Source organism: Oncorhynchus mykiss, chromosome 23, assembly GCF_057628025.1.
Source record: "Oncorhynchus mykiss isolate SJ-2025 chromosome 23, ASM5762802v1, whole genome shotgun sequence".
NCBI lineage: Eukaryota > Metazoa > Chordata > Actinopteri > Salmoniformes > Salmonidae > Oncorhynchus > Oncorhynchus mykiss.
Window position 1 is genome coordinate 45,198,068 of NC_143044.1, and position 72,089 is coordinate 45,270,156.

Sequence of the window (72,089 nt, forward strand, 5' to 3'; positions counted from 1 at the left end):
GTTCCCCAATCAGGTGTACATCGATCTACCTCTGTGGAAAGATGAGAAGCAGCAGGGGGGCGAGGGGACGGCAGGAAGCTGCCCTGGGGAAAGCCTGGAGGACTCCAGTACCACCTCAGCCAGCTCCACCAGCACCACCCCCCAGCACACCCCCACCAACAGCCTGAAGAGGACCTCCGCTCGCCGCCGGACAGACGCCGTACTCTACGGCTGTGCCTCTATGCTGGCCTCGGTAGCATTGGGCTTCGACCTGCGTAACGTGCTCAATGCCCCACCGGCAGATGACCCTGAGCCTCAGCCCAGTGTGGAGAAGAAAAAGAAAGAGGGTCTGTTCCAGCGCGCCACACGCTTCCCTGGTGGACGTTCTTCCCATAAGGAGGAGGCAGCCTCCCAAGGCCCCATCAATCTCATCTCCATGTCTTCCATCTCAGAGTATAACTCCACCAAGAGCCTCCTGCGGTCAGCCTCGGAGGGGCCAGAGCCCAGCCCTGTGAAGGAAGTGGCCCCTATCAGCCTGTCGCACCCCACGCCACAGCCCAGAAGTGGCTCCCAGCCCCAGGTTCCAGAGGCGCCCGGCCGCAGGACTCCGGCCTCCCCCCTCCCCCAGCCTGCTGCCCCAGAGAAGACTCACAGTCAAAGCATGGGCTCTCACCTCCGGAGGAAGAAGTCGGCCATCGTTCAGGACAGTGAGTGAACGTGACATCAGGACCGTGGGTGACACAGAGAGACTGTATATATTTAATGCAGTAGTGTTTGATTGTGAGGTGACACCACTGTACAAATGATCCGTGAACAATGAAACAGTCTCTGTTTCTCCTTTCTATCCCCAGCTAACGGTACATCTGGCTCTCTCACAACTTCATCGGGACTGTCTTCCACCACAACCTCTCAGAAGAAGAAGTCTGACAGGGAGGACACCCCTAAGAGAGCAGCCCGTGGGGAGACTGTCACCTCCAGGTCCCGGCCTTTGTCGCTCCGGGGCAAACCCCACTCCTGGGGTCTCCTGAGGGGCCGCAACAAAAGCTACTCCCTGGGCCACTATTCTGGAGAGAAGAGTGCCAGGAGCCTCAACATCGTCCTCTCCTCCGCCGAGGTCAAGATGGACTGCTCCCTGCTGGATATGGACACGGAGGGGCAGAAACGTGACTGCACCGTGCCCCTCTGCCGAATTCAGAGCGGCCCCAGTCGCCCCTCCGTCTTCGAACTAGAGAAAAAATGATTGTCATAGCAGAAATAAGCTGCCTTATTACCAGGATCCAATCTCTAAGTAACGTTTATGAGTTGGATCAACAAGTCTTATTTGACATTCCAGGGCATTCCACTGCCCTCCTGTGGTTTTTACCTGAATGTAGGCCACTGCTGCTGAACAGTTTATTTATTATGTAATATTTTGATAGGTAATTTAATATTGGAAAAACATGTTTCAATAGCATCAGGTTGATTGAACAACGAAGGAACACATTTCATTTTTTGTTGTTGCAGAAATGTTTACATTTTTGTGCGCACATATTGGTTAGGACCATGGCATCTTAAGTTACAAAATGATGCTTATGTTAAAATTTTAATTTGCTTTTGTCTGTGGATCTTTTATTCTCCGTTTTGATTTAATGCTGGTAATTATTTTGTATTGTATTGATTTTGTTTTTATATTGACAGATACAACAGTGTTTATTTTAGGATGAGTTCTGTCCAATGTCTGAGAGGTAATATTGAAGTCAACATGTGGTGCAACTGACAGATTTACAAATGTAGGATCTTAATTTGAGCCAGTTTGCTACAGCAGGAAAATAATCCTGCAGCAGGACAGTTCTTCTGCAACAGGGTGATTAAATTAAGACCCTACATCTGTAACAGTGCAACAAACAACACTGGAAAACCTAGTCTCAACTAGAGGTCAACCGATTATGATTTTTCAATACCGATACCGATTATTAGAGGACCAAAAAAGCCGATACCGATTAATCGGACTATTTTTTTTATTTTATTTGTAATAATGGCAATTACAACAATACTGAATGAACAATTATTTTAACTTAATATAATACATCATTAAAATAAATTTAGCCACAAGTAAATAATGAAACATGTTCAATTTGGTTTAAATAATGCAAAAACAAAGTGTTGGAGAAGAAAGTAAAAGTGCAATATGTGCTATGTAAGAAAGCTAACGTTTCAGTTCCTTGCTCAGAACATGAGAACATGAAAGCTGGTGGTTCCTTTTAACATGAGTCTTCAATATTCCCAGGTAAGACGTTTTAGGTTGTAGTTATTATAGGAATTATATAACTATTTTCCTCTATACCATTTGTATTTCATTAACCTTTGACTATTTGATGTTCTTATAGGCACTTTAGTATTGCCAGTGAAACAGCATAGCTTCCGTCCCTCTAGTTAGCGCGCGCTAACCAGCCTACACCAGCCTCATCTCGGGAGTTGATAGGCTTGAAGTCATAAACAGCACAATGCTTGAAGCACAACGAACAGCTGCTGGCAAAACGCACGAAAGTGCTGTTTGAATTCATGTTTACGCGCCTGCTTCTGCCTACCACCGCTCAGTCAGATGCTTGCATGCTCAGTCTCATCAACCATGTGTAGTTAACTAGTGATTATGATTGATTGTTTTTTATAAGATAAGTTTAATGCTAGCTAGCAATTTACCTTAGTTTACTGCATTCGTCTAACAGGCAGTCTCCTTGTGGAGTGCAACGAGAGAGAGGCAGGTCGTTATTGCGTTGGACTAGTTAACTGTAAGGTTGCAAGATTGGATCCCCCGAGCTGACAAGGTGAAAATCTGTCGTTCTGCCTCTGAACAACGCAGTTAACCCACAGTTCCTAGGCCGTCATTGAAAATAAGAATGTGTTCTTAACTGACTTGGCTAGTTAAATAAAGGTATACATTTTTATTTATTTTATCGACAAATCGGCCTCTAGTCTCAACACTAAACCAGGCCTGGTCAGCTTCTACTTTACCACTATACGACAAGCCTTACCAGCAGCTGGACCAGTACCAGTACTGTACATAAAGACTATTCTGCATTAATAGCTGCTATGGTTTATGTGGAATATGACCATTTGGCTCGAAATCAGTTCACATGGGGGTTAGTCTACCTAGGTTCCTGTGAAAACACTATTTTGAGGAACAAAGAGATGGGAATTAAATATATTTCAATACTTGTTTGAGTAACAGTTAAATGCTGTATTCCTTAGCAGTCGTTTTCATATTAACATGAAAAGCTGACAGGAACTGTCTCTGATGCCACTAGACTACACACATTTTTATCATCTGAATATTCTGTCCCCATTTAAGTACCATGCAAGTCATTAGTACTGAGCAACAAGTAAAACTGTCCATAAATATCCAATGTATTGTTGTTCGTCCCCGTTTACAAAGAATACCGAATGTTAAATCTCTGTTTTTGTAGTTCTGTTTAAATCGTGAGCACTTTCTCTTTATTTAAATCGACATTCCTAACAGTACATCCCAGACAGCTGTTGAAGTCACTTTCTCTTTATTTAAATCGACATTCCTAACTACATCCCAGACAGCTGTTGAAGTCACGTTCTCTTTATTTAAATTGACATTCCTAACATTACATCCCAGACAGCTGTTGAAGTCACGTTCTCTTTATTTAAATCAACATTCCTAACAGTACATCCCAGACAGCTGTTGAAGTCACTTTCTCTTTATTTAAATCGACATTCCTAACAGTACATCCCAGACAGCTGTTGAAGTCACTTTCTCTTTATTTAAATCGACATTCCTCACAGTACATCCCAGACAGCTGTTGAAGTCACTTTCTCTTTATTTAAATCGACATTCCTAACAGTACATCCCAGACAGCTGTTGAAGTCACTTTCTCTTTATTTAAATCGACATTCCTAACAGTACATCCCAGACAGCTGTTGAAGTCAGTACAACTGGAAGAATAGCTTTTTTTAACACTGTCTTTGAGATCAAATCTCTTCACTGTCTAAGCTGGAGTCCTTGCTATATCCTGACATGTTAAGCATTCCATTAATTGAACGACAACTTAAGTTTTTTTTTTTTTGCCTTCCTTTTTATTAGCATTGTGTTAGCTCTGTGTGTGAGGAAACTGGTTGAAGTGATTGAGACGACAACATACAGTACATACTGATCAAACCTGTTTATCAGTGTTTTTGTTCGCACCACAGAATCCCAGCGTTGTTTTATCTTCATGTATCCCCATGTTAACAAATACGTCAGTTGACCTCAACCTTCTTACTTTTATACTCACAGCATACTTAAACCACTTCAAGAATGGCCGTCTGATTAGAATGATAGGTCTTTGAACCAGTGTGAATCCTCAAACACTCCACGTTCTTTCTGGAAATGTAAATCAACTCAAGATCATACCAAACAAATGTGAATCCATACGCTCTTTACCTTGTGTAGTGTCAATACCTGGAAATCAAGACCAAATGCCTATTTTTGTTGTCTTAGTATCTTGGAATGAAAATGGTCTGCAATGCAGTAATTATAATGAAATAGTATTCTCTGAAATGTTTCATGTTGGGTCTCAAATCAATGAATGAATTATGCTGCAAGTAGTCTCACTGTGGGAGGCAAATATTATTTTGCAGACATGCAGTATGACATGTCTTCTCAATAACCTGCATGGACCAACAGCTGTAATAGTGCTGTAGATTTTATAAGGACAAGGTCAAAGAAACTCTGGTGACGTGACCACTTCTCGGACTCCTCTCTGAGCGTAATAACCTGTAGTAGGATGACTAAGTGATGATGATATCCAGCCTCTGGAGGACCATGTAAGCCAATAGTTTAGTCTTATACAGAATGGCTCATGGTTATGATAGAGTTTGCTACAGCACATATAGTATGAGACTAGGCTAGCAAGGCGATTGACAAAGCACAATCATTCAGACTTCCTGTGCACTGCGCTTGTGTAGTTAGAGTGGTGTTGCACTCAACAAGCTGCAAGATACACGAGAAGGAGCTCTGCTGTTGATCTGCAGACAGTCTCTGTTGAGGGACAAAATAATGTTATGTCTCCTGTTCCTAAAACTTTCACCAAAGTTCATGAGACAGATTTTTTATACTGTATTTTTAACCAGCCATTTGGTTTGAAATGATTTAAGTCAAATTGACAAATGTATTTTATTTTAAAAAAAGTTTTTGTTACATAGTACCCATCTACATACTTTTATTTGGGGCCTAGTGTATGTACAAGTATTCTAGTTTTATGGTCTCAGAATAAATCACCTGTATGGTGTTTTAAGGAACAATGTTTACCCCTCAGGAGTGGCTTCGGGATTAATAGATTTTTCTCCTACTACTTAGACGAGGTTAAATCAGTAAAGAAAATGTATGATTTTTAAAACAAAAACATATATTATACATGTATAATACACATGGCAGCCGCACCTCTCTGATTCAGAGGGGTTGGGTTAAATGCGGAAGACACATTTCAGTTGAATGCATTCAGTTGTACAACTAACTAGGTCTCCCCCTTTCCCTTTATTTTATGGTTATATGGTTAGAAAAAACCATGGTCTGAGAACATTGGCATTCTGTTACAAATCAATTCAAAGCTAAGTCAGAGTTTAATTTCCCTAAATTGTGTGGGGTTAAAACTACTGATGTTGCATGTGTGACACTAAATAATTAAATATATTGTTTAAGTCTATCCCATGTCATGCTCCATATAGGTTGGTGAAAACGGAACCAAATCTACACTCTTAGAAACCCATAAAGGGTTCTATGCTTGCTTCATATATGGCACCCCTAAAGGTTCTATATAGAACCCTCTTGTAGGGTTCTTTGGTCAGAACCCTAGGGGTTCTTCACTGAACCACAACTGGTACCATATAGAACTATTGGGTTCTATATAGAACCTTTAGGGGTGCCATATGAAGCAAGCATAGAACCCCTTTTGGTTCTATCCAGAAACTTCTGTTCTAAGACGGTATAGTGATGTTTAAGATACAGTATGAGGTAGAATGTAAAGAGATCAAATTCTCCATCTTACACAAAATTATTTATTGTAAGATCTAATATTTCAATTTAGGAATTGTAGATTTGAATAGTTTTTCTTGACACATGTCCCTTGTGTAAATAAAGATCTCCTCAAGGATATGTTGATCAATGCAAAATGAGTAGACTATTTGAATACAGAATTACAGAATACAAAATTAGTCATTTACATTTTATTTTTTACATTTTGGACATTTAGCAGACACTTATCCAAAGTGACTTAGTCAGTGCATTCAACTAAGGTAGGTAAAACAACCACATCAATCAACTAAGGTAGGTAAAACAACCACATATATATCAACTAAGGTAGGTAAAACAACAACATATATATCAACTAAGGTAGGTAAAACAACCACATATATATCAACTAAGGTAGGTAAAACAACCACATATCAACCAACTAAGGTAGGTAAAACAACCACATATCAGTCAACTAAGGTAGGTAAAACAACCACATATCAGTCAACTAAGGTAGATAAAACAAACGCATATCAGTCAACTAAGGTAGGTAAAACAACCACATATCAACCAACTAAGGTAGATAAAACAACCACATATCAGTCAACTAAGGTAGGTAAAACAACCACATATCAGTCAACTAAGGTAGGTAAAACAACCACATATATATCAACTAAGGTAGATAAAACAACCACATATCAGTCAACTAAGGTAGGTAAAACAACCACATATATATCAACTAAGGTAGATAAAACAACCACATATCAGTCAACTAAGGTAGGTAAAACAACCACATATCAACCAACTAAGGTAGATAAAACAACCACATATCAGTCAACTAAGGTAGGTAAAACAACCACATATCAGTCAACTAAGGTAGGTAAAACAACCACATATATATCAACTAAGGTAGGTAAAACAACCACATATCAGTCAACTAAGGTAGGTAAAACAACCACATATCAGTCAACTAAGGTAGATAAAACAACCACATATCAACCAACTAAGGTAGGTAAAACAACCACATATATATCAACTAAGGTAGGTAAAACAATCACATATCAACCAACTAAGGTAGGTAAAACAACCACATAGATATCAACTAAGGTAGGTAAAACAACCACATATCAGTCAACTAAGGTAGATAAAACAACCACATATCAACCAACTAAGGTAGGTAAAACAACCACATATCAACCAACTAAGGTAGGTAAAACAACCACATATATATCAACTAAGGTAGGTAAAACAACCACATATCAACCAACTAAGGTAGATAAAACAACCACATATCAGTCAACTAAGGTAGGTAAAACAACCACATATATATCAACTAAGGTAGATAAAACAACCACATATCAGTCAACTAAGGTAGGTAAAACAACCACATATCAACCAACTAAGGTAGATAAAACAACCACATATCAGTCAACTAAGGTAGGTAAAACAACCACATATCAGTCAACTAAGGTAGGTAAAACAACCACATATATATCAACTAAGGTAGGTAAAACAACCACATATCAACCAACTAAGGTAGATAAAACAACCACATATCAGTCAACTAAGGTAGGTAAAACAACCACATATCAGTCAACTAAGGTAGGTAAAACAACCACATATATATCAACTAAGGTAGGTAAAACAACCACATATCAGTCAACTAAGGTAGGTAAAACAACCACATATCAGTCAACTAAGGTAGATAAAACAACCACATATCAACCAACTAAGGTAGGTAAAACAACCACATATATATCAACTAAGGTAGGTAAAACAACCACATATCAACCAACTAAGGTAGGTAAAACAACCACATAGATATCAACTAAGGTAGGTAAAACAACCACATATCAGTCAACTAAGGTAGATAAAACAACCACATATCAACCAACTAAGGTAGGTAAAACAACCACATATCAGTCAACTAAGGTAGGTAAAACAACCACATATCAACCAACTAAGGTAGGTAAAACAACCACATATATATCAACTAAGGTAGGTAAAACAACCACATATCAACCAACTAAGGTAGGTAAAACAACCACATAGATATCAACTAAGTTAGGTAAAACAACCACATATATATCAACTAAGGTAGGTAAAACAACCACATATCAACCAACTAAGGTAGGTAAAACAACCACATATATCAACTAAGGTAGGTAAAACAACCACATATCAGTCAACTAAGGTAGGTAAAACAACCACATATCAGTCAACTAAGGTAGGTAAAACAACCACATATATATCAACTAAGGTAGGTAAAACAACCACATATCAGTCAACTAAGGTAGGTAAAACAACCACATATCAGTCAACTAAGGTAGGTAAAACAACCACATATCAACCAACTAAGGTAGGTAAAACAACCACATATCAACCAACTAAGGTAGGTAAAACAACCACATATATATCAACTAAGGTAGGTAAAACAACCACATATCAACCAACTAAGGTAGATAAAACAACCACATATCAGTCAACTAAGGTAGGTAAAACAACCACATATCAGTCAACTAAGGTAGGTAAAACAACCACATATATATCAACTAAGGTAGATAAAACAACCACATATCAGTCAACTAAGGTAGGTAAAACAACCACATATATATCAACTAAGGTAGATAAAACAACCACATATCAGTCAACTAAGGTAGGTAAAACAACCACATATCAGTCAACTAAGGTAGATAAAACAACCACATATCAGTCAACTAAGGTAGGTAAAACAACCACATATCAGTCAACTAAGGTAGGTAAAACAACCACATATATATCAACTAAGGTAGGTAAAACAACCACATATCAACCAACTAAGGTAGATAAAACAACCACATATCAGTCAACTAAGGTAGGTAAAACAACCACATATCAGTCAACTAAGGTAGGTAAAACAACCACATATATATCAACTAAGGTAGGTAAAACAACCACATATCAGTCAACTAAGGTAGGTAAAACAACCACATATCAGTCAACTAAGGTAGATAAAACAACCACATATCAACCAACTAAGGTAGGTAAAACAACCACATATATATCAACTAAGGTAGGTAAAACAACCACATATCAACCAACTAAGGTAGGTAAAACAACCACATAGATATCAACTAAGGTAGGTAAAACAACCACATATCAGTCAACTAAGGTAGATAAAACAACCACATATCAACCAACTAAGGTAGGTAAAACAACCACATATCAGTCAACTAAGGTAGGTAAAACAACCACATATCAACCAACTAAGGTAGGTAAAACAACCACATATATATCAACTAAGGTAGGTAAAACAACCACATATCAACCAACTAAGGTAGGTAAAACAACCACATAGATATCAACTAAGTTAGGTAAAACAACCACATATATATCAACTAAGGTAGGTAAAACAACCACATATCAACCAACTAAGGTAGGTAAAACAACCACATATATCAACTAAGGTAGGTAAAACAACCACATATCAGTCAACTAAGGTAGGTAAAACAACCACATATCAGTCAACTAAGGTAGGTAAAACAACCACATATATATCAACTAAGGTAGGTAAAACAACCACATATCAGTCAACTAAGGTAGGTAAAACAACCACATATCAGTCAACTAAGGTAGGTAAAACAACCACATATCAACCAACTAAGGTAGGTAAAACAACCACATATCAGTCAACTAAGGTAGATAAAACAACCACATATCAACCAACTAAGGTAGGTAAAACAACCACATATCAGTCAACTAAGGTAGGTAAAACAACCACATATCAACCAACTAAGGTAGGTAAAACAACCACATAGATATCAACTAAGGTAGGTAAAACAACCACATATATATCAACTAAGGTAGGTAAAACAACCACATATCAACCAACTAAGGTAGATAAAACAACCACATATCAGTCAACTAAGGTAGGTAAAACAACCACATATCAGTCAACTAAGGTAGGTAAAACAACCACATATCAACCAACTAAGGTAGGTAAAACAACCACATATATATCAACTAAGGTAGGTAAAACAACCACATATCAACCAACTAAGGTAGGTAAAACAACCACATATCAGTCAACTAAGGTAGATAAAACAACCACATATCAGTCAACTAAGGTAGGTAAAACAACCACATATCAGTCAACTAAGGTAGGTAAAACAACCACATAGATATCAACTAAGGTAGGTAAAACAACCACATATCCGTCAACTAAGGTAGGTAAAACAACCACATATCAGTCAACTAAGGTAGGTAAAACAACCACATATCAGTCAACTAAGGTAGGTAAAACAACCACATATCAACCAACTAAGGTAGGTAAAACAACCACATATATATCAACTAAGGTAGGTAAAACAACCACATATCAACCAACTAAGGTAGGTAAAACAACCACATATATATCAACTAAGGTAGGTAAAACAACCACATATCAGTCAACTAAGGTAGATAAAACAATCACATATCAGTCAACTAAGGTAGGTAAAACAACCACATATATATCAACTAAGGTAGGTAAAACAACCACATATCAGTCAACTAAGGTAGGTAAAACAACCACATATCAGTCAACTAAGGTAGGTAAAACAACCACATATCAGTCAACTAAGGTAGGTAAAACAACCACATATCAGTCAACTAAGGTAGGTAAAACAACCACATATATATCAACTAAGGTAGGTAAAACAACCACATATCAGTCAACTAAGGTAGGTAAAACAACCACATATCAGTCAACTAAGGTAGGTAAAACAACCACATATCAACCAACTAAGGTAGGTAAAACAACCACATATCAGTCAACTAAGGTAGGTAAAACAACCACATATATATCAACTAAGGTAGGTAAAACAACCACATATCAGTCAACTAAGGTAGATAAAACAACCACAGTGTCATGAAGCAAGACTTTTTCACCTAACTGTAAGAGAGATATACATTTAAGGCATTTGATATTCATTCAACATGCATCATGTTGAATATTAAGACAGGACTTACTCTGTGAAGAGCGACTGAGGAAGAACTGAAGTAGAACAGCGATCAGGACGAATGCATTGTGTGTATTGTTGTGAAGTTGTTAGATATTCATTGTTAGATATTACTGCACTGTTGGAGGTAGAAACACAAGCATTTCGCAACAGCAGCAATAACTTTGCTAAACATGTATCTGACCAATAAAATTAGATTTTGATTTGATTCCATGTTAGCTGTAGCAAGGTATAATGACATACAGACCTGGCTCAGCACTGTACCTGACATACAGACCTGGCTCAGCACTGTGTCTGACATACAGACCTGGCTCAGCACTGTACCTGACATACAGACCTGGCTCAGCACTGTACCTGACATACAGACCTGGCTCAGCACTGTACCTGACATACAGACCTGGCTCAGCACTGTACCTGACAGCTCTGTGCCTGGCAACAAACTGACCCTGCTGTAGCTGCCCCGGCCAACTGTAAGTGCTGCTTCTGGAATCAACGTCAGCACAAGAACTGTTCGTCAGGAGCTTCATGAAATGGGTTTCCATGGCCGAGCAGCCGCACACAGCCTAAAATCACCATGTGCAATGCCAAGCTGGAGTGGTGTAAAACTCATCGCCATGGGACTCTAGAGCAATGGAAACGCATTCTCTGGAGTGATGAATCATGCTTCGCCATCTGGCTGTCCGACAAATCTTGGTTTGGCAGATGCCAGGAGAATGCTACCTGCCCGAATGCATAGTGCCAACTGTAAAGTTTGGTGGAGGAGGAATAATGGTCTGGGGCTGTTTATCATGGTTTGGGGAAGGGCCCTTAGTTCCAGTGAAGGGATTTTTTACACTACAGCATAAAATGACATTCTAGACAATCCTGCTTCCAACTTTGTGGCAACCAGGCCTAATCGAGCCAGGCCTAATCGAGCCAGGCCTAATCGCCCAACATCAGTGCCCGATCTCACTAATGCTCGTGGCTTGAGCACAGGGCCTGGAACAGATGAAAAGCTGACCTTTACCATACTTCCTCACTCCACACTTCAACTTTGTAGTAATTGCCATTTATGGCAATTTGTCCATACCTGTGACAAAGTATAAATGAATTAACCCCAATGACCTTCAGAGTCAAAGGAGACTTTGCAGTTGATCAAAACATACTACCTTTTGCATTATCATAAAAATACCAATGATTCTATATAAGATGTGCTATGATTTGTTTTATGAAAGTATATAATATCCCATTCTGTTCTATATTATGAATATCCTTGTGTGAAAACGATGGTGATTCAGAGGTTTTCAAGAATAATCAAAGATTGTTAAGTTAAGAAGAATACTTTTGTTGAAGAATCCTGACAACCTTTGACCTGGTTGCCTTGGAGCCATTTTTGAGCGTCCCCAGCTGTTCTGTCCCACCACGGTTTCACGGCGGCCGTCCTTTCTACTCCTGCTTCCCCTGAGAGCCAAGCTTTCGTAGCGGCCCTCTTCACATTGATTCGCAGAGCTAGAACAATGGGAATATCTGATTTACTTTTTCACTGGTAGGAATTAAAGGCAGTGGAATTGGCTCCTCTTACTGGAAGCTATTCTAGGGGCCTCTTCTCCTGATGCACAGTTAGGCCATCCCATTTAGAGAAAACAGGTAGTGCTAGCTTAAATTGTAAAACAAAAGCAAACAGACATCCGGCATTTCTTCCTTATTTAGTAGTTGTGAGGTACTTTGTGAGGTAGCGAGAGACTGAAGAAAAGCTTCTATCTCAAGGCCATCTCAAGGCCATCAGACTGTTAAACAGCCAACATCACTAACATTGAGTGGCTGCTGCCAACATACTGACTCAACTCTAGCCACTTTAATAATAGAGAAATTGATGTAATAAATGTATCACTAGCCACTTTAAACAATGGATCTTATATGTTTACCTACCCTACATTACTCATCTCATACAGTGGGGAGAACAAGTAAACTTCAGACGGGCCTGGACATGCGCTGGCTTGAGCAGGGGGACCTTGCGTGCGCTGCAGGATTTTAATCCATGACGGCGTAGTGTGTTACTAATGGTTCTCTTTGAGACTGTGGTCCCAGCTCTCTTCAGGTCATTGACCAGGTCCTGCCGTGTAGTTCTGGGCTGATGCCTCACCTTCCTTATGATCATTGATGCCCCACGAGGTGAGATCTTGCATGGAGCCCCAGACCGAGGGTGATTGACCGTCATCTTGAACTTCTTCCATTTTCTAATAATTGCAGTTGTTGCCTTCTCACCAAGCTGCTTGCCTATTGTCCTGTGGCCCATCCCAGCCTTGTGCAGGTCTACAATTGTACACAGCTCTCTGGTCTTGGCTATTGTGGAGAGGTTGGAGTCTGTTTGATTCAGTGTGTGGACAGGTAACGAGTTCAAACAGGTGCAGTTAATACAGGTCATGAGTGGAGAACAGGAGGGCTTCTTAAAGAAAAACTAACAGGTCTGTGAGAGTCGGAATTCTTACTGGTTGGTAGGTGATCAAATACTTATGTCATGCAATTAAATGCAAATTAATTACTTAAAAATCATAGAATGTGATTTTCTGGATTTTTGAAGTGTACCTATGATAAAAATGACAGACCTCTACATGCTTTGTAAGTAGGAAAACCTGCAAAATCTGCAGTGTATCAAATACTTGTTCTCCCCACTGTATGTTAGCACTTGTTGTGAACAAAAATATAGTTTAAAAGTCATCATGTATTAACCTATTGCAACTAGAGCAGGCCAACCCTGCTGGGTGTGTAGGCCTCTGTTCCAGCCCAGCATTCAATTTATCAAACCTTAGATTAACCTTTTTTTGTTCACCTGAAATGATGCTTTAATAATAATGGCCTACTTGTTACTAAGATTTCTAACCTTTTCATATGAGTTATCTTACTTGTACACTTTGAAGGGTTGCTTCTTTGAAGTGAAGTGTTTAAACGTGTTTTAATTGTTAACTTAAAACTCTTATTCAGGATGAACTAGTGTCAATGTTGATTAATCACAGCTCACAATCCTACAATAAAGAGGGGAATTTAATCTGTTTTAATAAAAAAGGGGAAGGGAATCTGTCTCAATAAAGAGGGGAAAGGAATCTGTCACTAATTTGTTTGTGTTGTATTCTCAAATGAACATGACCTTTTTGTTCAGTCATAAGCTCTCCAATTAGTTTTATTTGATTATATTTTTTTTTTTAGGATTATAGCCATGTGATCCCATTTCGCGGATGATAATGGCAGGTAACGCCAATGCAGCCATAGGCCTACACATAGCAGTGGTTCCCAACTCCAGTCCTTGAGTACCTCCAACAGCACACATTTTTGTTGCAGCCCCAGACAAGCATGCCTGATTCAACTCATTGAGGTCATGATGATTAGTTGACAAGTTGAATCAGGTGTGCTTGTCCGGGGCTACAATAAAACTGTCTACTGTTAGGGGTACTCGAGGATCGGAGTTGGGAACCACTGGCCTACAGTATGACGACATTAGCCTTATGGGCATTTGCAATGCCCCCCTTGACATTGTGTATCTGAATCAGAGAATGGCTTAAGTCACGCATTGTTTACATTTTGTTGACCTACAGTATGATATCGCATTGTGCTGTGGTGAAGTCCACCACGGTACAGATCTAGGATCAGCTTCTCTCAGGCCCTCCCCCAATCCCAACCTTAACTATTAGTGGGAAAATGCTAAATTGACCCAAGATCAGCGCCAAGGGGCAACTTCGCCCGGTCTACACCCACCACATTAGCTAGGTGAGCTTTATTTATCTTGGCCAGTGTGCAGCTAGGCAGGTCCACACGGTATGCAGGACAGGCAAGCTACCTACACACACAACAAACCTAATAAAAACTACAAGTACCATGCATATATCACCTCTACTGAAAGTGTGGGTTTATGGCATAAGAAATTCCCTAATCCTGACATCAGGAAAAGTTTATTCCAACTCCTTTTCCAGTTCAAAGCTGTCCAGTGGTGATTGCACGCAAGTCTGGTAAGTTATCTAATTTTTATTATAAACTGTGTGGTTCGAGCAATGAATGGTGATTGGCTGACAGCCGTGGTATATTAGACCGTATACCATGGGTATGACTGCTCTAATTACCTTGGTAACCAGTTTATAATAGCAATAAGGCACCAAAGGGGGTTTGTGGTATATGGCCAATAGACCACGGCTAAATCCAGGCACTCCACGTTGCGTCGTGCTTAAGAACAGCCCTTATCCGTGGTATTTTGGCCAAATGCCACACACGCTCGGCCCTTGCCGCTTAATTATGCAGGCTTATGAATGTAATGTATAAATAAAAGTTATTTTTCACCAAGAAATGCACCACACCCCAAACAGCTGTTTTCCCTGTTAATAGGCTATTACTCAGTTTAAATTAGGTTACCATGTCTGGGAAAAGAGGGTGCATTTTCCTGTATTTCTTTTGTAGCCCTACCAGCAGCACTGACTTGTTCTAGGCCTAATACATTCTGACATGTCAGACATAAGTATGATTTTATCAGATTATTAACGTCCTCCTGATGAGCAAGGCACTTAACCCTAATTTGCTCCAGGGGCGTCAGACTACTATAGCTAACCCTGTAAACAACACATTTCACTGCACCTATCCGGTGTGTGACAATAAAACATTTTTAATTGATTTTATTTTATTATTATTGATAATTAAATATACTTTTCAATTGTAATTGAAATGTTGGTGAAATTCTTGCTTTTTGCTGTAACGAAATGGCCCTAGAATTGTGTCCTGGTGTCCTTCTCATCCCATTTACAGGAAACTTGCCCTTCCTGGCTCCATTACTCCATTGGAGGTATTGAATCTTCCTTTTGATTAGCTGATAAATAAAAACAATTCATCCTTTTGGAAACCTTAAACACTCAACTTAATTATCATCCAAAAATAATACAAAATATACATGTACTGTAAACTGTAGTTATTGTTATTTCCTTTTTTTGATTTTATACTGAACAAAAAAATAAACGCAACATACAACAATTTTATTGATTTTACTGAGTTACAGTTAATATGAGGAAATCAGTCAATTGAAATGAATTCAGGTTCAGGTCTGCGGTTGTGAGGCCGGTTGGACGTACTGCCAAATTTTCTAAAACGACGTCGGAGGCGGCTTATGGTAGAGAAAGGAACATTAAATAATCTGGCAAAAGCACTGGTGGGTATTCCTGCAGTCAGTATGCCAATTGCATGCTCCCTCAAAATTTGGGACATCTGTGGCATTGGGTTGTGTGCCAAAACTGCGAGAAACACTCACTAACAGGGATGTAAAAAAATTGTGCACAGAATTTGAGAGAAATAAGCTTTTTGTGCACATGGAAAATATCTGGGATATTTTATTTCAACTCAAGAAACATACCAAGATGGCGTAGCAGTGAAGACGTGTGTTTGTCCTCTCGTGTACTTTTGTATTTTTTGTATTTTTTTTGTATATATTTCAATTTATTTTCAATCTCTTTTCGATTTTTAATTTGATTATACCTTCCGGTAACCTGCCTCACCCAATGTGATATGGAATCGCTATTATTTTCAATTTTAGAACACATTCACAGCCAGAAGAGGACTGGCCACCCCACATATGCTCTCTCTAATTCTCTTTTTCTTTCTCTCTCTCGGAGGACCTGAGCCCTAGGACCATGCCCCAGGACTACCTGACATGTTGACTCCTTGCTGTCCCCAGTCCACCTGACCGTGCTGCTGCTCCAGTTTCAACTGTTCTGCCTTATTATTATTCGACCATGCTGGTCATTTATGAACATTTTAACATCTTGGCCATGTTCTGTTATAATCTCCACCGGCACAGCCAGAAGAGGACTGGCCACCCCACATAGCCTGGTTCCTCTCTAGGTTTCTTCCTAGGTTTTGGCCTTTCTAGGGAGTTTTTCCTAGCCACCGTGCTTCTACACCTGCATTGCTTGCTGTTTGGGGTTTTAGGCTGGGTTTCTGTACAGCACTTTGAGATATCAGCTGATGTACGAAGGGCTATATAAATACATTTGATTTGATTTTGATTTGATTTTATTCAAGAACCTCCAGAAGCTAACCAGCTAATTAGCTACAAGCTATTTAGTAATTGTTAGCCACTGCTAGCGGCTTTTACCTTCTGCACAGATACCAGCCCTGTTTTTAGCCTGGATAATACTCGCTAGTCTACCAGTATCGGACTGTCTCTCCACTACAATGCCGGATTCCTGCCGTAATCCTTGGACCACTACTTCTGATCTTCACAGCTAGCTTGCAGATAGCTAGCTCACAGCTTGCAGCTAGCTAGCTCACTCACCGTGGCACCCAGTACCGAAGCTATCCCTGAGGCCCACCTCCCGGCCTACTCAGCTGTTCACCTGAACCCCACTCATACAAGGCTAGAGCCCAGTACTCCACCGGATCCTTGCTGTAAACTCTGGACCTTGGCACCGGATCACCGCTGCTACCAAATGGATATAGTGGCTAACGCCACTGCCACGAAGCTAGCACCAGTTAGCCGTGAGCCAGGCACATCTCCCGGCTAGCAAACTAAATTCCACAATACCTCTTTCGCCATCTGGCTTGGATTCTCTGTTGACACGGCGCCCCGCCGCACCACCACGACTGGTCTGCCGACGAATACTCCATCCGCTGTGCCTTCATCCGGCCTCCATCGGAGCAGATGCTCCTACTAGCCCAGGGCTACTAACTTTAAACGCTGTGTCGCTAGCGTAGTGGCGGCTTTCCTGTTCCATCTACTGCTGCCCCCTGGACACTATGATCACTTGGCTACATAGCTGATGCCTGCTGGACTGTCCATTAATCACGGTACTTCATTCTGTTTATTTATTTTATCTGTCGGCCCCAGCCGCGAACTCAGGCTCTGTGTGTAGTTAATCCGACCCACCCTGCCTAGTCATCGCCAATTTACCTACTGTTGTTGTGCTAGCTGATTAGCTGCTGTTGTCTCACCTGTTGTTTTAGCTAGCTCTCCCAAATCAACACCTGCGATTACTTTATGCCTCACTGTATGTCTCTCTCAAATGTCAATATGCCTTGTATACTGTTGTTCAGGTTAGTTATCATTGTTTTAGTTTACAATGGAGCACCTAGTTCCACTCTTCATACCTCTGATACCTCCTTTGTCCCACCTCCCACACATGCGGTGACCTCACCCATTACAACCAGCATGTCCAGAGATACAACCTCTCTTATCATCACCCAGTGCCTGAGCTTACCTCCGCTGTACCTGCACCCCACCATACCCCTGTCTGCGCATTATGCCCTGAATATATTCTACCACGCCTAGAAATCTGCTCCTTTTATTCTTTGTCCTCAACGCTCTAGGCGACCAGTTTTGATAGCCTTTAGCCGCACCCTCATCCTACTCCTCCTCTGTTCCGCGGGTGATGTGGATGTAAACCCAGGCCATGTCCCCAGGCACCCTCATTTGTTGACTTCTGTGATCGAAAAAAGCCTTGGTTTAATGCATGTCAACATCAGAAGCCTCCTCCCTAAGTTTGTTTTACTGACTGCTTTAGCACACTCTGCCAACCCTGATGTCCTTGCTGTGTCTGAATCCTGGCTTAGGAAGGCCACCCAAAATTCTGAAATGTCCATACCCAACAATAACATTTTCCGTCAAGATAGGACTGCCAAAGGGGGAGGAGTTGCAGTCTACTGCAGAGATAGCCTGCAAAGTAATGTCATACCCAAACAATTCGAACTTCTAATTTAAAAAATGACTCTCTCCAGAAATAAGTCTCTCACTGTTGCCGCCCCCCCCCCCCCCCAGCTCCCAGCTGTGCCCTGGATACCATTTGTGAATTGATCGCCCCCCATCTAGCTTCAGAGTTTGTTCTGTTAGGTGACCTAAACTGGGATATGCTTAACACCCCGGCAGTCCTACAATCTAAGATAGATGCCCTCAATCTCACACAAATCATCAAGGAACCCACCAGGTACAACCCTAAATCTGTAAACATGGGCACCCTCATAGATATTATCCTGACCAACTGGCCCTCCAAATACTACTCCGCTGTCTTCAATCAGGATCTCAGCGATCACTGCCTCATTGCCTGTATCCGCTACGGGTCCGCAGTCAAACGACCACCCCTAATCACTGTCAAACACTTCTGCGAGCAGGCCTTTCAAATCGACCTGGCCCGGGTATCCTGGAAGGATATTGACCTCATCCCGTCAGTTGAGGATGCCTGGTCATTCTTTAAAAGTAACTTCCTCACCATCTTAGATAAGCATGCTCTGTTCAAAAAATGCAGAACTAAGAACAGATATAGCCCCTGGTTCACTCCAGACCTGACTGCCCTCAACCAGCACAAAAACATCCTGTGGCGGACTGCAATAGCATCGAACAGTCCCCGCGATATGCAACTGTTCAGGGAAGTCAGGAACCGATACACGCAGTCAGTCAGGAAAGCAAAGGCCAGCTTTTTGAAGCAGAAATCTGCATCATGTAGCTCTAACTCCAAAAAGTTGGGAACACTGTAAAGTCCATGGAGAACAAGAGCACCACCTCCCAGCTGCCCACTGCACTGAGGCTAGGTAACGCGGTCACCACCAATAAATCCATGATAATCGAAAACTTCAACAAGCATTTCTCAACGGCTGGCCATGCCTTCCTCCTGGCTACTCCAACCTTGGCCAACAGCCCCCCCCCCCCAGCTAGGACTGGAAAGCTGCCGTGGTCATCCCCCTCTTCAAAGGGGGAGACACCCTGGACGCAAACTGTTACAGACCTATATCCATCCTGCCCATCTAAGGTCTTCGAAAGCCAAGTCAACAAACAGATCACTGACCATCTCGAATCCCACCGTACCTTATTTGCTGTGCAATCTGGTTTCCGAGCCAGTCACTGGTGCACCTCAGCCACGCTCAAGGTACTAAACGATAACCGCCATCGATAAAAGACAGTACTGTGCAGCCCTCTTCATTGACCTGGGCAAGGCTTTCGACTCTGTCAATCACCATATTCTTATCGGCAGACTCAGTAGCCTCGGTTTTTCTAATGACTGCCTTGCCTGGTTCACCAACTACTTTGCAGACAGAGTTCAGTGTGTCAAATCGGAGGGCATGTTGTCCGGTCCTCTGGCAGTCTCTATGGGGGTGCCACAGGGTTCAATTCTCAGGCCGACTCTTTTCTCTGTATACAGTGCCTTGCAAAAGTATTTGGCCCCCTTGAACTTTGCGACCTTTTGCCACATTTCAGGCTTCAAACATAAAGATATAAAACTGTATTTTTTTGTAAAGAATCAACAACAAGTGGGACACAATCATGAAGTGGAACGACATTTATTGGATATTTCAAACTTTTTTACCAAATCCAAAACTGAAAAATTGGGCGTGCAAAATTATTCAGCCCCCTTAAGTTAATACTTTGTAGCGCCACCTTTTGCTGCGATTACAGCTGTAAGTCACTTGGGGTATGTCTCTATCAGTTTTGCACATCGAGAGACTGACATTTTTTCCCATTCCTCCTTGCAAAACAGCTCGAGCTCAGTGAGGTTGGATGGAGAGCATTTGTGAACAGCAGTTTTCAGTTCTTTCCACAGATTCTCGATTGGATTCAGGTCTGGACTTTGACTTGGCCATTCTAACACCTGGATATGTTTATTTTTGAACAATTCCATTGTAGATTTTGCTTTATGTTTTGGATCATTGTCTTGTTGGAAGACAAATCTCCGTCCCAGTCTCAGGTCTTTTGCAGACTCCATCAGGTTTTCTTCCAGAATGGTCCTGTATTTGGCTCCATCCATCTTCCCATCAATTTTAACCATCTTCCCTGTCCCTGCTGAAGAAAAGCAGGCCCAAACCGTGATGCTACCACCACCATGTATGACAGTGGGGATGGTGTGTTCAGCTGTGTTGCTTTTACGCCAAACATAACGTTTTGCATTGTTGCCAAAAAGTTCAATTTTGGTTTAATCTGACCAGAGCACCTTCTTCCACATGTTTGGTGTGTCTCCCAGGTGGCTTGTGGCAAACTTAAAACGACACTTTTTATGGATATCTTTAAGAAATGTCTTTTTTCTTGCCACTCTTCCATAAAGGCCAGATTTGTGCAATATACGACAGATTGTTGTCCTATGGACAGAGTCTCCCACCTCAGCTGTAGATCTCTGCAGTTCATCCAGAGTGATCATGGGCCTCTTGGCTGCATCTCTGATCAGTCTTCTCCTTGTATGAGCTGAAAGTTTAGAGGGACGGCCAGGTCTTGGTAGATTTGCAGTGGTCTGATACTCCTTCCATTTCAATATTATCGCTTGCACAGTGCTCCTTGGGATGTTTAAAGCTTGGGAAATCTTTTTGTATCCAAATCCGGCTTTAAACTTCTTCACAGCAGTATCTCGGACCTGCCTGGTGTGTTCCTTGTTTTTCATGATGCTCTCTGCGCTTTTAACGGACCTCTGAGACTATCACAGTGCAGGTGCATTTATACGGAGACTTGATTACACACAGGTGGATTGTATTTATCATCATTAGTCATTTAGGTCAACATTGGATCATTCAGAGACCCTCACTGAACTTCTGGAGAGAGTTTGCTGCACTGAAAGTAAAGGGGCTGAATAATTTTGCACGCCCAATTTTTCAGTTTTTGATTTGTTAAAAATGTTTGAAATATCCAATAAATGTCGTTCAACTTCATGATTGTGTCCCACTTGTTGTTGATTCTTCACAAAATATACAGTTTTATATCTTTATGTTTGAAGCCTGAAATGTGGCAAAAGGTCGCAACGTTCAAGGGGGCCAAATACTTTCGCAAGGCACTGTATATCAATGATGTTGCTCTTGCTGCGGGCGATTCCCTGATCCACCTCTACGCAGACGACATCATTCTGTATACTTCTGGCCCTTCCTTGGACACTGTGCTATCTAACCTCCAAACAAGCTTCAATACCATACAACACTCCTTCCGTGGCCTCCAACTGATCATAAACGCTAGTAAAACCAAATGCATGCTTTTCAACCGTTTGCTGCCTGCACCCGCACGCCCGACTAGCATCACCACCCTGGATGGTTCCGACCTAGAATATGTGGACATTTATAAGTATCTAGGTGTCTGGCTAGACTGTAAAGTCTCCTTACAGACACATATCAAACATCTCCAATCCAAAATCAAATCTAGAATCGGCTTTCTATTTCGCAGCAATGCCTCCTTCACTCACACTGCCAAACTTACCCTAGTAAAACTGACTATCCTACCGATCCTCGACTTCGGCGATGTCATCTACAAAATAGTTTCCAATACTCTACTCAGCAAACTGGATGCAGTTTATCACAGTGCCATCCATTTTGTTACTAAAGCACCTTATACCACCCACCACTGCGACCTGTATGCTCTAGTCGACTGGCCCTCGCTACATATTTGTCGCCTGACCCACTGGCTCCAGGTCATCTACAAGTCCATGCTAGGTAAAGCTCCGCCTTGTCTCAGTTCACTAATCACAATGGCAACACCCACCGGTAGCACGCGCTCCAGCAGGTGTATCTCACTGATTTTGCTGCCTTTCCTTCCAGTTCTCTGCTGCCTGTGACTGGGACGAATTGCAAAAATCGTTGAAGTTGGTGACTTTTATCTCCCTCACCAACTTTAAACATCTGCTATCTGAGCAGCTAACCGATCGCTGCAGCTGTACATAGTCCATCGGTAAATAGCCCACCCTATTTACCTACCTCACCCCCATACTGTTTTTATTTATTTACTTTTCTGCTCTTTTGCACACCAGTATCTCTACCTGCACATGTTCATCTGATCATTTATCACTCCAGTGTTAATCTGCTAAATTGTAATTATTCGCCTACCTCATCATGCCTTTTGCACACAATGTATATAGACTCTTTTTATTTTTTTAATACTGTGTTATTGACTTGTTTACTCCATGTGTAACTCTGTGTTGTTGTCTGTTCACACTGCTATGCTTTATCTTGGCCAGGTTGTAGTTGTAAATGAGAACTTGTTCTCAACTAGCCTACCTGGTTAAATAATGGTGAAATAAAAATACATAAAATAAAAATGGGACCAACATGTTTGTTCAGTGAACAATACAAAACATACACATACAAAAGACAACATACTAAAAAACATCAACAACATCACTCCTGCTCAGACCCACCTACTCTCACCCTTATCTCCATGCCTGCACCACTCTCCGCTATGTCTTCAAATTGCATCATTTTATTCCTCTCTGTCGCCTATGCTTTTTCCACATTTAGATAATGAAGTATATGATCTTTCCAGTCTTAACGATGGAGGATTGGTCGATTTACAGTTTTTAAGTATACGTTTTTTCAAGATAATTGCCGAGAAGAGTATCGTCCAACCTATCGGGTATCTCACTGCACCCTCATATGACGTCTTCGAATATGCAGACAGATGGATTAAAAGTGAATTTACATTGTAATACTCCTGACAGCCAAATTTCTAACTCTACCTAACTCCATAAATCCTCAGCTTAGTCTGTCTTTCAATCCAAGGCCCTCTTGTGGTTTTCAGTTATTTTGCAGAATGAATATTCTGTCATCCCTCAAAGCAACACCTCCAGACAATCAGGTAATTACAGCAGGTATGAGGCTAATATCTGCCAATATGTCACCAGGTGGCCTGAAAAAACAAGCCTATGTGGAGAGACACAGGAATGCTACAAATATATAGATAAATGACTTGATAGATGTACTGTGGGAGTCATCTTTGAGTTCCAGGATGAACTGTTTGTATTTAGTGCTCATTCTGTTGTTGACAGATGTGACCCTGTGCTAACAAGGCTCCGGAGCCAATATCCTCCCTTCCATCTGGTCAGGACAGCCTCAAACAGCCAATTGAGCAGCTCAGTCTGGACAGAGCTATGAACATAACAAAGACAGTCTGTGATTGGACATTCTCTCTTCATCAGCCAAAAACTGCTTAGTTAGGTCCTAAGATTCCCTCAGTCTCTGGCTGGGGAACAGGATCCATTTCATAAAGGGATCAGAGGCACCATCTTGGCCTGACTTCAATGAGGTGTGCCTCCATCCGTTGGAGATGGAGATGTCGAACCTCAGGCACCTTAGTCAAGCTCTGTTGTCCTGCTTGATATGGATGGTGGTGTCCGGCCTCCTCGGGCCAGAGTTTAACTGACATATGTGATTGACCACAACCTGTTATACTGTGCTTGTGTCCATGAGCTGGTGGCCTGTGGTGTTATCAAACCCAGAGAGTGTACCTGTAGGAACCACCTGTTCTCTGTGCTGCACCGGGCAGTCAGCTCCAGTTTAGATGGCACTAATGGCCAATGGCGCAGACTCAAGATGGCGCTGACAGAGAGGGCTGTCTCGCTTCTAGTCCTTAGGAAACTTTGCAGTATTTTGTTTTTTATGTATTATATATTATGTATTAATCTTAAGTGTTATTACAAGCATTTCGCTACGCTACAAGCATTTCGCTACACTCGCAATAACATTTGCTGACCATGTGTATGTGACCAATAACATTTGATTTGATAGTGCAAATAAGACTCTTGACCGTCTGGTACACGTGCCCGCTCAACGTGGCCCTCCTGCTGAAAAACGCAGAGGTGTGGCATCTCACACGGATCAAGTGCAAATCTGTAGGAGACAAGCCAGCCTTCTAGGACTCTTTCACAGTACAGCATCTGCAGAGGCTGACTGTGTCATACACCTTGTGGCTGTCTGGCCAGACACATGACATCATACTGGGGAGGGAAGTGGGTGCACCTTACTACAAAGAGGCCAGGCTAGGGATCATCCACAGCTCAGTGCTGCTGGGAGAATCCAATGTGAAGGCCTTTACCATTCAAACCAATTTAGACAGCAATGGGTCCTCCCTTTCCCAGATCTCTAAAGTCAAGCTACCAGAGACTTCCTGTATATTTGTAACTTTTATATACTAATGCAGATTCCTTTTTTCTTTGCTAACATTGCCAATGTACCTAACATTGCACACGGTTGCAGACATAGGTAGTGGCAATCTTCATAATCACTGTTGACCAAACAGAATGTTTCATCTTTTGGTCATTTCAATATGATAAGGTCACATTTCAATCATTGCAGATGGTGTATTTTCACAATTTCCATCTAGGAGTGGGTTTGATTTGCACAGCACAATGTCTCACATGGTGCTATTACTTCTTGTTATTTTCACAGTAAGGAAATCAGACAGGAAAACAGCCAAGTGGAAGAAACAGTGGGAAGGCTGGACACAGGGATTGAACCCTGTTGTTACCACTACACCACTGCTCTGCACAGATAGTGCCATTACTTTAAAGACAGTATGTTCTGCCGTTATTCCTCTAAACATCAACAGACTTGAAGACAGGAGAACTGAGTTGTCCAACACTGGCTCACTGCCATACATGGACCCTGCTTTCCACTGGTGACAAAAGTCCTGTTCCCCCAAAGGAAGACATGTATGCAGCCTGCTCCTGTCTCTTTCTGCTTGACTCTTCATCTTTCTGCTTGACACTTCATCTTTCTGCCGGCATCTCTGTTCGGCGAGTTAAGTTTTTCTACCAGTCAAAAACGTGTGCCTGCTGAGTGCAATACCCATAAATTAAGCAATAGAAATCAGGCCATTATGACAAGGAACACATCCTGATTGTTTACGGCTTCATGACAGGGAACACATCCTGATTGTATACGGCTTTATGACAGGGAACACATCCTGATTGTATACGGCTTTATGACAGGGAACACATCCTGATTGTATAAGGCTTTATGACAGGGAACACATCCTGATTGTATACGGCTTTATGACAGGGAACACATCCTGATTGTATACGGCTTTATGACAGGGAACACATCCTGATTGTATAAGGCTTTATGACAGGGAACACATCCTGATCGTTTATGGTTTTATAACAGGGAACACATCCTGATTGTATAAGGCTTTATGACAGGGAACACATCCTGATCGTTTACGGTTTTATAACAGGGAACACATCCTGATCGTTTATGGTTTTATAACAGGGAACACATCCTGATTGTTTACGGCTTCATGACAGGGAACACATCCTGATTGTATACGGCTTTATGACAGGGAACACATCCTGATTGTATACGGCTTTATAACAGGGAACACATCCTGATCGTTTATGGTTTTATAACAGGGAACACATCCTGATTGTATAAGGCTTTATGACAGGGAACACATCCTGATTGTATACGGCTTTATGACAGGGAACACATCCTGATTGTATACGGCTTTATAACAGGGAACACATCCTGATTGTATACGGCTTTATGACAGGGAACACATCCTGATCGTTTATGGTTTTATGACAGGGAACACATCCTGATTGTATACGGCTTTATAACAGGGAACACATCCTGATTGTATAAGGCTTTATGACAGGGAACACATCCTGATCGTTTACGGTTTTATAACAGGGAACACATCCTGATTGTGTTTGATGAATAACATTACATGCAGGGCTCCCATGTAAAATAGACCTTGGTCTCAATAGGACTACCTTCTTAAATAATACAAATGATGATACACTTCCTAAACATTCAATAGGATTGTGCTCCATCAATGTCTGAAAGAGAGTAAGGGGTTGCAAAGAATCACCACTTGGTGGCAGTGTAGACTTCTCTGAACTACGTGGCCAGCCGATACCTGATGGCAGACACTGTCTTAGTGTTAGGAACACAGGCAATCTGTTCCATCAGGGAGAGCAGAAGTCCCAGTACTCCTCTGCATGCCACTCTAGTCTCATCCATTTTGGTTCGCTCAACTGGGTTCAGTGACCACTTGATGTTTCTCCTTGTGGTCCTCTAAGTTATTTTACTGGAGAGTAACCATTCAAATAAGGGTTGTGTTTTTTCCACGTTTCAATTTCATGTGACACTTCATATTAAGTTTAGTTGCACAAACACCACATGGTTAAATTGGATTTCCTTTTTGGGGGGTGGATATTAGTAATGGCTTGTATTTGCACAGTTACTAAACTTTTATTACTGGTGACCTGCAAATCACTTATTCATGTATAATAGGGTCTTACTGTGTTATGGTGTCGATTACACCTGTAGATATATCATGGTATATCATGCTATAGCATGCTACAGTATATCATGGTATATCAATAATTTATGTAAAATTATAGGTTTTAAATCTATTTAGGCTATTTTTTTGTTCCAATCAAGTTATTATCAAGTTATTGTCAGTGTATTGTGTCCTTTCATATAGCATCTACGACCCACCAACATCTCCAACAGCAGGCCTTTCACATTGCATCTACAACCCACCAACATCTCCAACAGCAGGCCTTTCATATAGCATCTACAACCCACCAACATCTCCAACAGCAGGCCTTTCACATAGCATCTACAACCCACCAACATCTCCAACAGCAGGCCTTTCATATAGCATCTACAACCCACCAACATCTCCAACAGCAGGCCTTTCACATTGCATCTACAACCCACCAACATCTCCAACAGCAGGCCTTTCATATAGCATCTACAACCCACCAACATCTCCAACAGCAGGCCTTTCACATAGCATCTACAACCCACCAACATCTCCAACAGCAGGCCTTTCATATAGCATCTACAACCCACCAACATCTCCAACAGCAGGCCTTTCATATAGCATCTACAACCCACCAACATCTCCAACAGCAGGCCTTTCATATAGCATCTACAACCCACCAACATCTCCAACAGCAGGCCTTTCATATAGCATCTACAACCCACCAACATCTCCAACAGCAGGCCTTTCACATAGCATCTACAACCCACCAACATCTCCAACAGCAGGCCTTTCATATAGCATCTACAACCCACTAACATCTCCAACAGCAGGCCTTTCATATAGCATCTACAACCCACCAACATCTCCAACAGCAGGCCTTTCACATAGCATCTACAACCCACCAACATCTCCAACAGCAGTCCTTTGATCCTGACACGTCTTCATTAAAAGGTTTCTTCCACAAAGACATGGACATGTTGTGATATTAATGCCATTTCATAAATGTTTGTTGAGCTCTTTGCACAGCAGCATTCTTGTGTTGTTGCTATGGACGGGAATTGTTGAATATCATGTCACACATAACATTACATTGACCCTCCCTGCTGGGCTGTGAACTGATTCCATGGTCACTGTGACATTTACCGTGGCAACCAGGGGCTGGGAAATAGACCGAGGCAGAAACAATTCATCCTGTCAGGCTTTAACTGCCTGACTACGTCTCCTGCCCTGGCTGTCGCCTTTCTCTTTGAGAAAGTATTCTGGTGTCATTGAGACAGCACTCTTTTTAAAGGGCCTAGCTGTATGGTGACCTTAAGTTTCTTTTTATATGTATTCCCATGATGTTATTGACAAATCAACAAATATATGTGAACATATCAGAAATTGTGGCAAATGTGACCAAATATTTGATGTCATTGCCGTTATATATCAATAACAACAATTGTTGACAATGGTGTCTCCCCATTTTCTAACAGTACAAACCTGTACTGTCAAATGTTATTATTTTCCAGTGTGCAATTACTTATCCACAATTAATACAAAAAAAATATAGATGTCACACAATCACCTGCTCTGAAATATGAGCAAGTGTATGTTGAGGATCTAGATGTGGACATTATTGCATTATTAATGCAATGGGACAATATCCCGCAACCAACCAAAAACTTGTTCAGCGAGAACTTGAGGGCTTAAGAACATCCCTTTAGAAAGTACTTCTAGCCTTTACAAATCCATACTCTCTACTGTTTGTTGCCACAGCAATGAAACCAGGAAAGGGACTGGGTCCCAGTCTCTGTTTAACCAATGGCCAGTGCTCTTAATGTCCTGTTGGATATGGTAGCTGGGAGGCCCAGGAGCCCTGTGGCTGCTCTGCAGACTTGGGGTGCCCTAGGATGACACAATCCAACTTCCCTATCAGCTCCCCTGCCTGCTGGAGACAAAGGTATCTGCAGGCTCTGAGTGAAACACACAGACTTGCAAACTGTGGTGATTTTGTTCCCAAAGCCAGGGGATGTGGGCCGGGTGACAATGGGGCCCCAAGTAGAGGGCTGCCTCACCCCGGAGAGACGCTTCAGCCCTGTGGCGCTTCTGCCAAGCGGGACACTTGTGGCTGTGGGAGGGAGGGAGGGAGGGAGGGAGGGGTATGGAGGGAGGAGGATGGAGGGAGGGAGGGAGATGGAGGGGGAGGGTGATAAGATATTATGAGAAAGAGTAGAGTCATTAGGCAGCGATTTTGCATCAGGCTTTAAAAATAATGTTTCATACTATTTTAGCCACTTCATATGTATATACTGTATTCCAGTCAAGTCCATCCTATTCAATTATTGCTGTACATATACTATTCTATCCTACGTATTGTTCAGATATACTACATATTCTATTCACATACTATCCATAATGTCTATACATCCCATCACACATATATAAAACCACAAACAATTAATGAACATGCACCTGTGGAACGGTCATTAAGACACTAACAGCTCACAGACGGTAGGCAATTAAGGTTACAGTTATGAAACCTTAGGACACTAAGGAGGCCATTCTACTGACTCTGATAAACATCAAAAGAAAGATGCCCAGTGTCCCTGCTCATCTGCGTGAATGTGCCTTAGGCATGCTGTAAGGACGCATGAGGACTGCAGATGTGGCCAGGCAATACATTGCAAAGTCTGTACTGTGAGACGCCTAAGACAGCGCTACAGGGAGACAGGACGGACAGCTGATCGTCCTCGCAGTGGCAGACCACATGTTACAACACCTGCACAGGATCGGTACATCCGAACATCACACCTGCGGGACAGGTACAGGATGGCAACAACAACTGCCCGAGTTACACCAGGAACGCACAATCCCTCCATCAGTGCTCAGACTGTCTGCAATAGGCTGAGTGAGGCTGGACTGAGGGCTTGTAGGCCTGTTGTAAGGCAGGTCCTCACCAGACATTACCGGCAACAACGTCGCCTATAGGCACAAACCCACCATTGCTGGATCAGACAGGACTGGCAAAAAGTGCTCTTCACAGACGAGTCGCAGTTTTGTCTCACCATGGGTGATGGTCGTATTCACGTTTATCGTCGAAGGAGTGAGCGTTACACCGAGGCCTGTACTCTGGAGAGGGATCGATTTGGAGGTGGAGGGTCTGTTATGGTCTGTGGCGGTGTGTCACAGTATCATCAGACTGAGCTTGTTGTCATTGCAATCAATCAACACTGTGTGTTACAGGGAAGACATCCTCCTCCCTCATGTGGTACCCTTCCTGCAGGCTCATCCTGACATGACCCTCCAGCATGACAATGCCACCAGCCAGACTGCTCAATCTGTGCGTAATTTCCTGCAAGACAGGAATGTCACTGTTCTGCCATGACCAGCGACGAGCCCGGATTTCAATCCCATTGAGCATGTCTGGGACCTGTTGGATCGGAGGGTGAGGGCTAGGGCCATTCCCCCCAGAATTGTCCGGGAACTTGCAGGTGCCTTGGTGGAAGAGTTGGGTAACATCTCACAGCAAGAACGGGAAATCTGGTGCAGTCCATGAGGAGGAGATGCACTGCAGTACTTAATGCAGCTGGTGGCCACACCAGATACTGTTATTTTTTATATTTTCCATTTCTGTTAGTCACATGTCTGTGGAACTTGTTCAGTTTATGTCTCAGTTGTTGAATCTTATGTTCATACAAATATTTACGCATGTTAAGTTTGCTGAAAATAAACGCAGTTGACAGTGAGAGGACGTTTCTTTTTTTGCTGAGTTTATATACAGTACCAGTCAAACGTTTGGACACACCTACTCATTCCAGGGTTTTTCTTTATTTTTACTATTTTCTACAATGTAGAATAATAGTGAAGACATCAAAACAAAGAAATAACACATATGAAATAATTTAGTAATCCCAAAAGTGTTAAACAAATCAAAATACTGTATATTTGACATTCTTCAAAGTAGCCACCCTTTTCCTTGATGACAGCTTTGCACACTCACGCTTCATAAGGAATGCTTTTTCAACAGTCTTGAAGGAGTTCCCACATATGCTGAGCACTTGTTGGCTACTTTCCCTTCACTCTGCGGTCCAACTCATCCCAAACCATCTCAATTCGGTTCAGGTCGGGTGATTGTGGAGGCCAGGTCATCTGATGCAGCACTCCATCACTCTTCTTGGTCAAATAGCCCTTACACAGCCTAGATGTATGTTTTGGGTCATTGTCTTCCTGAAAAACAAATGATAGTCCCACTAAGCGCAAACCAGATAGGATGGCGTATCACTGCAGATTGCTGTGGTAGCATGCTGGGATAGGGGGCAGTATTTTCACTTTGGATGAATTGCGTGCCCATAGTGAACTGCATCAAACTCTGTCCTAGATTGCTAATATATGCATATTATTATTACTATTCGATAGAAAACACTCTGAAGTTTCTAAAACTGTTTGAATTATGTCTGTGAGTATAACAGAACTCATAGGGCAGGCAATCTTCCAAACAAGTTTTGAAACTCTGAAAGTTGGGGCAACTTTGACGTCATCGCCCCCTCCCTTCCCAACAAGTTATGGATCTGGAAACACTTCCTACCTTCCACTAGATGCCCTCATTCAGTAGAAAGTGTAATGGAGCATTTGCTGTGTACTTTGACCTAATGGGAGGGAAACTAGTCAGTGTCGCAAGAGAATGCCATTTTGCTGTGGCGCATTTGACTGTGAGTGCTACGGCTGTTCCAATCAGCCCCAGATGAAAACGAATGATCCAGTTGGAACGTTATTGGATATATATATGATTATAACATCCTGAAGATTGATTCTGTACTTAGTTTGACCAGTTTTTTCGACCTGGAATATATCGTTTGGAAGTTTTCATGCAAGTTATCTTGGACAAGAAGTCAGTTTTTGGGCACGTGAGCTGAAAGTGATAGCAAATGCTGCTACTTGGACACTAGTATTGGACATTATGGAACAAAACAACGATTTATTGTGGAACTAGGACTCCTTGCACTACATTCTGATGAAAGATCATCAAAGGTAAGGGAATATTTATGTTGTAATTTTGTATTTCTGTTGACTCCAACATGGCGGAGAAATATTGTTACGTCTGAGCGCCGTCTCAGATTATTGCAACGTTAGGCTTTTTCCATAACGTTTAAAAAAATCTGACACAGCGATTGCATTAAGAACCAGTATCTTTAATTATCTGTAGAACATGTATCTTTAGTCAAAGTTTATGATGAGTATTTCTGTTATCTGGCGTAGCTTTCTATAATTCCTCCGGATATTTTGGAGGGATTTCTGAACATGGCAGTCAATGTAAACCAAGATTTGTGGATATAAATATGCATATTATCGAACAAAACATAAATGTACTGTGTAACGTGTCATATGACTGTCATCTGATGAAGATTTTCAAGACGTTAGTGATTGATTTTATTTCTAATCCTGCTTTTGTGATTTTGTCTTTGGCTGGAAAAAATGGCTGCGTTTTTTCTTTGGTTTGGTGGTGGTCTAACATAAATATATGTTTTGTTTTCACTGTAAAACATTTTAAAGATCTGACATGATGGGCAGATGAACAAGGTGTTTATCTTTCATTTGAGGTATTGGACTTGTTAAAGTGTGGAAGTTAAATATTTCTAAAGAATATTTTTGATTACCCTGTGCCACCTTTTCAGCTGAACGGGGGGTGGAGTTCCCTGAGGGGAACGCCTTCCCCCAACAGGTTTTAAGAGTGCCTTGAATTCTAAATAAATCACAGACGGTCTCACCAGCAAAGCACCGCCACACCATCACACCTCCTCCATGGTTCTCGGAGGGAACCACACATTCGGAGATCATCCGTTCACCTTCTCTACATCTCAAAATGACAATGTTGTTGGATCCAAAAATCTAAAATTTGGACTCATCAGACCAAAGAACAGATTTCCATCAGTCTAATGTCCATTGCTCGTGTTTCTTGGCCCAAGCAAGTCTCTTCTTCTTATTGGTGTCCTTTTAGTAGTGCTTTCTTTGCAGCAATTTGACCATGAAGCCCTGATTCACGCAGTCTCCTTTGAACAGTTGATATTGAGATGTGTCTGTTACTTGAACTTTGTGAAGCCTTTATTTGGGCTGTAATCTGAGGTGCAGTTAACTCTAATGAACTTACCCTCTGCAGCAGACATAACTCTGCATCTTCCTTTCCTGTGGCGGTCCTCATGAGAGACAGTTTCATCATAGTGCTTGATGGCTTTTACAATTGCACTTGAAGAAACTTTCGAAAATCTAGAAATGTTCTGTGTTGACTGACCTTCATGTCTTAAAGTAATGATAGACTGTAATTTCTCTTTGCTTATTTGAGCTGTTTTTGCCATAATATGGATTTAGGGACATCTTCTGTATACCACCACTACCTTGTCACAACACTACTGACTGGCTCAAACGCATTAACCTCACTAGGGTATGTGGGACGCTAGCGTCCCATCTGGCCAACATCCAGTGAAATTGCAGAGCGCCAAATTCAAATACAGAAATACTCATTATAAAACTTCTGAAAACATACAAGTATTTTTCATAGGTTTAAAGATTAACTTCTTGTGAATCCAACCACGGTGTCAGATTTCAAATAGGCTTTACGGTGAAAGCATACCCTACAATTTCTTGAGAACATCGCCCAGCAGACAAATCATTACAAACTGTAACCAGCCAAGTAGAAGAGTTACACAAGTCAGAAATAGAGAAAATTAATCGCTTATCTTTGATGATCTTCATATGGTTGCACTCAGAAGACATTCATTTACTCGATAAATGTTTGTTTTGTTCGATAAAGTCTCTCTTTATATCCAAAAACCTATGTTTTATTTGCACGTTTTCTTCAGTAATCCACAGGCTCAAACGCAGTCACAACAGGCAGACAAAAAAAAATCAAAATTGTATCCGTAAAGTTCATAGAAACATGTCACACAATGTTTATATTCAAGCCTCAGAATCAATAATATTTCAACCGGACAATAACGTCTTCAATATCAAAGGTAAACAAGAAAGGCACTCGCTCGGTCGCGCGCATTAATAAGCTCTGTGACACTGCAGGGTCAACTCATTCAGACTGCTCTTACTCCCTAATTTTTCAGAATACAAGTTTGAAACAATTTCTAAAGACCGTTGACATCTAGTGGAAGGCATAGGAACTGCAATTTGAGTCCTAAGTCAATGGATACATTGAATAGAAAACTACAACAATAAAAAAAATCCTACTTCCTGGATGGATTTTTCTCATAGTTTTGCCCGCCAAATCAGTTCTGTTATACTCACAGGCACTATTTTATTAACTGTTTTGGAAACTTTTCATTTTTTTCTATCCAAATCTACCAATTATATGCATATCCTATCTTCTGGGCCAGAGTAGCAGGCAGTTTAATTTAGGCATGCTTTTCATCCAAAATTCCAAATACTGCACCCTACCCTAGTTAAGAAGGAAAGAAATTCCACAAATGAACATTTAGCAAGGCACACCTGTTAATTGAAATGCATTCTAGGTGACTACCTCATGAAGCTGTTTGAGCGAATGCAAAGAGTGTGCAAAGCTGTCATCAAGGCAAAGGGTGGCTCCTTTAAAAAATCTCAAATATGAAATATATTTTGATTTGTTTAACAATTTTTTGGTTACTACATGATTCCGTATGTGTTTTGTCATAGTTTTGACGTCTTCACTGTTATTCCGCAATTTAGAAAAGAAAAACCCTTGAATGAGTAGATGTGTCCAAACTTTTGACCGGTAGTGTATGTAGATACACTTCATACACCGACATTGCTCATCCTACTATTTCTATATTTCTTAATTCCATTCATTTACTTTTAGATTTGTGTGTATTTTTTTGTATTGTTAGATATTACTTCAATGTTCGATCTAGGAACACAAGCATTTCACTACACCCGCAATAACATCTGCTAAATATGCGTATGGAACCAAACAAATCTGATTTGATTTGGTATAAGCATTGAGTCATTTTACTTTCAGTATATTATTATTGATTCCTTATGTTTTGGTTACAAATCAATGTGAAATTCAACCTGCATTACTTCATCACTATCAGCACTATGAATATTTTAGGATTTGTTTAACAGTCTGTTTTAAAATAACTCCCCTCAATTTTAATCACAGATGATGTTGTGTTTGCAGTAGAGCTAGGCTTTCATTAGCCCCTCAGGCAATGCTGCTGGCAGGCCCCATTGGCGGCACGAGAAAGGAGCAGGCTCTATGGCGCGGACGGGGCTGAAAGAGAAAGCCAGAGAAGAGGCGTAGAGGCAGGGCCAGTGGGGCACCTCTTCACTCTCTCCACACTTCTGCTGTCATGCTCTTTGTGTGGGGAGCATAACTCAGACCCTAGGCTGCAGGCTCCCAGGTAACTGGAGTCAGTGGGGAGCCTGGCTGGGGCCCGCAGAGACTGGCTTTTGTTCACTCCAGAAGAATCAGGCTACCTCACTTTTATCAGGCACCCCCAACATCAGTCAAACATATGAGGCAACGACTTTAAGGGAACTTTGTTTGTCTTTGCACATAAGGGGCCTTATTGATTTCCCTTGATCATATGCTATTTTATTGATTTCCCTTGATCATATGCTGTCTTATTGATTTCACTTGATCATATGCTGTCTTATTGATTTCCCTTGATCATATGCTGTCTTATTGATTTCCCTTGATCATATGCTGTTTTCAGAATTTCCCTTGATAATATACTGTCTTATTGATTTCCCTTGATCATATGCTGTCTTATTGATTTCCCTTGATCATATGCTGTTTTCATAATTTCCCTTGATAATATACTGTCTTATTGATTTCCCTTGATCATATGCTGTCTTATTGATTTCCCTTGATCATATGCTGTTTTCATAATTTCCCTTGATCATATACTGTCTTATTGATTTCCCTTGATCATATGTTGCCTTATTGATTTCCCTTGATCATATGCTGTTTTCATAATTTCCCTTGATCATATGCTGTCTTATTGATTTCCCTTGATCATATACTGTCTTATTGATTTCCCTTGATCATATGCTGTTTTCATAATTTCCCTTGATCATATGCTGTCTTATTGATTTCCCTTGATCATATGCTGTCTTATTGATTTCCCTTGATCATAAGCTGTTTTCATAATTTCCCTTGATCATATACTGTCTTATTGATTTCCCTTGATCATATACTGTCTTATTGATTTCCCTTGATCATATGTTGTCTTATTGATTTCCCTTGATCATATACTGTCTTATTGATTTCCCTTGATCATATGTTGTCTTATTGATTTCCTTTGATCATATGCTGTCTTATTGATTTCCCTTGATCATATGCTGTTTTCATAATTTCCCTTGATCATATACTGTCTTATTGATTTCCCTTGATCATATACTGTCTTATTGATTTCCCTTGATCATATACTGTCTTATTGATTTCCCTTGATCATGTGTTGTCTGATAATAGATCACGAGAAAGAAAACTACTGTAGTTGAGAACTGTCAAGGAGGGATCAAAGTTATACTGTAGCTGCAATGTCAAACCCTTGAAGACAATGTACTGATAATGTTTAATATTTTTATTTAATCAGAGACATTTCATGTTGTTTTGATAATGTTATCATATTCTATCAAGAAAAAAAAAACATCTAATAATAATTAGGAAGTGCTTATATAGTTCTTTTTCACTCTGGGAAACCTGTACAGGTGTGAAATTGAAATGCTTTTTTTTGCTTATCTCACTCCCCCTGACACACCCTCGGAGAGTGGGGTCACAGCCAGGGGATCAACCATTACTGACGGCGACCTTGGAGCAATAAGGGTTAATTGCCTTGCTTAAGGGCAGAATGACAGATTTGAACTTTTCGGCCCAACGCTCCTAACCACCAGGCGACCTGCTGCTCCGCGATGACAGGGTACAAGTTGCTTTTCAGTTTTCTGCAATGACAAGGCAGCACTTTGTTTGGTAAAATGACTCATACCTTGTCATTTAATTTCATTGACTGATCAAATGAATGTAAAAAATCTTATCCCCTGGTTTCAAAGCATATAGAAAACACAATTGAATAAACAAAGACGAAGCATGTTAAATGTTTGGTATCAAGCTGTGTTTTTTAAATGTTTGTTTTCATCACTTCGCCTTGTAATTACCTTTGCCTTAATTCACATCAAGCAATTCTATATTCTTTTTCACATTTCACATTTGAAAGTGCAAAATAACTTTTCCTTTCCCTCACGTATAATGAAACCTGAACTTCTAAAGAAAGAGACACTCCAACATCACTGTTTTCTAAAGAAAGAGAAACTCCAACATCACTGTTTTCTAAAGAAAGAGACACTCCAACATCACTGTTTTCTAAAGAAAGAGACACTCCAACATCACTGTTTTCTAAAGAAAGAGAAACTCCAACATCACTGTTTTCTAAAGAAAGAGAAACATTTGCTCAATGATTTATCACTGATGGCCGGACTGACTGGTTAAGTGCCATCACTTGATGTTAATGGGAGTTGTCCTGTCCGTAGTCCAATTTTAACACCTCATTAGGGGGGGGTGAGAATAATTGACCCAGAAGCCATAAGGGCCTGACTACATGGGCTTTGGGTCTGGCCAACACAGAGAAACAGTGGTGGAGTGGTCAGTGCGGACCTATAACCCCTGTCTGTTAGGCTGACCATCAGGTCAACAGTTGGTCCACAGAGCCCAAGTGGCTGGTCTTTCTGCAAGTGTCAGGAGGCGCTCCCTGAGATTATGCCAGGATAATTAAGCAGTGTCTGTAGGTCAATGTAGACAAATAAATCATACTGATAGTTTAAACAATGCCCCTGATTGAACAAAAACAAGGGAGCCGTCCCATGCCTCTTACTGCCTCACTTGAGTTCCACCAGGGCGCTTCACATTACATCCCCAAAAGCAGCAAGTGGAAGCTTTGTGAAGGATCAAAAGCTGTGCAAAGAGACATGGGTTTTAATTGTTCAGCTTTATTTTTAAGATAAAGGCGGACTGGGCCTCAATTTAACCTGTCTTTATTAAAGAGCTGAACAGAATGGGCTGACGGAATGGGCTGACAGAATGGCCTAACAGAATGGGCTAACAGAATGGGCTAACAGAATGCTAATTGGCAGAGAAACGCAAAGAATGATGAAAGTGATGTGGATTACTATGTCAGAGTAGATATGGGTTTTGATCAGGTTGCACATGGGCAATTACATGTTAACAGAATTACACTTGGACTTTTTTTTAAAACTTTGAAATGTATGCCAAAAAAATCCCATTGATTTCAAAATATAACAAACCATACAAGTCTACTTACACACAAGGACTACTTTGCGAACATTTCACAAAAACAAATTTAGTGGAAGAACTGTGCAGTTGCAAATTTAGGTAACGGAATTACGGTAAAATCTCAGGTTGTCATGTATTGTCATGTTGTGTCTTGTTTCTGTCCTTTCCCTTCACCCTGTCTCCCTCTGCTGGTCGTTATTAGGTTACCTTTTCTCCCCCTCTTTCCCCCAGCTGTTCCTTGTCTCCTCCTAACTACCTCGTCACCCCTTTTCCCACCTGTTCCCTTTTTCCCTCTGATTAGTCCTCTATATCTCTCTCTGTTTTTGTTCCTGTCTTTGTCGGATTCTTGTTTGTGTTTTTCATGCCTGAACCAGACTATCGTCATGTTTGCTGCAACCTTGTCCTGTCCTGTCGGAATCTGCCGGTCCATCTGAGCCTACCTATGTTTTGTTATTAAAGAAGTTCTGTTTACGTTAATTCGCTTTTGGGTCCTCATTCACGCACCGTGACAGAAGAATCCGACCAAGAATGGACCCAGCGACTTCGGATCCTCTCCACTCTGCCGTCGAGATCCAGGGAGCGATGCTAGGCAGACACGAGCAGGAAGTGTCTGCTGCTCGACATGCCGTTGAGACCCTGGCCGCCCAAGTCTCCAACCTCACAGAACAGGTTCACCATCTCCGCCTCGATCCACCGGCCACTTCCAGGGCTTTCGAATCTCCGGAGCCCAGAATCAATAACCCGCCGTGTTACTCTGGGAAGCCCACTGAATGCCGCTCGTTCCTCACCCAGTGTGATATTGTGTTTTCTCTCCAGCCCAACACTTACTCCAGGAGCACAGCTCGTATCGCCTACGTCATATCTCTCCTTACTGGACGGGCTCGTGAGTGGGGCACGGCAATCTGGGAGGCAAGGGCTGAGTGTACTAACCAGTATCAGGACTTTAAGGAGGAGATGATACGGGTTTTTGATCGTTCTGTTTTTGGGGAGGAAGCTTCCAGGGTCCTGTCTTCCCTATGTCAAGGTAATCGATCCATAACAGACTACTCTATTGAGTTTCGCACTCTTGCTGCCTCCAGTGACTGGAACGAGCCGGCTTTGCTCGCTCGTTTTCTGGAGGGTCTCCGCGCGGAGGTAAAGGATGAGATTCTCTCCCGGGAGGTTCCTTCCAGCGTGGATTCCTTGATTGAACTCGCTATTCGCATAGAGCGACGGGTTGATCTTCGTCACCGAGCTTGTGGAAAGGAGCTCACGTTCTCCGTTGCCCCCCTCTCCGCATCACTACCATCTTCCTCTGCCGGCTCGGGTGCTGAGCCTATGCAGCTGGAAGGTATCCGCATCTCGACTAAGGAGAGGGAACGGAGAATCACCAACCGCCTCTGTCTCTATTGCGGTTCCGCTGGTCATTTTGTCACTTCATGTCCAGTAAAAGCCAAGAGCTCATCAGTAAGCGGAGGGCTACTGGTGAGCGCTACTACTCCTGTCTCTCCTTCAAGATCCTGCACTACCTTGTCGGTCCATCTACGCTGGACCGGTTCGTCAGCTTCCTGCAGTGCCTTAATAGACTCTGGGGCGGAGGGCTGTTTTATGGACGAGACCTGGGCTCGGGAACATAACATTCCTCTCAGACAGTTAAGGGAGCCCACGGCCTTGTTCGCTTTGGATGGTAGTCCTCTCCCCAGGATTCAGCGTGAGACGCTACCTTTAACCCTCACTGTCTCTGGTAATCATAGCGAAACCATTTCTTTTTAAATTTTTCGTTCACCTTTTACACCTGTTGTTTTGGGCCATCCCTGGCTAGTTTGTCATAATCCTTCTATTAATTGGTCTAGTAATTCTATCCTCTCCTGGAACGTCTCTTGTCATGTGAAATGTTTAATGTCTGCTATCCCTCCTGTTTCCTCTGTCTCTTCTTCACAGGAGGAGCCTGGTGATTTGACAGGGGTGCCGGAGGAATATCACGATCTGCGCACGGTGTTCAGTCGGTCCAGGGCCACCTCTCTTCCTCCACACCGGTCGTATGATTGTAGTATTGATCTCCTTCCGGGAACCACTCCCCCCCGGGGTAGACTATACTCTCTGTCGGCACCCGAACGTAAGGCTCTCGAAGATTATTTGTCTGTAGCTCTTGACGCCGGTACCATAGTCCCCTCCTCCTCTCCCGCCGGAGCGGGGTTTTTTTTGGTCAAGAAGAAGGACGGGTCTCTGCGCCCCTGCATAGATTATCGAGGGCTGAATGACATAACAGTGAAGAATCGTTATCCGCTTCCTCTTATGTCTTCAGCCTTCGAGATCCTGCAGGGAGCCAGGTTTTTCACTAAGTTGGACCTTCGTAACGCTTACCATCTCGTGCGCATCAGGGAGGGGGACGAGTGGAAGACGGCGTTTAACACTCCGTTAGGGCACTTTGAATACCGGGTTCTTCCTTTCGGCCTCGCTAACGCTCCAGCTGTCTTTCAGGCATTAGTCAATGATGTCCTGAGAGACATGCTGAACATCTTTGTTTTCGTTTACCTTGACGATATCCTGATTTTTTCACCGTCACTCCAGATTCATGTTCAGCACGTTCGACGTGTCCTCCAGCGCCTCTTAGAGAATTGTCTTTTTGTGAAGGCTGAGAAGTGCACTTTTCATGCCTCCTCCGTCACATTTCTTGGTTCTGTTATTTCCGCTGAAGGCATTAAGATGGATCCCGCTAAGGTCCAAGCTGTCATTGATTGGCCCGTCCCTAAGTCACGCGTCGAGCTGCAGCGCTTTCTCGGCTTCGCGAACTTCTATCGTCGTTTCATCCGTAATTTCGGTCAGGTGGCAGCTCCTCTCACAGCCCTTACTTCTGTCAAGACGTGCTTTAAGTGGTCCGTTTCCGCCCAGGGAGCTTTTGATCTCCTCAAGAATCGTTTTACATCCGCTCCTATCCTTGTTACACCTGACGTCTCTAGACAGTTCGTTGTCGAGGTTGACGCGTCAGAGGTGGGCGTGGGAGCCATTCTTTCTCAGCGCTCCCTCTCTGACGACAAGGTCCACCCATGCGCGTATTTTTCTCATCGCCTGTCGCCGTCGGAACGTAACTATGATGTGGGAAACCGCGAACTGCTCGCCATCCGCTTAGCCCTAGGCGAATGGCGACAGTGGTTGGAGGGGGCGACCGTTCCTTTTGTCGTTTGGACTGACCATAGGAACCTTGAGTACATCCGTTCTGCCAAACGACTTAATGCGCGTCAGGCGCGCTGGGCGCTGTTTTTCGCTCGTTTCGAGTTCGTGATTTCTTATCGTCCGGGCTCTAAGAACACCAAGCCTGATGCTTTATCTCGTCTCTTCAGTTCTTCAGTAGCCTCCACTGACCCCGAGGGGATTCTCCCTGAGGGGCGTGTTGTCGGGTTGACTGTCTGGGGAATTGAGAGGCAGGTAAAGCAAGCACTCACTCACACTCCGTCGCCGCGCGCTTGTCCTAGGAACCTTCTTTTCGTTCCCGTTCCTACTCGTCTGGCCGTTCTTCAGTGGGTTCACTCTGCCAAGTTAGCCGGCCACCCTGGCGTTCGGGGTACGCTTGCTTCCATTCGCCAGCGTTTTTGGTGGCCCACCCGGGAGCATGACACGCGTCGTTTCGTGGCTGCTTGTTCGGTCTGCGCGCAGACTAAGTCCGGTAACTCCCCTCCTGCCGGCCGTCTCAGGCCGCTTCCCATTCCCTCTCGACCGTGGTCTCACATCGCCTTAGATTTTGTCACCGGACTGCCTTCGTCAGCGGGGAAGACTGTTATTCTTACGGTTGTCGACAGGTTCTCTAAGGCGGCTCATTTTATTCCCCTTGCTAAGCTTCCTTCTGCTAAAGAGACGGCACAAATCATCATCGAGAATGTTTTCAGAATTCATGGCCTTCCGTCAGACGTCGTTTCGGACAGAGGTCCGCAATTCACGTCTCAATTTTGGAGGGAGTTTTGCCGTTTGATTGGGGCTTCCGTCAGTCTCTCTTCCGGCTTTCACCCCCAGTCTAACGGTCAAGCAGAACGGGCCAATCAGACTATTGGTCGCATCTTACGCAGTCTTTCTTTTCGCAACCCTGCGTCTTGGTCAGAACAGCTCCCCTGGGCAGAATACGCCCACAACTCGCTTCCTTCGTCTGCGACCGGGCTATCTCCTTTTCAGAGTAGCCTCGGGTACCAGCCTCCGCTGTTCTCATCTCAGTTCGCCGAGTCCAGCGTCCCCTCCGCTCAGGCTTTTGTCCAACGTTGCGAGCGCACCTGGAAGAGGGTCAGGTCTGCACTTTGCCGTTATAGGGCGCAGACTGTGAGAGCTGCTAATAAGCGTAGAAGTAAGAGTCCTAGATATTGTCGCGGTCAGAGAGTTTGGCTCTCCACTCAGAACCTTCCCCTTAAGACCGCTTCTCGCAAGTTGACCCCGCGGTTCATTGGTCCGTTCCGTATTTCTCGGATCATTAATCCTGTCGCAGTGCGACTTCTTCTTCCGCGATATCTTCGTCGCGTCCACCCGGTCTTCCATGTCTCCTGTGTCAAGCCCGTTCTTCGCGCCCCCGCTCGTCTTCCCCCCCCCCATCCTTGTCGAGGGCGCACCCATCTACAGGGTCCGTAGGATTTTGGACATGCGTCCTCGGGGCCGTGGTCATCAGTACCTAGTAGATTGGGAGGGGTACGGTCCTGAGGAGAGGAGTTGGGTTCCCTCTCGGGACGTGCTGGACCGTGCGCTGATCGATGATTTCCTCCGTTGCCGCCAGGTTTCCTCCTCGAGTGCGCCAGGAGGCGCTCGGTGAGTGGGGGGGTACTGTCATGTATTGTCATGTTGTGTCTTGTTTCTGTCCTTTCCCTTCACCCTGTCTCCCTCTGCTGGTCGTTATTAGGTTACCTTTTCTCCCCCTCTTTCCCCCAGCTGTTCCTTGTCTCCTCCTAACTACCTCGTCACCCCTTTTCCCACCTGTTCCCTTTTTCCCTCTGATTAGTCCTCTATATCTCTCTCTGTTTTTGTTCCTGTCTTTGTCGGATTCTTGTTTGTGTTTTTCATGCCTGAACCAGACTATCGTCATGTTTGCTGCAACCTTGTCCTGTCCTGTCGGAATCTGCCGGTCCATCTGAGCCTACCTATGTTTTGTTATTAAAGAAGTTCTGTTTACGTTAATTCGCTTTTGGGTCCTCATTCACGCACCGTGACACAGGTTTTTATGCAACCACGTTTTCCAAATTCTGTTGAATATCTTATCCTAATGAAGATTCATAGATGTCTGCAGAAAGAATGGAGTGTCAGCTATGACATGAAACGTGGTTATTGAACTACAGTAAGTGACGTGGAATTACACCCGGGAACAGAATTATGGTAACGCAATTCCATCATGGCTCCCTGATTAGTACTACAAAGAAACGCATAATTATGCCTATGAAAGTCATGCTCCTTATGTTTTACCTTATGTTTTACATCAGTGCAGCACAGCAGAGAACAGAGCAGCACAATACAGCAGAGCACAGCAGAGTACAATGCAGTACAAAACAGCACAGCAGAGTATGGTAGAGGACAATGCAGTACAATACAGCACAGCAGAGTATGTTAGAGTACAATGCAGTACAATACAGCACAGCAGAGTATGGTAGAGTACAATGCAGTACAATACAGCACAGCAGAGTATGGTAGAGTACAGTGCAGTACAATATAGCACAGCAGAGTACAATGCAGTACAATACAGCAGAGCAGAGTATGGTAGAGTACAATACAGCACAGCAGAGTATGGTAGAGTACAGTGCAGTACAATATAGCACAGCAGAGTACAATGCAGTACAATACAGCACAGCAGAGTATGGTAGAGTACAATGCAGTACAATATAGCACAGCAGAGTACAATGCAGTACAATACAGCACAGCAGAGCACAGAGGACAGTGCAGTACAATACAGCACAGCAGAGCACAGAGGACAGTGCAGTACAATACAGCACAGCAGAGTATGGTAGGGGACAGTGCAGTACAATACAGCACAGCAGAGCACAGTAGAGGACAGTGCAGTACAATACAGCACAGCAGAGCACAGTAGAGGACAGTGCAGTACAATACAGCACAGCAGAGCACAGTAGAGGACAGTGCAGTACAATACAGCACAGCAGAGCACAGAGTACAATGCAGTACAATACAGCACAGCAGAGCACAGAGGACAGTGCAGTACAATACAGCACAGCAGAGTATGGTAGGGGACAGTGCAGTACAATACAGCACAGCAGAGCACAGTAGAGGACAGTGCAGTACAATACAGCACAGCAGAGCACAGTAGAGGACAGTGCAGTACAATACAGCACAGCAGAGCACAGTAGGGGACAGTGCAGTACAATACAGCACAGCAGAGGACAGTGCAGTACAATACAGCACAGCAGAGCACAGTAGAGGACAGTGCAGTACAATACAGCAAAGCAGAGTATGGTAGAGGACAGTGCAGAACAATACAGCACATCAGAGTATGGTAGAGTACAATGCAGTACAATACAATACAGCACAGCACAGTATGGTAGGGAACAGTGCAGTACAATACAGCACAGCAGAGCACAGTAGAGGACAGTGCAGTACAATACAGCACAGCAGAGCACAGTAGAGGACAGTGCAGTACAATACAGCACAGCAGAGTATGGGTGAGGACAGTGCAGTACAATACAGCACAGTAGAGGACAGTGCAGTACAATCCAGCAAAGCAGAGTATAGTAGAGGAAAGTACAATACAGCACAGCAGAGTATGGTAGAGGGCAGTACAATACAGCACAGCAGAGTATGGTAGAGGACAGTGCAGTACAATACAGCACAGCAGAGTACAGTAGAGGGCAGTACAATACAGCACAGCAGAGTATGGTAGGGGACAGTGCAGTACAATACAGCAGAGTATAGTAGAGGACAGTGCAGTACAATACAGCACAGCAGAGTATAGTAGAGGACAGTGCAGTACAATACAGCACAGCAGAGTATGGTAGAGGACAATGCAGTACAATACAGCACAGCAGAGTATGGTAGAGTACAATGCAGTACAATACAGCACAGCATAGTATGGTAGAGTACAGTGTAGTACAATATAGCACAGCAGAGTATGGTAGGGGACAGTGCAGTACAATACAGCACAGCAGAGCACAGAGGACCGTGCAGTACAATACAGCACAGCAGAGCACAGTAGGGGACAGTGGAGTACAATACAGCACAGCAGAGTACGGTAGAGGACAGTGCAGTACAATACAGCACAGCAGAGCACAGTAGATGACAGTGCAGTACAATACAGCACAGCAGAGCACAGTAGAGGACAGTGCAGTACAATACAGCACAGCAGAGCACAGAGGACCGTGCAGTACAATACAGCACAGCAGAGTATAGTAGAGGACAGTGCAGTACAATACAGCACAGTAGAGTATGGTAGAGTACAATGCAGTACAATACAATACAGCACAGCAGGGTATGGTAGGGAACAGTGCAGTACAATACAGCACAGCAGAGTATGGTAGAGGACAGTGCAGTACAATACAGCACAGCAGAGCACAGTAGAGGGCAGTACAATACAATACAGCACAGCAGAGCACAGTAGAGGACAGTGCAGTACAATACAGCACAGCAGAGTATGGTAGAGGACAGTGCAGTACAATACAATACAGCACAGCAGGGTATGGTAGGGAACAGTGCAGTACAATACAGCACAGCAGAGTATGGTAGAGGACAGTGCAGTACAATACAGCACAGCAGAGTATGGTAGAGGACAGTGCAGTACAATACAGCACAGCAGAGCACAGTAGAGGACAGTGCAGTACAATACAGCACAGCAGAGTATGGTAGAGGACAGTGCAGTACAATACAGCAAAGCAGAGTATAGTAGAGGAAAGTACAATACAGCACAGCAGAGTATGGTAGAGGGCAGTGCAGTACAATACAGCACAGCAGAGTATGGTAGAGGACAGTGCAGTACAATACAGCACAGCAGAGTATGGTAGAGGACAGTGCAGTACAATACAGCACAGCAGAGTACAGTAGAGGGCAGTACAATACAGCACAGCAGAGTATGGTAGAGGACAATGCAGTACAGCACAGCAGAGTATGGTAGAGGACAGTGCAGTACAATACAGCACAGTAGAGTATGGTAGAGGACAATGCAGTACAATACAGCACAGCAGAGTATGGTAGAGTACAATGCAGTACAATACAGCACAGCAGAGTAAGGTAGGGGACAGTGCAGTACAATACAGCACAGCAGAGCACAGAGGACCGTGCAGTACAATACAGCACAGCAGAGCACAGTAGGGGACAGTGTAGTACAATACAGCACAGCAGAGTACGGTAGAGGACAGTGCAGTACAATACAGCACAGCAGAGCACAGAGGACCGTGCAGTACAATACAGCACAGCAGAGTATAGTGAAGGACAGTGCAGTACAATACAGCACAGCAGAGTATGGTAGAGGACAATGCAGTACAATACAGCACAGCAGAGTATGGTAGAGGACAATGCAGTACAATATAGCACAGCAGAGCACAGTAGAGGACAGTGCAGTACAATACAGAAAATATTTTTGGGCCTTTCTCTGACACCGTCTAGTATATACAGTATTCTAACGATGATTGGGTTCTGTACTTCATAAATCTCCTTCTCGACCATACAATCTCCCTCTCGACCATATTCTAAAGATTTGTGGGTTCTGTACTTCATATATGTACTTCATATCATATTGGGTTAGGTCTCGGTGCCACTTGTGAATGTCAGTCTGAGACTCAGACACTGGCGGATGTTCTGCCACATAAGGGTTATCTATGGTTCAGTCCAAAGAGCTCTCAACCTGTGGCTGTCAAGGGTTAAATATGGTTCAGTCCAAAGAGCTCTCAATGCTTGCAGTTGTTTAAAAAATGAGATATGTGGGCTCTATATCTTTTAATATGGAGGAAAAAGAAACGCACACCTAGGTGAGGTGCTTGCTAGCGGAGTAGAACACTTGAAAAAGAAAAGGAGAATTGCACACTCTATAGGAGCTGAGATGCAATAATTTAGTAACCTAACAACCAACGTTTCATCAGACAAGCTGTCTTCATCAGGGTAGAATGACAAACACTGCGGGTCACTAGTTTATAAAGTGTCAAAGGACACACACAGGTGTCTGTAATCATGGCCTGGTGTGGCCTGGTATCATTGGTTACTTCTCAGATATTATAAGAACATAAAAAACATATGGATAGCATACGATCATAGATACAATTTGGCTACATAAACCTACAAACATTTACTGTCACGACTTCCTCCTAAGTCGGCCCTTCTTCTTGTTCGGGTGGTGTTCAGCGGTAGACATCACAGGCTTTCTAGTCACCATCGATCCATGTTTCAGTTTAGTTTTGTTTTGTCTGTATTGCACACACACCTGGTTTCTATTACATATCACGTTCCTTATTTAACCCTCTGGCATACATTCCTGTTCCTGTCTGTGATTGTTTATGTCGTTAATTGTTGTGTTTTGTGCTAGTGTTTTTTGTATGTTCCCATTTGGAATTTTGCTTGATATTTTGAGTAAACTCAGTTATGTTACTCCTCTGGTCATCCTGGCATCGGTCGGACGGTGCGCTGCCTTGCTGGGAAGTACTGGTGGCCCACTTTAGGGTTTATGTTTCCTCCTGTTCGGTATGCGCACAGTGCAAGGCACCGATACACTTGCCCAGAGGGAAATTACAACCCCTTCCTGTTCCACAACGACCGTGGTCACACCTATCGGTGGATTTCGTGACGGATCTTCCCCTGTCGCGGGGTAACACCACGATCCTGGTCGTTGTGGATCGGTTTTCTAAGTCCTGCCGCCTTCTTCCTTTGCCCGGTCTCCCTACAGCTCTACAAACTGCGGAGGCCCTGTTCACCCACGTATTCCGGCACTACGGGGTGCCTGAGGATATCGTTTTTGATCGGGGTCCCCAATTCACGTCTAGTCTGGAGGGTGTTTATGGAACGTCTGGGGGTCTCGGTCAGTCTTTCCTCAGGTTTCCACCCCGAGAGTAACGGGCAGGTGGAAAGAGTCAACCAGGATGTGGGTAGGTTTCTGCGGTCCTATTGCCAGGACCGGCCGGGGGAGTGGGGGGTTTACATCCCCTGGGCGGAGATGGCCCAAAACTCCCTCCGCCACTCCTCTACCAACCTATCACCATTTCAGTGTGTGCTAGGTTATCAGCCGGTCCTGGCACCATGGCATCAGAGCCAGATCGAGGCTCCTGCGGTGGATGAATGGTTTCGGCACTCAGAGGAGACATGGAACGCTGCCCATGTGCGGCTACAAAGGGCCGTCAGGAGGCAAAAGGCGAGTGCTGACCGCTACCGCAGTGAGGCCCCAGTGTATGCACCGGGGGATCGGGTCTGGCTCTCGACCCTTCACCTGGCCCTTCACCTGCCCTGCCGGAAGCTGGGTCCGCAATTTGTGGGGCCATTTAAAGTCCTGAGGAGACTGAACAAGGTTTGTTATAGGTTACAACTCCCCCCTGATTATCACATTAACCCCTTGTTCCATGTGTCTCTCCTCAGGCCGGTGGTGGCTGGTCCACTCCAGCAGTCTGAGGTGCGGGAACCTCTCTGGACATCGAGGGGGTCCCGGCGTATACCGTACGAGCCATCATGGACTCAAGGCGTCGGGCAAGGGGCCTTCAGTACCTAGTGGAGTGGGAGGGGTACGGCCTGGAGGAGAGATGCTGGGTTGCTGGTGCTGGGATGCTGGGATGCTGGTGGAGGACATCCTAGATCCTTCAATGCTACCGGAGTTTCACCGTCTCCACCCGGATCGCCCTGCATCCCGTCCTCCGGGTCGTCCCAGAGGCCGGTGTCGGCGCGCTGCTGGAGCCGTGCGTCAAGGGGGGGGGGGGGGGGGGTACTGTCACGACTTCCGCCGAAGTCGGCCCTTCTCCTTGTTCGGGTGGTGTTCGGCGGTCGACGTCATCGGCTTTCTAGTCACCATCGATCCATGTTTCAGTTTCGTTTTGTTTTGTCTGTATTACACACACACCTGGTTTCTATTACATATCACGTTCCTTATTTAACCCTCTGGCATACATTTCTGTTCTGTCAGTGATTGTTTATGTTGTTAGTGGTTGTGTTTTGTGCTAGTGTTTTTTGTATGTTCCTATTTGGAATTTTGCTTGATATTTTGAGTAAACTCGGTTATGTTACTCAATACCTGTGTCCTGCGCCTGACTCCGCTATAACTCTGCACCTAATCGCTGACAATTTACAATAGCAAAATCACAATAATCACAAGAATGGTGTCAGATCAAAGTCTACGTTGAGACCGAAGGGAGCAAGGGTCTTTCAATTAAAGATCCAGGCAGCCTCTTGTTTTAACAATAAATTGTCGAGGTCACCCCCTCTCCTAGGGAGGGTGACATATTCAATGCCAATATTACATAGGGATTAAATCGAGTGGTTCGCTTCCAAAAAGTGGGCCGCAACTGGGTAAGTCGGGTTTTCGCACCTAATGGTGCTACAATGCTCCGAGATTTGTACTTTTAATTTGCCCTTTGTTTTACCCACATCATTTTTACCACAAGGACAAGTTATAAGATAAATAACTGCCTTAGGGGAACATGTGATAACACCTTTGACTGGGATCTGTTTCCCTGTGTGGGGGTGTTTGAAGGATCTACATTTGTAAGTGCCATTGCATTGAGTGCAGCCATTACCCGTGTAGTTTCCATCCAAATTGATGTTGTGCAGGGATATTTTGGGGTGGTAAATCAGAGTTTACCAATTGATCTCTGAGATTTATGCCCTGCAGAAATCAGTCAGAAAATTGACAATACTAGTGCCGTAACACATTTCCTACAGCTGAACTTCCTGCTTGAACATTGAATTAAAAAAACACTTAAAGTCCTTGTTTCCAAGAAATGTATCAACTGGTCATCAAAGAAAGCGCTAAAAGTGAGGGGTAATCTTCAATATGATGTTGACATTTCCTGCATTCCTTTTCATCTAAGAGTTGGGGAAATAAACATTACAAGTTTTCTAAACCTCACTGAAAAGGCCAAGAGCGGTGTTTGTGTGTTGAGATTCATAATTTAACTGGTCAGTATAACTAACATTCAATTTAAGGGCTTTGAGTAACCCTCAAACATCCAATCAATACACATTCTTGAAATGACTACCATTTTAAGAGAAGGGAGCAGACGGTCTGAATCTTCGGTTTAGCCCCTGATCAAGAATGAGACATTCCAATATCAACAGAATGCAGTATTACATGATAGTGGAAACTGTCTGCGGATTTGTAAAGTAACTGCCTACTGAACTGATAGTATGCCACAAGGTTTTGTGAGTCTGTGCTTGGGCAACAGTTTCTACAGTTTCAGGAAGTAAAAAACATGAACTGAAAATAGTTCCACATAAAAAAAACACCTTGGCAGTAGGTACTGTCCAAGAATACAATCCAATTATAAACATGTTGAGGTGAGTTTCCCACATAATCACTATGATATCTGTTGTGGACTGTGCTACATCTCTAGAGCTGAGTGAGGGCTGAGACTGGAGACATAGGAGACATGTCACTCAGAGCCAGACTGGATGTTTCCTTCCTCTGCTCTGCTGCCACAGAGGGCACAATCTCCATTCATAACAGTGACAAAGTGTCCTTTGGGCCATTCCCACTATAATAAAATACACTTAAAGCCACCACTGCCAGGTACATCAGCATAGAGACCCGGGGCCAGTTGGGAATGGGCCTGGAAAAACCGAGGGGTGGTGTTAGTTCTACGGCTACACTGAGCTGAGGCTCACCTTTGACATGACCCGCTGAATGGGAGTTTGTTTTATGATTTCCACTGTTCATCTTTGCAAGGAGGAAATCAAACATCAGTAAACAGGGCGGCTGGAGGATCAGAGCTGGCGGAGAGGCCAGGGTCCTCGCTTCAGTTGTGATCACATGAGAATCATCTGTTTTGAGTCTTTGTAGTGAAAGTGGAATAAAAAAATGACAAGGAAATATTTTAAAAGGAGAAGAGTAATGAAGTGGAAAACACTGTACCAGTCGATCAGGGCCTCACCAACAAGTATCTACATGTCTAACTCACACCAGGATTTCAGATTATCATGAAAATAAAAAATGTAACATCAGGAGCAAAATCATATTGTGATTGCAAAAATAATCAGACCTAATGTACACAATAAAAACAACGTGCTCCGTGTAGATACTGTTTAGCAGGTCCCTGATGCTCAATGTAGGTACTGTGTAACAGGCCTTTAATGCTCAATGTAGGTATTGTGTAACAGGACCTTAATGTTTAATGTAGGTACAGTGTAACAGGCATTTAAATCTTAATGTAGGTACTGTGAAACAGGCCTTTAATGCTAAATGTAGGTATTGGTAACAGGACCTTAATGCTCAATGTAGGCACTGTGTAACAGGCCCCTTTTGCACCATGTAGGTATTGCGTAACAGGACCTTAATGCTCAATGTAGGCACTGTGTAACAGGCCCCTTTTGCACCATGTAGGTATTGCGTAACAGGCCCCTAATGCTAAATGTAGGTATTGTGTAACAGGCCCCTACTGCTAAATGTAGGTACTGTGTAACAGGCCACTAATACGCAATGTAGGTAATGTATAACAGGCCCCTAATGCGCAATGTAGGTCTATTGTAACAGGCCCCTAATGCTCAATGTAGGTCATGTATAACAGGCGCCTAATGCTAAATGTAGGTATTGTGTAACAGAACCCCAATGCTCAATGTAGGTATTTTGTAACAGGCCCCAAATGCTCAATGTAGGTACTGCATATCAGTTCCCTTAAGGTCAATGTAGGAACTGTGTCACAGGCCCCTAATGCTCAAAGTAGGCACTGTGTAACAGGCCCCCAATGCTCAATGTAGGTACTGTGTAGCATGCTCCTAATGCTCAATGTAGTTATTGTGTATCAGGCCCCCAATGCTCAATGTAGGTACTGTGTAACAGGCCCCAAATGTTCAATGTAGGTATTATGTAACAGGCCCCAAATGCTCAATGTAGGTATTATGTAACAGGCCCCAATACTTAAAGTAGGTATTGTGTAACAGGCCCTAATACTTAAAGTAGGTATTGTGTAACAGGCCCCAATACTTAAAGTAGGTATTGTGTAACAGGCCCCAATACTTAATGTAGGTATTATGTAACAGGCCCCAATACTTAAAGTAGGTATTGTGTAACAGAAACCCAATACTTAATGTAGGTGTTGTGTAACAGGCCCCAAAACTGTCACACCCTGACCATAGTTTACTTTGTATGTTTCTATGTTTTGGTTGGTCAGGGTGTGATCTGAGTGGGCATTCTATGTTACATGTCTAGTTTGTCCAGTTCTATGTTTGGCCTGATATGGTTCTCAATCAGAGGCAGGTGTTCGTCATTGTCTCTGATTGGGAACCATATTTAGGTAGCCTGGGTTTCACTGTGTGTTTGTGGGTGATTGTTCCTGTCTATGTGTTTTCACCAGATAGGGCTGTTTAGGTTTTCGTTAAGTTCATCACGTTCTTTATTTTGTAGTGTTTGTATTGATTCGTGTTTTACGTTTGTTCATTAAAACATGGATCGCAATCTACACGCTGCATTTTGGTCCGACTCTCCTTCTCATATAGAAAACCGTTACAGAATCACCCACCACCAACGGACCAAGCAGCGTGTCAACAGGCAGCAACAGCAGCGAAAAGAGGAGATACATAGTAAGGATTTCTGGACATGGGAGGAAATCCTCGACGGGAGAGGACCCTGGGCTAAACCAGGGGAGTGTAGCCGCACCAAGGTGCAGCAGGAGAAGGAACAGAGGCAGCAGCAGCAGGAGCAGCTGCAGTGGGAGAGGCTGCACCACCTGGAGAAATGGACATGGGAGGAAGAACTGGACGGTAAAGGACCCTGGGCTCAGCCTGGAGAATATCGCCGCCCCAAGGAAGAACTGGAGGCGGCGAAAGCTGAGAGGCGCAGATATGAGGAGGCAGCACGACGTAGCGGATGGAAGCCTGAGAGGCACCCCCAAAAATTTCTTGGGGGGGGGCTAACAGGGAGTATGGCTACGCCAGGTAGGAGACCTGGGCAGACTCCCTGTGCTTACCGGGGGGCTAGAGAGACCGGACAGGTATATTCCAGCTCCGCGTGTCGGCCGGGCTAGATTAAGCGTCGAGCCTAATGCCATGAAGCCGGCTCTACGCAGCTGGTCCCCAGTGCGTCTCCTTGGGCCGGCTTACATGGCACCAGCCTTGCGCTCGGTGTCTCCGGTTCGCCTGCATAGTCCAGTGCGGGCTATTCCACCTCGCCGCACTGGCAGGGCGACCGTGAGCATTCAACCAGGTAAGGTTGGGCAGGCTCGGTGCTCAAGAGCTCCAGTGCGCCTGCACGGTCCGGTTTTTCCAGTACCACCTCCACACCCCAGCCCTCCGGTAGCAGCTCCCCGCACCAGGCTTCCTGTGCGTGTCCTCGGCCCAGTACCACCAGTGCCAGCACCACGCATCAGGCCTACAGTGCGCCTCGCCTGTCCAGCGCTGTCGGAGCCTTCCTTCTCTCCAGCGCTGTCGGAGTCTCCCGCCTGTTCAGCGCTGCCAGAGCCTTCCTCCTCTTCAGCGCTGTCGGAGTCTCCCGCCTGTTTAGCGCTGTCAGAGCTTTCCGCCTCTACAGCGCTGCCGGAGTCTCCTGCCTGTTCGGAACTGCCAGTCTGCAAGGAGCTGCCAGTCTGCAAGGAGCTGCCAGTCTGCAAGGAGCTGCCAGTCTGCATAGAGCTGCCAGTCTGCAAGGAGCTGCCAGTCTGCAAGGAGCCGCCAGAGCTGCCAGTCTGCAGGATGCCGCCAAAGCTGCCAGTTTGCAAGGAGCCGCCAGAGCTGCCAGTCTGCAAGGAGCCGCCAGAGCTGCCAGTCAGCATGGAGCAGCCAGAGCCGCCAGTCAGCATGGAGCAGCCAGGGCCGCCAGTCAGCATGGAGCAGCCAGGGCCGCCAGTCAGCATGGAGCAGCCAGGGCCGCCAGTCAGCATGGAGCAGCCAGAGCAGCCAGTCAGCATGGAGCAGCCAGTCAGCATGGAGCAGCCAGAGCTGCCAGTCAGCAAGGAGCAGCCAGAGCTGTCAGTCAGCAAGGAGCAGCCAGAGCTGTCAGTCAGCATGGAGCAGCCAGAGCTGTCAGTCAGCATGGAGCAGCCAGAGCTGTCAGTCAGCATGGAGCAGCCAGTCAGCATGGAGCAGTCAGTCAGCATGGAGCAGCCAGAGCTGCCAGTCGACCAGACTCTTCCAGATCTGCCAGTCGACCAGACTCTTCCAGATCTGCCAGTCGACCAGACTCTTCCAGATCTGCCAGTCGACCAGACTCTTCCAGATCTGCCAGTCGACCAGACTCTTCCAGATCTGCCAGTCGACCAGACTCTTCCAGATTCTCCAGTCAGCCAGGATCTGCTAGATCCAACTACCTGCCTGGGCTTCCTCTCAGTGCTGAGCTTCCTCTCAGTGCTGAGCTTCCTCTCAGTGCTGAGCTTCCTCTCAGTGCTGAGCTTCCTCTCAGTGCTAAGCTACCCATCTGTCCCGAGCTACCGCTGTCCCGAGCTGCCCCTCTGTCCCGAGCGGTCATTAAGGAGGGTAACCTATCTAGGGACGCTAAGGAGGTGGACTAAGACTATTATGGAGTGGGGTCCACGTCCAGCGCCAGAGCCGCCACCGCGGACAGATGCCCGCCCAGACCCTCCCCTATAGGTTCAGGTTTTGTGGCCGGAGTCCGCACCTTGGGGGGGGGGGGGGGGGGGGGGGGGTACTGTCACACCCTGACCATAGTTTACTTTGTATATTTCTATGTTTTGGTTGGTCAGGGTGTGATCTGAGTGGGCATTCTATGTTACATGTCTAGTTTGTCCAGTTCTATGTTTGGCCTGATATGGTTCTCAATCAGAGGCAGGTGTTCGTCATTGTCTCTGATTGGGAACCATATTTAGGTAGCCTGGGTTTCACTGTGTGTTTGTGGGTGATTGTTCCTGTCTATGTGTTTTCACCAGATAGGGCTGTTTAGGTTTTCGTTACGTTCATCACGTTCTTTATTTTGTAGTGTTTGTATTGATTCGTGTTTTACGTTTGTTCATTAAAACATGGATCGCAATCTACACGCTGCATTTTGGTCCGACTCTCCTTCTCATATAGAAAACCGTTACAAAAACTTAATGTAGGTATTTTGTAACAGGCCCCCAATGTCCAATGTAGGTCCCGTGTAACAGGCCCTTAATTTTTATTTATTTTATTTTTTATTTTACCTTTATTTAACCAGGCAAGTCAGTTAAGAACAAATTCTTATTTTCAATGACGGCCTGGGAACAGTGGGTTAACTGCCTGTTCAGGGGCAGAACGACAGATTTGTACCTTGCCAGCTCGGGGGTTTGAACTCACAACCTTCCGGTTACTAGCCCAACGCTCTAACCACTAGGCTACCCTGCCGCCCTGCAGCCCAATGCTCCATGTAGGTATTGTTTAACAGGCCCTTAATGCTCAATGTAGGTATTTTGTAACAGGACCCTAATGCTCAATGTAGGTACTGTGTAACCGGCCCTTAATGCTCAATGTAGGTACTGTGTAACATGCCCACAATGCTCAATGTAGGAACTGTGTAACATGCCCCTAATGTTCAATGTAGGTATTTTGTAAAATGCCCCTGATGCTCAATGTAGGTACTGTGTAGCAGGCCAATTGTTAGACAAAGGAGAAGTGGGGTTCGACTAAGATGTCACTACAGAGTTAATAATTATAACAATTGAAATGCTAATCCTTTACACATGAATGCTCAGTCATTCGGGAACAATTGCAATCAATATATATATTCATGCTCAGTGTGTCGTCTTGATCGCTGGTGAAAAGTCTTTATTTTGTAGAATTGTCCGTCTCTCTCCCTCTCTCTCTCTGTCTTGGTTAGAGGGGACAGTTCAAAGTGACATTCGTTATAGGATGGATGTTTCGGCGGTTGTCGTTCTTCCCGTTCAATGATACCGAATTCCTAGCTGCAGACTAGTAATCAATATCAAAGACTTGTTCTTATTCTGTCGGTATCGATAGTCTAAGAGTTTAACCACATGGTATGGTTAAAAGATTCAGCAATGGTCTACAACCTTTGTTCCCCTCCTAATGGAGAAAAACATGGTCTGGTGATTATTTCTCAAAGTTTCAAAAAGTCCTTACGGCGAAAGCATACCATGCGATTATCTGAGGACAGCGCCCCGCTAACAAAAGCATGCAAACATTTTCCAGCCAAGTATAGGAGTCACGAAAGTCTGAAATAGTGATAAAACTAATCACTTACCTTTGATGATCTTCATATGGTTGCACTAACAAGACTCCTTGTTACACAATAAACATTTGTTTTGTTCGATAAAGTCCCTCTTTATGTCCCAAAAACTATGTTTTGTTGGCGCGTTTTGTTCAGTAATCCACTGGCTAAAGGGCGGTCAAAACATGCAGATGAATACATCCCAATAGTACCAGTACAGTTTGTCGAAACATGTCAAACGATGTTTATAATTAATCCTCAGGTTGTCTACTGTCTAAATAATCAATAATATTTCAACCAGAAAATAGCGTTTTCAATATAAAGGAAAAACAACGATCAGTCATGCGCGCAAGCAGCTCTGCATTCTTCCCCTGTCCTCTGACCAAAAGGTATTTTTACTCTTAATTTTTCAAAATACAAGCCTGAAAGCATGTCTAAAGACTGTTGACATCTAGTGGAAGCCATAGGAACTGCAATCTAGGTCCTAACCCATAGCATAGTCAGTAGGCGTTCAATGGAAAACAACTCACATCAAAAATATCCCACTTCCTGGATGGACTTTCCTCTGGTTTTCACCTGCCATATCAGTTCTGTTAAACTCACAGACTTTATTTTAACAGTTTTCGAAACTTCAGAATGTTTTCTATCCAATACTACCGTGCATATAGATATCCTAGCTTCTGGGCCTGAGTTTCCTCTGGGCCTGAGTTTACTTTGGGCACGTTTGTCATCCAAACTTCAAAATACTGTCCCCTACACAAGATAGGTTTTAAATACATGTTTTTATGATTTCATCATACAGTGTAAATTACTTTTTAAACACCAACAATTTCTCATTAAATAAAGGATTGTTGGAGTTCCTAATGAGAGAGGTGTGAACAAAGCAGTCTGTAGTCAGGCAGATCATTATGACAGGAAGGAATGTTGTTTTATTTGTTTCCTTTTCTCAGAAACCAATATGTCTGTCAACAGAGAGCACAGGGACAATGGAAGGGGGAAAGGGATGCTTTTGGCTCTTTCTTTTTGATTTCAGCACAAACATGCTCAGACATTGTTCGGTTTTCAGCTAATTAAGCTGTTTTAAAGAGAGCTGGTCTAACACTGACATCTTGGCAGGGAATCATGGAGTCAATGGGGCGAAACTGAAGGAGAGACATTTATGGGGTAGCTTTAGCCATTGTTTCCCCACAAGGATCTTTTCTACTTGACCGCCTCTGCTGCAGTGACCTGTACATGGAGAAGAATGCAAAGCCTAACCTCATCGTTCCCCACAAAAGGGACAATTGCAGAATAAGAATTTCACGGCGCTGTGCTGCAGCTCTTCTATGCCATGATTCCAGGGATATTTTGTCAGTTCTTCAGGGATTGTAATTCACTCTCTTTAGAGCAACACCATATAGCAAAACTCTGGGGCATTCTGCAACACAGATGGGCCATACTGGACATCATGGGTTAGGCCTGCCTTTTCCCTTGGGCTACATATGTATTGTTGTAAGAGTATTCAAATATTATCATAAACCTTTGTGCATTTCAAGACATTTAAAAGGTGATTGTTACAACAAAAACACTTCCTCTTCACAATGCAGTGTTAATAAAATCACTGGAGAGAGCATAGGATAAATATCTACTTCATAGCCAGCCTGCTGGCCACATGAATACTGTTATCTAACCACCGCTTAATGGAGTCTAAATGGAGTCTGGTCTATATATTGCATGTAAGTGTTTATGGAAGCCACTATCCATTCAAAATGTATAAAATAAAACTGTCCCAATAAAAGAAGAGGACCTGATCATTCAACTGACTGGGTAGCCAAGTGATTCCACACGTTTGTGACATTAGTAAATGTTTTAGTAAATGTTTAGTAAAGGCTCTCTTTTATTCCCCAGGTCGTTGCTGCAAATGAGAACGTGTTCTCAGTCAACTTACCTGGTAAAATAACGGATAAATACATTTAAAATGTAAATGTTGTAGTAAATGATTTAATAAATGATTTTGCAAATGTTTTAGTAAATGATTTAGTAAATGATTTAGAAAATGATTTAGTAAATGTTTTAGTAAATGATTTAGTAAATGTTGTAGTAAATGATTTAGCAAATGTTTTAGTAAATGATTTAGTAAATGATTTAGTAAATGATTTAGTAAATGTTTTAGTAAATGATTTAGTAAATGATTTAGTAAATGATTTAGTAAATGTTTTAGTAAATGATTTTGCAAATGTTTTAGTAAATGTTTTAGTAAATGTTTTAGTAAATGATTTAATAAATGATTTAGTAAATGTTTTATTAAATTATTTGCAAAATGTTTTAGTAAATGTTTTAGTAAATGATTTAGCAAAGTCTTCAAGAATAGAAAACAGTTGTTTCTGCCACCTGTTCCTCCTTTAATGAGTGTTTCTCAACCTCTTAGATTAAAAAGGTATGATGAATATGAAGGAATGGACTGCTTTGAGAATATCTACTGGTTAATCTGCAGCGGCTACAAGGCCCCCTTCTGTATCAGCTAGCTCTATTTGATACTTGTCCAACTTGTTTTGTTATACCAACCCAGGCTTGTCTCTAATAGCAATGCGGACCCTTCCCTCGGTCAGACGGCAATACTGATGTTGGGCTCAAGACTTCTTTCATCTGTAGTGGCCGTAACTCTTTCAATCATAATTCTAAGATTTAAAACAAAATGATCAACACCAACTGCTACTTTTCATCACTTTGCCAGTTTTGGTCTCTTTTGCAAGAGCCATGTGTTGTCATAATGTAACGCTGTTACACAAAGTGTTTAGTGTCGTTTCAGAAGAGCCAGCACAGGAACAACAAAGTGTTTAGTGTCGTTTCAGCAGAGCCAGCACATGAACAACAAAGTGTTTAGTGTCGTTTCAGCAGAGCCAGCACATGAACAACAAAGTGTTTAGTGTCGTTTCAGCAGAGCCAGCACATGAACAACAAAGTGTTTAGTGTCGTTTCAGAAGAGCCAGCACATGAACAACAAAGTGTTTAGTGTCGTTTCAGCAGAGCCAGCACAGGAACAACAAAGTGTTTAGTGTTGTTTCAGCAGAGCCAGCACATGAACAACAAAGTGTTTAGTGTCGTTTCAGCAGAGCCAGCACATGAACAACAAAGTGTTTAGTGTCGTTTCAGCAGAGCCAGCACATGAACAACAAAGTGTTTAGTGTCGTTTCAGCAGAGCCAGCACAGGAACAACAAAGTGTTTAGTGTCGTTTCAGCAGAGCCAGCACATGAACAACAAAGTGTTTAGTGTCATTTCAGCAGAGCCAGCACATGAACAACAAAGTGTTTAGTGTTGTTTCAGCAGAACCAGCACATGAACAACAAAGTGTTTAGTGTCGTTTTAGAAGAGCCAGCACAGGAACAACAAAGTGTTTAGTGTCGTTTCAGAAGAGCCAGCACAGCAACAGCAAAGTGTTTAGTGTCGTTTCAGCAGAACCAGCACATGAACAACAAAGTGTTTAGTGTCGTTTCAGAAGAGCCAGCACATGAACAACAAAGTGTTTAGTGTCGTTTCAGCAGAGCCAGCACATGAACAACAAAGTGTTTAGTGTCGTTTCAGAAGAGCCAGCACAGGAACAACAAAGTGTTTAGTGTCGTTTCAGCAGAGCCAGCACATGAACAACAAAGTGTTTAGTGTCGTTTCAGCAGAGCCAGCACATGAACAACAAAGTGTTTAGTGTCGTTTCAGCAGAGCCAGCACAGCAACAGCAAAGTGTTTAGTGTCGGTTCAGCAGAACCAGCACATGAACAACAAAGTGTTTAGTGTCGTTTCAGCAGAGCCAGCACAGGAACAAAAAAGTGTTTAGTGTCGTTTCAGCAGAGCCAGCACAAGCATTTCGCTAGACTCGCATTAACATCTGCTAACCATGTGTTTGTGACAAATACAATTTGATTTGATTTGAAGAACGAAGTGTTTAGTGTTATATATTTTAGTGTTTAATATTTTGTTCCTTGTAATAGTTTGGCTCTAAAAGTGTCCACACATTGCTTGTGCGTCTGTACCAGCATGTGTTTCTGGGATTGTTCTGGAAGGGGAAATGGCCAAACAGCAGGAAGCAGAAGATAAACAGGCAATTGGTGACTCATTAAAAAGGCAACAGTGGCCAACATTGTAGAGGGTGTAAGGACCCTTGTTTCAACTGGGCTATAAACTTTTTCTCCACCAGCTGGACCAAGCATCTGTCAACACGCGCGAGGAGAGATAATCTGCTACAAATGATATTGAAGAGCCGTGTTTAAAAAACCTGACGACTTACGTAACCGTGCTGATTGAGAGCCCAGGGAACGGTTTGAGCAATGACACAGCTTAATGTCACCAAGTTATGGCGCCGCGGCCGCTGTGCCGGGTGTCTGTTTATTCCACTCCTCTCTGGACGCTAACTGTGGCCAAACCAAGTCTTACCGTTGGACGCTGGATCTGGTTTCACAAAGAAAACCCTACAATGGACTGGGTGGCTGACTGGAAAGACAGGGTTTAGTTCTACTTTGGTTGGTCACACCCATTCTGAGAGAGAGTTACATTATAAAGGCTTTTCCAGTGGACCATGGTACATTGTATATAGAAGGCTATGCTATGGCATGTTTATCAATACAATACCTTCACCTAGAGCAGGACAATTCAACTCTGGTTCTGGAGGACCAAAACACTGGTTTTCATTCTTGCCTTTTAAACGTGGATTCAGGCCTGGGAAACCAGGTGAATTGAATAGCTCTAACCCTGCCCTGAAGTAAACTGTGAGGGGAAGACCCTATAGTCAATATAGTAAACTCCCCAACATCTAATAAGTTTATACCAGCATAATGTTAGCATAAATGAAGTTGTCTCACCTTCCCTGGGGTTTATAAGGACACTAATTGCAGTGCAGATAAAGGCATGATAAATAGATGAGATGGGACAACACCACATCTAGTTCCCTCCCAAAGGACAAATGTCTTCAACTTCAAAGTACTTGCATCGCAACAGAAGGCTCCTTTCATCTTGCTGCATCAGGGTATAACTCTGAGTTTAAGAAACTTTATGAGTCCCTCAACTCATTTTTTCTGGAATATGAAATGAGCATATGGCTGAGAACAGTGCAGGGCTACACAGTCAATTTCCCCCGATGTCACATTGGGACAGGGGTGACATTCATATTAATACTATCCCCTTGGCCCTGCGCTCTATTTTACTTGGAACGACACACAAGAGAGACATGGATTTTTCGGTACTGCCATGTTGCCTGACAAATCAAATTCAAATGTTGAGCGTAGATACCAGAGCGACAGAAGCTGGTTCTCAGTTGCCAAAGTTTGAGATGCTCACCATTCTCAAAGCAGCATTAAAAACCTGCTGTTTCATGCCTATGAATTACATTTTTTTTAAATGGCCCTGTTCTTGGGCAGAGTTGTGCCCACACTAGGCAGATGGGATACAATATGGCCTGTTCTTGGGCAGAGTTGTGCCCACACTAGGCAGATGGGATACAATATGGCCTGTTCTTGGGCAGAGTTGTGCCCACACTAGGCAGATGGGATACAATATGGCCTGTTCTTGGGTAGAGTTGTGCCCACACTAGGCAGATGGGATACAATATGGCCTGTTTTTGGGCAGAGTTGTGCCCACACTAGGCAGATGGGATACAATATGGCCTGTTTTTGGGCAGAGTTGTGCCCACACTAGGCAGATGGGATACAATATGGCCTGTTCTTGGGTAGAGTTGTGCCCACACTAGGCAGATGGGATACAATATGGCCTGTTTTTGGGCAGAGTTGTGCCCACACTAGGCAGATGGGATACAATATGGCCTGTTTTTGGGCAGAGTTGTGCCCACACTAGGCAGATGGGATACAATATGGCCTGTTCTTGGGTAGAGTTGTGCCCACACTAGGCAGATGGGATACAATATGGCCTGTTTTTGGGCAGAGTTGTGCCCACACTAGGCAGATGGGATACAATATGGCCTGTTCTTGGGTAGAGTTGTGCCCACACTAGGCAGATGGGATACAATATGGCCTCTTTTTGCCTGGACCGATGTGGTGCGTGTAATGCAGCCTAGTTTAATTTACACCATCCCAGTAGCTATGTTAAAAATATAACTTTTCTCTGTGCTTCTCCGAGCATGCATGGTGGATCTGCACCTTCACCCTCTGCCAACATCTGGAGCTGTGGGCACCTTCACCCTCTGCCAGCATCTGGAGCTGTGGGCACCTTCACCCTCTGCCAACATCTGGAGCTGTGGGCACCTTCACCCTCTGCCAACATCTAGAGCTATGGGCACCTTCACCCTCTGCCAACATCTAGAGCTGTGGGCACCTTCACCTTCTACCAACATCTAGAGCTGTGGAAACCTTTACCCTCTGCCAACATCTAGAGCTGTGGGCACCTTCACCCCCTGCCAACATCTGGAGATGTGGGAACCTTCACCCTCTGCCAACATCTGGAGATGTGGGAACCTTCACCCTCTGCCAACATCTGGAGTTGTGGGCACCTTCACCCTCTGCCAACATCTGGAGCTGTGGGCACCTTCACTCTCTGCAAACATCTGGAGCTGTGGGCACCTTCACTCTCTGCAAACATCTGGAGCTGTGGGCACCTTCACTCTCTGCAAACATCTGGAGCTGTGGGCACATTCACCCTCTGCTAACAAGCTAACTTCTCATTGGTGGTGAGCTGTGTTGCCAGATCAGCAGTGAGGCTCACACAGCACCTACTGTAGCAGTATCTCGTCAGGACAGGACATACCAACATGCTAACAAGTAGGGGTCTCTCTGGCTTAGGACAGCGGCTTGAGGGAAGAGGGTCCCCTATAGTTCAGAGGGGCCACACTCAGCTCTGGATGAACGTGTCCTGCTCAACACCCATCAAGTGTGACAGTCAGCATGCTCCACCCCTTGAGTAAGGCTTGAAGTGAAAGAGTGTCAATCATTCTGGCTGCTAAGGGGTCTGATGCAGTCTGGCTCAACATGGGCCTGTCATGGACGGATGGACAAGTGGATTTTCCCACCTCGTAGGGGGTCTGGCTGGGGCTGCCGGGGCAAGGCTAACACAGATAGCAGATTTAAGCAGTTCACTTTCAAGCAGGGGCTAAATGTGAACTTATCCTCTATGAATGGTACAGATGCTGAGAGAAAACGTTTTAAAGAATGGTCTGAAAGATACAGATAATAGGGAGAGAAAAGTTCCCACAAAGAATGTTATGAGAAATCTATTTCAGTTCTCTTAGAAATGTTTTGCACAAGGTAAAAATAATAATAGACTGTGGTTTTACACAGTGGCATACTAAGGATGTGGTTTTACACAGTGGCATACTAAGGATGTGGTTTTACACAGTGGCATACTAAGGATGTGGTTTAACACAGTGGCATACTAAGGATGTGGTTTTACACAGTGGCATACTAAGGATGTGGTTTTACACAGTAGCATACTAAGGATGTGGTTTTACACAGTGGCAAACTAAGGATGTGGTTTTACACAGTGGCAAACTAAGGATGTGGTTTTAAACAGTGGCATACTAAGGATGTGGTTTTACACAGTGGCAAACTAAGGATGTGGTTTTACACAGTGGCATACTAAGGATGTGGTTTTACATGGTGTCACACTAAGGATGTGGTTTTACACAGTGGCAAACTAAGATGTGGTTTTACATGGTGTCATACTAAGGATGTGGTTTTACACAGTGGCAAACTAAGATGTGGTTTTACATGGTGTCACACTAAGGATGTGGTTTTACACAGTGGCATACTAAGGATGTGGTTTTACACAGTGGCAAACTAAGGATGTGGTTTTACACAGTGGCAAACTAAGGATGTGGTTTTACACAGTGGCATACTAAGGATGTGGTTTTACATGGTGTCACACTAAGGATGTGGTTTTACACAGTAGCAAACTAAGGATGTGGTTTTACATGGTGTCACACTAAGATGTGGTTTTACATGGTGTCACACTAAGATGTGGTTTTACACAGTGGCAAACTAAGGATGTGGTTTTACACAGTGGCAAACTAAGGATGTGGTTTTACATGGTGTCACACTAAGATGTGGTTTTACGTTTTACATGGTGTCACACTAAGATGTGGTTTTACGTTTTACATGGTGTCACACTAAGATGTGGTTTTACATGGTGTCACACTAAGATGTGGTTTTACATGGTGTCACACTAAGATGTGGTTTTACATGGTCTCATACTAAGATGTGGTTTTACGTTTTACATGGTGTCACACTAAGATGTGGTTTTACGTTTTACATGGTGTCACACTAAGATGTGGTTTTACATGGTGTCACACTAAGATGTGGTTTTACATGGTGTCAAACTAAGATGTGGTTTTACATGGTGTCACACTAAGATGTGGTTTTACATGGTGTCAAACTAAGATGTGGTTTTACATGGTGTCACACTAAGATGTGGTTTTACGTTTTACATGGTGTCACACTAAGATGTGGTTTTACATGGTGTCACACTAAGATGTGGTTTTACATGGTGCCACACTAAGATGTGGTTTTGCATGGTGTCACACTAAGATGTGGTTTTACGTTTTACATGGTGTCACACTAAGATGTGGTTTTACATGGTGTCACACTAAGATGTGGTTTTACATGGTGCCACACTAAGATGTGGTTTTACATGGTGTCACACTAAGATGTGGTTTTACGTTTTACATGGTGTCACACTAAGATGTGGTTTTACATGGTGTCACACTAAGATGTGGTTTTACATGGTGCCACACTAAGATGTGGTTTTACATGGTGTCACACTAAGATGTGGTTTTACGTTTTACATGGTGTCATACTAAGATGTGGTTTTACATGGTGTCACACTAAGGATGTGGTTTTACATGGTGTCATACTAAGATGTGGTTTTACATGGTCTCATACTAAGATGTGGTTTTACGTTTTACATGGTGTCACACTAAGATGTGGTTTTACATGGTGTCATACTAAGATGTGGTTTTACGTTTTACATGGTGTCACACTAAGATTGTCATGTATTGTCATGTTGTGTCTTGTTTCTGTCCTTTCCCTTCACCCTGTCTCTCTCTGCTGGTCGTTATTAGGTTACCTTTTCTCCCCCTCTTTCCCCCAGCTGTTCCTTGTCTCCTCCTAACTACCTCGTCACCCCTTTTCCCACCTGTTCCCTTTTTCCCTCTGATTAGTCCTCTATATCTCTCTCTGTTTTTGCTCCTGTCTTTGTCGGATTCTTGTTTGTGTTATTCATGCCTGAACCAGACTATCGTCATGTTTGCTGCAACCTTGTCCTGTCCTGTCGGAATCTGCCGGTCCATCTGAGCCTACCTATGTTTTGTCATTAAAGAAGCTCTGTTTACGTTAATTCGCTTTTGGGTCCTCATTCACGCACCGTAACAGAAGAATCCGACCAAGAATGGACCCAGCGACTTCGGATCCTCTCCACTCAGCCGTCGAGATCCAGGGAGCGATGCTAGGCAGACACGAGCAGGAATTGTCTGCTGCTCGACATGCCGTTGAGACCCTGGCCACCCAAGTCTCCAACCTCACAGAACAGGTTCACCATCTCCGCCTCGATCCACCGGCCACTTCCAGGGCTTTCGAATCTCCGGAGCCCAGAATCAATAACCCGCCGTGTTACTCTGGGGAGCCCACTGAATGCCGCTCGTTCCTCACCCAGTGTGATATTGTGTTTTCTCTCCAGCCCAACACTTACTCCAGGAGCACTGCTCGTGTCGCCTACGTCATATCTCTCCTTACTGGACGGGCTCGTGAGTGGGGCACGGCAATCTGGGAGGCAAGGGCTGAGTGTACTAACCAGTATCAGGACTTTAAGGAGGAGATGATACGGGTTTTTGATCGATCTGTTTTTGGGGAGGAGGCTTCCAGGGCCCTGTCTTCCCTATGTCAAGGTAATCGATCCATAACAGACTACTCTATTGAGTTTCACACTCTTGCTGCCTCCAGTGGCTGGAACGAGCCGGCTTTGCTCGCTCGTTTTCTGGAGGGTCTCCGCGCAGAGGTAAAGGATGAGATTCTCTCCCGGGAGGTTCCTTCCAGCGTGGATTCCTTGATTGAACTCGCTATTCGCATTGAGCGACGGGTTGATCTTCGTCACCAAGCTCGTGGAAAGGAGCTCGCGTTCTCCGTTGCCCCCCTCTCCGCATCACTACCATCTTCCTCTGCCGGCTCGGGTGCTGAGCCTATGCAGCTGGGAGGTATCCGCATCTCGACTAAGGAGAGGGAACGGAGAATCACCAACCGCCTCTGTCTCTATTGCGGTTCTGCTGGTCATTTTGTCACTTCATGTCCAGTAAAAGCCAGAGCTCATCAGTAAGCGGAGGGCTACTGGTGAGCGCTACTACTCCTGTCTCTCCTTCAAGATCCTGCACTACCTTGTCGGTCCATCTACGCTGGACCGGTTCGTCAGCTTCCTGCAGTGCCTTAATAGACTCTGGGGCGGAGGGCTGTTTTATGGACGAGACCTGGGCTCGGGAACATGACATTCCTCTCAGACAGTTAAGGGAGTCCACGGCCTTGTTCGCCCTGGATGGTAGTCCTCTCCCCAGGATTCAGCGTGAGACGCTACCTTTAACCCTCACTGTTTCTGGTAATCATAGCGAAACCATTTATTTTTTAATTTTTCGTTCACCTTTTACACCTGTTGTTTTGGGCCATCCCTGGCTAGTTTGTCATAATCCTTCCATTAATTGGTCTAGTAATTCTATCCTCTCCTGGAACGTCTCTTGTCATGTGAAATGTTTAATGTCTGCTATCCCTCCTGTTTCCTCTGTCTCTTCTTCACAGGAGGAGCCTGGTGATTTGACAGGGGTGCCGGAGGAATATCACGATCTGCGCACGGTGTTCAGTCGGTCCAGGGCCACCTCTCTTCCTCCACACCGGTCGTATGATTGTAGTATTGATCTCCTTCCGGGAACCACTCCCCCCGGGGTAGACTATACTCTCTGTCGGCTCCCGAACGTAAGGCTCTCGAAGATTATTTGTCTGTAGCTCTTGCCGCCGGTACCATAGTCCCCTCCTCCTCTCCCGCCGGAGCGGGGTTTTTTTTTTGTTAAGAAGAAGGACGGGTCCCTGCGCCCCTGCATAGATTATCGAGGGCTGAATGACATAACAGTGAAGAATCGTTATCCGCTTCCTCTTATGTCTTCAGCCTTCGAGATCCTGCAGGGAGCCAGGTTTTTCACTAAGTTGGACCTTCGTAACGCTTACCATCTCGTGCGCATCAGGGAGGGAGACGAGTGGAAGACGGCGTTTAACACTCCGTTAGGGCACTTTGAATACCGGGTTCTTCCTTTCGGCCTCGCTAACGCTCCAGCTGTCTTTCAGGCATTAGTCAATGATGTCCTGAGAGACATGCTGAACATCTTTGTTTTCGTTTACCTTGACGATATCCTGATTTTTTCACCGTCACTCCAGATTCATGTTCAGCACGTTCGACGTGTCCTCCAGCGCCTTTTAGAGAATTGTCTTTTTGTGAAGGCTGAGAAGTGCTCTTTTCATGCCTCCTCCGTCACATTTCTCGGTTCTGTTATTTCCGCTGAAGGCATTAAGATGGATCCCGCTAAGGTCCAAGCTGTCATTGATTGGCCCGTCCCTAAGTCACGCGTCGAGCTGCAGCGCTTTCTCGGCTTCGCGAACTTCTATCGTCGTTTCATCCGTAATTTCGGTCAGGTGGCAGCTCCTCTCACAGCCCTTACTTCTGTCAAGACGTGCTTTAAGTGGTCCGTTTCCGCCCAGGGAGCTTTTGATCTCCTCAAGAATCGTTTTACATCCGCACCTATCCTTGTTACACCTGACGTCACTAGACAGTTCGTTGTCGAGGTTGACGCGTCAGAGGTGGGCGTGGGAGCCATTCTTTCTCAGCGCTCCCTCTCTGACGACAAGGTCCACCCTTGCGCGTATTTTTCTCATCGCCTGTCGCCGTCGGAACGTAACTATGATGTGGGAAACCGCGAACTGCTCGCCATCCGCTTAGCCCTAGGCGAATGGCGACAGTGGTTGGAGGGGGCGACCGTTCCTTTTGTCGTTTGGACTGACCATAGGAACCTTGAGTACATCAGTTCTGCCAAACGACTTAATGCGCGTCAGGCGCGCTGGGCGCTGTTTTTCGCTCGTTTCGAGTTCGTGATTTCTTATCGTCCGGGCTCTAAGAACACCAAGCCTGATGCTTTATCTCGTCTCTTCAGTTCTTCAGTAGCCTCCACTGACCCCGAGGGGATTCTCCCTGAGGGGCGTGTTGTCGGGTTGACTGTCTGGGGAATTGAGAGGCAGGTAAAGCAAGCACTCACTCACACTCCGTCGCCGCGCGCTTGTCCTAGGAACCTTCTTTTCGTTCCCGTTCCTACTCGTCTGGCCGTTCTTCAGTGGGTTCACTCTGCCAAGTTAGCCGGCCACCCTGGCGTTCGGGGTACGCTTGCTTCCATTCGCCAGCGTTTTTGGTGGCCCACCCGGGAGCATGACACGCGTCGTTTCGTGGCTGCTTGTTCGGTCTGCGCGCAGACTAAGTCCGGTAACTCCCCTCCTGCCGGCCGTCTCAGGCCGCTTCCCATTCCCTCTCGACCGTGGTCTCACATCGCCTTAGATTTTGTCACCGGACTGCCTTCGTCAGCGGGGAAGACTGTTATTCTTACGGTTGTCGACAGGTTCTCTAAGGCGGCTCATTTTATTCCCCTTGCTAAGCTTCCTTCTGCTAAAGAGACGGCACAAATCATCATCGAGAATGTTTTCAGAATTCATGGCCTTCCGTCAGACGTCGTTTCGGACAGAGGTCCGCAATTCACGTCTCAATTTTGGAGGGAGTTTTGCCGTTTGATTGGGGCTTCCGTCAGTCTCTCTTCCGGCTTTCACCCCCAGTCTAACGGTCAAGCAGAACGGGCCAATCAGACTATTGGTCGCATCTTACGCAGTCTTTCTTTTCGCAACCCTGCGTCTTGGTCAGAACAGCTCCCCTGGGCAGAATACGCCCACAACTCGCTTCCTTCGTCTGCGACCGGGCTATCTCCTTTTCAGAGTAGCCTCGGGTACCAGCCTCCGCTGTTCTCATCTCAGTTCGCCGAGTCCAGCGTCCCCTCCGCTCAGGCTTTTGTCCAACGTTGCGAGCGCACCTGGAAGAGGGTCAGGTCTGCACTTTGCCGTTATAGGGCGCAGACTGTGAGAGCTGCTAATAAGCGTAGAACTAAGAGTCCTAGATATTGTCGCGGTCAGAGAGTTTGGCTCTCCACTCAGAACCTTCCCCTTAAGACCGCTTCTCGCAAGTTGACCCTGCGGTTCATTGGTCCGTTCCGTATTTCTCAGATCATTAATCCTGTCGCAGTTCGACTTCTTCTTCCGCGATATCTTCGTCGCGTCCACCCGGTCTTCCATGTCTCCTGTATCAAGCCCGTTCTTCGCGCCCCCGCTCGTCTTCCCCCCCCCCCCCCCCATCCTTGTCGAGGGCGCACCCATCTACAGGGTCCGTAGGATTTTGGACATGCGTCCTCGGGGCCGTGGTCATCAGTACCTAGTAGATTGGGAGGGGTACGGTCCTGAGGAGAGGAGTTGGGTTCCCTCTCGGGACGTGCTGGACCGTGCGCTGATCGAGGATTTCCTCCGTTGCCGCCAGGTTTCCTCCTCGAGTGCGCCAGGAGGCGCTCGGTGAGTGGGGGGGTACTGTCATGTATTGTCATGTTGTGTCTTGTTTCTGTCCTTTCCCTTCACCCTGTCTCCCTCTGCTGGTCGTTATTAGGTTACCTTTTCTCCCCCTCTTTCCCCCAGCTGTTCCTTGTCTCCTCCTAACTACCTCGTCACCCCTTTTCCCACCTGTTCCCTTTTTCCCTCTGATTAGTCCTCTATATCTCTCTCTGTTTTTGCTCCTGTCTTTGTCGGATTCTTGTTTGTGTTATTCATGCCTGAACCAGACTATCGTCATGTTTGCTGCAACCTTGTCCTCTCCTGTCGGAATCTGCCGGTCCATCTGAGCCTACCTATGTTTTGTCATTAAAGAAGCTCTGTTTACGTTAATTCGCTTTTGGGTCATCATTCACGCACCGTAACAAAGATGTGGTTTTACATGGTCTCATACTAAGATGTGGTTTTACGTTTTACATGGTGTCACACTAAGATGTGGTTTTACATGGTGTCATACTAAGATGTGGTTTTACATGGTGTCATACTAAGATGTGGTTTTACATGGTGTCACACTAAGATGTGGTTTTACATGGTGTCACACTAAGATGTGGTTTTACATGGTGTCACACTAAGATGTGGTTTTACATGGTGTCACACTAAGATGTGGTTTTACATGGTGTCACACTAAGATGTGGTTTTACATGGTGTCACACTAAGATGTGGTTTTACATGGTGTCACACTAAGATGTGGTTTTACATGGTGTCACACTAAGATGTGGTTTTACATGGTGTCACACTAAGATGTGGTTTTACATGGTGTCACACTAAGATGTGGTTTTACATGGTCTCACACTAAGATGTGGTTTTACATGGTGTCACACTAAGATGTGGTTTTACATGGTGTCACACTAAGATGTGGTTTTACATGGTGTCACACTAAGATGTGGTTTTACATGGTGTCACACTAAGATGTGGTTTTACATGGTGTCATACTAAGATGTGGTTTTACATGGTGTCAAACTAAGATGTGGTTTTACATGGTGTCACACTAAGATGTGGTTTTACATGGTGTCACACTAAGATGTGGTTTTACATGGTGTCACACTAAGATGTGGTTTTACGTGGTGTCACACTAAGATGTGGTTTTACATGGTGTCACACTAAGATGTGGTTTTACATGGTGTCACACTAAGATGTGGTTTTACATGGTGTCACACTAAGATGTGGTTTTACATGGTGTCACACTAAGATGTGGTTTTACATGGTGTTACACTAAGATGTGGTTTTACATGGTCTCACACTAAGATGTGGTTTTACATGGTGTCACACTAAGATGTGGTTTTACATGGTCTCATACTAAGATGTGGTTTTACATGGTGTCACACTAAGGATGTGGTTTTACATGGTGTCATACTAAGATGTGGTTTTACATGGTCTCATACTAAGATGTGGTTTTACGTTTTACATGGTGTCACACTAAGATGTGGTTTTACATGGTCTCATACTAAGATGTGGTTTTACATGGTGTCACACTAAGATGTGGTTTTACATGGTCTCATACTAAGATGTGGTTTTACATGGTGTCATACTAAGATGTGGTTTTACATGGTCTCATACTAAGATGTGGTTTTACATGGTGTCACACTAAGATGTGGTTTTACATGGTGTCATACTAAGATGTGGTTTTACATGGTGTCACACTAAGATGTGGTTTTACATGGTGTCATACTAAGATGTGGTTTTACATGGTGTCACACTAAGATGTGGTTTTACGTTTTACATGGTGTCACACTAAGATGGGGTTTTACGTTTTACATGGTGTCATACTAAGATGTGGTTTTACGTGGTGTCACACTAAGATGTGGTTTTACATGGTGTCACACTAAGATGTGGTTTTACATGGTGTCACACTAAGATGTGGTTTTACATGGTGTCACACTAAGATGTGGTTTTACATGGTGTCACACTAAGATGTGGTTTTACATGGTGTCACACTAAGATGTGGTTTTACGTGGTGTCACACTAAGATGTGGTTTTACGTTTTACATGGTGTCACACTAAGATGTGGTTTTACATGGTGTCACACTAAGATGTGGTTTTACATGGTCTCATACTAAGATGTGGTTTTACATGGTCTCATACTAAGATGTGGTTTTACATGGTCTCATACT

At 44.0% G+C, this 72,089-nt stretch overlaps 2 protein-coding genes and 1 long non-coding RNA gene across 5 annotated transcripts in view; all 3 read left to right on the forward strand.

Annotated features, from left to right (window-relative positions):
* The window catches only part of LOC110502981 (mitogen-activated protein kinase kinase kinase 21), a 40,577-nt gene extending 36,436 nt beyond the window's left edge, over positions 1-4,141 (forward strand). For both annotated transcript variants that reach the window (XM_021581341.3, XM_021581342.3), the window contains exons 9-10: positions 1-686; positions 831-4,141. The exon at positions 1-686 is cut by the window's left edge. In XM_021581341.3, coding sequence (XP_021437016.3) covers positions 1-686; positions 831-1,219 — 1,075 coding nt within the window. In that variant the 3' untranslated portion in view covers positions 1,220-4,141. The remainder of the gene's footprint in view (positions 687-830) is intronic.
* A 19,299-nt stretch (positions 4,142-23,440) lies between these two features.
* LOC118943834 (uncharacterized) lies at positions 23,441-24,821 on the forward strand. Its single transcript, XM_090217979.1, has 3 exons — positions 23,441-23,498; positions 24,415-24,518; positions 24,609-24,821. The coding sequence occupies exons 1-3, from the start codon at positions 23,441-23,443 to the stop codon at positions 24,819-24,821; spliced, it is 375 nt and encodes a 124-aa protein (XP_090074105.1).
* Positions 24,822-31,490: 6,669 nt separating this feature from the next.
* Positions 31,491-49,293, forward strand: LOC149972613 (uncharacterized). 2 transcript variants are annotated; one of them, XR_016491153.1, is made up of 2 exons: positions 31,491-31,912; positions 48,651-49,293. It is a non-coding gene; the product is annotated as an uncharacterized LOC149972613 (long non-coding RNA). The 2 variants fall into 2 exon arrangements; XR_016491152.1 differs by lacking the exon at positions 48,651-49,293 and adding an exon at positions 35,040-36,958.
* The last annotated feature ends 22,796 nt before the right edge of the window (positions 49,294-72,089 follow it).

Bases quoted from the DNA above. Each gene is read 5' to 3' on its own strand.
- LOC118943834 (XM_090217979.1), top strand. From the start codon at position 23,441: ATGAATATTCTGTCATCCCTCAAAGCAACACCTCCAGACAATCAGGTA. The intron at 23,499-24,414 runs GTATGAGGCTAA...TTGATTTGATAG, and splicing joins CAATCAGGTAATTACAGCAG to TGCAAATAAGACTCTTGACC. The intron at 24,519-24,608 runs GTAGGAGACAAG...CTGTCTGGCCAG, and splicing joins CACGGATCAAGTGCAAATCT to ACACATGACATCATACTGGG.